The sequence below is a fragment of the Thalia democratica genome, chromosome 1 (genome assembly GCF_965202585.1).
Source record: "Thalia democratica chromosome 1, ktThaDemo2.hap1.1, whole genome shotgun sequence".
NCBI lineage: Eukaryota > Metazoa > Chordata > Thaliacea > Salpida > Salpidae > Thalia > Thalia democratica.
This window is the reverse complement of record NC_139165.1, coordinates 71,984,291-72,056,379: the sequence shown is the minus strand read 5'-3', so window position 1 is coordinate 72,056,379 and position 72,089 is coordinate 71,984,291. Positions and strand designations below refer to the sequence as shown.

Sequence of the window (72,089 nt, the reverse complement as noted above, 5' to 3'; positions counted from 1 at the left end):
GAAATCTTTTTAAGATCAAATTGAAATGTGAATTTATTTCTAAATAAAGATTTAGTTATAAAAGACAAAATTAGTCAGTATTTGTAAATATAAATGCTTAAGACCTTTTGTTTAATCTCTAAAAAAAATTTAAGAATCTTCATTATTTTGTTTTGAGTAGATTATATACGTCATAACTATGAAACTTCATAAAAAAATACAATTTAAACATTACAGTTTAGTTCAACAACTTAGCTGTTTGTTTGAATTTGTTTACGTCAGCTATGTTTTTCAGAGCTTAGTTAGTTGAACTGTTTTAATTTTTAATTTAAAGGCTTTATACCAAATACTTTTTAGATTAAAACTCTTAGCAGTTTATTCATATATTTTACTGTTTGTTTAAAGTTATAAGAGACATTCACAACACTAAAATTTAGCTTTAAGATATAAGTACTAAGTTTTGTGGGAGTACAAATTTTAGGTACAATTCATTTTCTTTACAAGAACAAAACATTAAAGGTTTTTTTCTATTTAAATGTAACCTTTTTAAATCTGATACGACGTCAACAATCACTGTATTTATTTAGAGTTAAGGATTTATAATTATGTATCAATTTTAAGTATTAGTCAAAATACTATAATAAACATTTTTGCTTATTTTGATACTTAATACTAGTGTAAGCGTTTCATTTTAAACTTTAATAAAACACGACAATGCATGTCAATTTATTATAAATCTTCTGATTATAGTGTTTTTACTTAGTGCTTAATTAAATTGAACAATTGTGTTTAGTAGTATATATTAATTTTGTTCACTAGAAATAGATTAGATATAACACTTATTTTAAAACTTATCACTGAATTTCTTATGTTAAGGGCATAGAGGAATGTCAATTTACCTTTTTCACAATTTAGTCAATTTTATCAAGTTGTAACTAAGCTATGAGTTGCTTTTTGCAGATTTTTAATGCCGAAATGATTTTGAGATAAAGCTGGTTGAAGTCAGAGACTACAATAGTACTAATCAAGACCCCCCAATACCTAACTTGACTTCTAAAGGGGATTTTCCTTACTTTGAAAAAATGTCAGGCTAAAAAAAAAAAGTTTCGCGCACGAACCCTGTTATAATCAGTTTTAAAGCATTTTCAATTCCCATCAAACGCGCAAATAAATGCACATTTCAACGTTCAACAGGCAACGAGCCAGCAGTCGCTGCAGTACGGTTGCGTGGTGGAGAAGGAGTCGAGCAACGAGGTGACGCACTACGTGGAGAAGCCGGAGACGTACGTGAGCTCGCTGATAAACTGCGGCGTGTACGCGATGTCGTGCAAGGTGCTCAAGTTCATGGAGGAGCAGGTGGAGCAGCACGGCTTCGACGTGGAGTTCGCGTGGTTTGTTTTGATACTCAACTTTGTGACTGTTATCAGGTGTTTTTCGTTTTTTGTGTGAAACAGTTTCGGCGAAAGTTCGTTATAAGATTCACTTTAAATTGTTTATAACTATAAAACGTTGATGTTATGATTTGCTAGCATAATAACTTTTTGTTAAACAATAACAAAGCTGATAAATAACATTCGCAAACTGTAACTAATTGCTTTATTATGATTACAAAACTTGCATCAAAAGTATCAAAATAAATTTCTAAATAGTGTTTTATGTTCTTTTTTTTGTTGTGTTTTTTTAAAACTATTGTGAAAAAATGTATAACACAGCTCAGATGCAATTGAAAAATTGTCGTTGGAGAAGGAAGTTTTGAAACCCTACGCTGGTAGTGGAAAAATGTTTGTGTATAAAATAAACGATGAGTGGACTCAAATAAAGTCTGCAGCGTTAGTATTTGATATACTATACATGTATTCTATGAAACAACAATAGTTGGAACAACCTTTTTTATTTTAGGTCAGCGATTCATGCAAACAGATTGATATTGTCCAATTACGTGGAAAAGTATCCCGAAAGGCTGCAAAAATCTGGAGGCAAGAACCAACCTGAAATAAGAGGTTTCAAATAAGTTTTTATCAATAAAATTTTTTATAGAATATCGTTATTAACTTAACTTAACTTTTTTAACTAAAGAATTTTATTTATCCGTTATTAACCAGAAATAAAATTTTGATTTTAAAAACAATTAATAAAAAAATATGTTTACTAAGTTTTTAATTTTATGATGGTTATAATAATGCTTGTAGGCAACGTGTTTATACACCCGAGCGCAAGAGTCCACCCAACCGCGGTGCTAGGACCTAACGTGAGCATCGGTGAGAATGTGCTCGTTGAAATGGGGGTGAGAGTTTGCAATTCCATCATACTGCCCAAAACCGTGCTTGAAGTGAGTGAACATTTTGAAGTATAATTGTTTAAGAATATTCATGAAACTTTGTTAAAATTTTAATTTGAAACCCTTTTGCGTTTTAAGTTCTGGAGTAATTATCTTATACAGCTTTTAAAATGTATGTATTATACTATCTACATGAAAGCAAAAGTATCCTCCTTAACATGTACGACATAATATAAAACAAATCACACTTTGTTGAAAAATTTCAAAACGTTATTTACAAACGTTAACTTAAAGTAAAACAAACATTATAAAATTTTCAAACGCTTTTAACCAACAGGACCACTGCTGCATACTGAACTCGATAATCGGGTGGGAGTCGACGGTCGGTTGCTGGTCGCGCGTCGACGGAACCTCCCACCAACCCAACCCCAACGTGAAGCACTCCAAAATGCAGTCTGACAATTTGTTCAACCACGAGGGTCGCCTCGTGCCGTCCATCACCGTGCTCGGTTCGTTGCTTGTATTAATTTCAATTGCTAAAATAGAATTAATGAACAAGTTTTGTGTTCAATGAATTACAACATAAAAGTAGAGGCTGGTATAGTAGTTAGAGTTGTTAGTTTTAAACAAAAATAAAAGTTAAAGTTAAGATCAGATTAGAATTAAACTAAATAAACGGATTTATAACAATTTTTTTTTTGCATTGTTCTTAACATGTTTTGAGATAATCAAATGCTTTTCTTCAAATTAAAAAACTTACTTAACTTACTAAAAATTGAAATTAACAAACTAGTTTTAGCTAGTTTTTTAAATCAACATTTAAAAATTACTGTTTTTTTATTTAAAGAAAAAATTGAAACCAACATACACTGTTAAGCGGTTACAATTGTTAAAATATGAACAACTACATTTCTGATTAGAAAAAACATAACATTTAAACAGGACGTCAAGTAAAAGTAGCTCCGGAAATTGCTATTTTGAATTCAATTGTTCTGCCAAACAAAAAGCTTACTAGCAGCTCTAAAAACCAAATTATTTTGTAATTATGAAGCAATATTTATATAATTATATTGATACAGTTTTTTACATTTTTTTCCTTTGAATTGAGTGAAAAACACACAGAACTATAGCAATGTTGTTATGTACAAAAGTCGAATTTTAAATAGTGTACATAACATTCCTTGCATAAGCAATTTATTATTATAGTGTGTAATGGATACAAACTATTTTAGCCGTGAATATTTATTTCTTCAAGCATTTTACTTACTGAATTTTATATTTAACATTTCTTCAATTGCACTAATGGTATTTCTTATCGCTGCTTTTAACCAAATATTTTATAAATATAACTAGCTTAAACATTTTATAACTTAGTTTTCAAAGCTTTGAGATTTATTTTACAAAGCTTTTGTTTATTGAATAAATATATATATAATCTATAAGTTATAAGTTGTATACATTTTTTTTTGGGTATGCATATATTTTTCAATATTAATGTTATTCATTTGTAAGTCATAACATTAATTGAAATAATTTTGGTAACGGTTTTTAATAAAAACTAAGAATTTTTGGTTTTATATATAAACCAACCAAAAATATGAGTTTAATTTTTTTTGCTAAAACTTAATACAAAAGGGATGAAAAAAGATATATTCAGCTTTAGTTGTAACTGATACAGTACGTATAACATTGATTGAATTACACGTACTACTTTTACAAAAAAAGAGTATGAATTGATAAATTAAAAACCAGTTTCTTTTTTTGCTAAGTTAAGAATTTTCTTGAATAACTATAATTTTTGTCTAACTTTTTGAATTCTTTTAGTTCGAAGCTTGTTATAGTAAAATAGCAGAAACACTAAATTAAAAAAAAGTACGCTAAATTATTTACATGTTTAAAAAAAAACCAATGAACAAAATCATTGATTAATCAGCATTTTTATAAGCTGTGCACAGTTTTTGTCACTCAAAAAAAAATTAGTGTACGGAACTTAATTGCAAAAACCATAGTTTTTAGATTTATTAATTTTAAGATTAGAATTCAGCAAAAACTAATTAAAAGACGAAATATTAGTTATAGACAAAGCAGAATTTCAATAAATAATACTGCTTTTAGTGAAAAGTTTTCCCTTGAAAAGACGAATTTTCAGCTCCTAAAACAATCTTAAAGTGTTTTTGATAATTTCAGAAGTTGATTTGTGTGTCCTTTGTTTAGTTTTAAACAGCAATAAAAAATATGTGGTTTTAACTTTTAAATTATTCTTATTCCAAATTTTATTGGTTTTAATCAATATTTTTAACATCTAGAATAAACTTAATGTACATTATTGTAAAAAGTGATTGCATCCATACTTGATTTTTATTTTGAAACTACTTGTTAAACAACTTTGGAAATAAGAATAAAGTGTGAAAGTCAGAAATTTCATTTAGTTCAAAACAACAGCAACTATTATTAAACGTAGTATTTTTATATACAATAACGGAGTTAAAAACGTTTCCTAAATAATATTTTTGTACAAAATATTTGAAAGATTAACTCAGCTAACACAAGTTTACCAACTTTATAACTCTACTGGTTCAAATTATTGTGCACATTTGTAGGCTAATGTGTATATTGCTATTAAACAAATAGTGCTAGACTTTAAGAAAGCAAGACATTAAAGAATTAAACTTTGCAGATAGGTTGTTAAAAGAAATCCTATTTACCTATTTTAATAAAGTTCAATCTGTATTTTTTTTTAAGTTAAGAGTAAGTGACTAGCAAGAATGTGCAAAAGTTAAGTCAAAGAAGACATTTTTCAAAAACTACATAAACTTTTTTTTAATTATACTTTTTTTTTAAATGACAAACTTTGTATGAGTAAAAAGTACTTTTATTATACTAATATCTTGGTTATAAACTATATTACTTGAAATGAAATCATAAAATTTGAAATTTATTAAAGACATTTCAAAGTTCATTAAAACATACAAATATATAAATAGAACACAAATACTAAAAAGAAATATGTTTAATTATAACCTTTAATCGTTTTAAGACTTTAAACATATTTTATTATTTTGTTTCTATGAAAATATATTTTTTATGGTAGAAAATCATTAGACTTACAACATCCTCTATTTCGCTTCTTAACATTAAATTAGATATTTTGAAAGTTTGTATTTTCAGTGTAGTTAAGGATTTTGCAATGTTTCATAATTAAAATATTTCTTAAGCTTAATATACAAAATACTTTGCGGGGCATCATATATTCGTTTAGTAATATTAAAATGGCTAAAATAAGTTTAAAATCACAGCTTTTAAGATATATTACTAGAATTTTTACCTAAAACAATGAGAAATACAAATAGCTAAAAGAAATTAAAAAATATGGATTTTTAGTACTGATGAATTTTTTATCATTACTTTTTTACATAAAAGTTTTGAGCATTATTTTAATATTTACAAGTTTAATTTATTTAAAGAGATGTGTTTCTTTAGGTTTAGAACCTTTTATAATATTTTAAATTGTCACAACTTAATTTTATTATTTTAATAGCCATACAAGCATTTTGAATTCAACTTATAAATTTGACAAATTATTTTTTTTAATTTGTTATCTGGGGGATTTTGTATTAAACCTTTATGCTTTAAAAATCAAAGTTCAGATTGAAAGAGGCTTATGCTAAACTAAGAGCTATTGTGAAATAGAGCTGATTTTAAGTTAAATTTTCAGCGTTAAAGCTACATTTGGCTTTTATGACATAACTTTAAAAACTGTTATCACAAATAATTTTACAACAAAAACATCGGCGAAAGCTAGCAGAGAACAAACCTGGATTTTCGTATACCGTGAGACAAGCTCAAGTTTAACATAAGGGTTGATCATACCGATTCGATCATCAGACCACTAGCTTTCGATAGACTAAAACCGGTTTCGTCCTGATTAAGACTCATCAGTCAGTTACAGCCGAAAAACTTGCAATTTTTATGTTAATTTTTTTTTGAAATTTTATTGAACATAAATTTATAAAGTTTTAGTTTATGTTGACTAAAAAAAAGTTTATTGAATACAATATTGTAAAAGTATAGAAAAAATTTGTTTCATTTGTTTTACTACGTTTGTTATTTTTCTTAATTCTAAATCATAAGATATTTTAAATTAAAGAATGTTAAAGCCCATATATAACTGTTTTTTTTTTTCATTCTGTTATTAATGTTAAAAAACGTAAATAAATAAATAAATAAATAAATATAAATATTTAAGATTTTATAAAAAGTTCTGGTCGATATGGGTTTTAATTGTTATCACGTCATATTTATTATAAAAAATTTCCAAATCTAAATTTCTGTTTACTATTGTAATAGTTTTTAGCTTACTGAGGATTACATGAAGTTTCATACTTCATGTACGAAACAGCTGTCTAAACTATTGTTTTTATGTTAATAAATAAATATAAATAAATAAATATATATATATAAGATGTAACGTTAAAAGGCGTTAAATCCTAGAGATCCTGATAAGCTAAGCTTATCGGAATATATACCACAGATGTTTTTGTGTCAAAACTTTATTTCGATTAACGGCGATTCACTGCTCTCAATATTATGCATAATTATACATGCTTTTTTTCTAATGTGTGTTAATATTTTATAGACTCCGTAGATCTGTTCTTAAATTTATTTGAGAGCAGTGAAACGCCGTTAATCGGAATAAAGTTTTGACACAAAAACATCTGTGGTAAATAAATAAATAAATATATATATGCATGTATAAATGTTGTTATTAAAGTACGTAAATTAATAGGCATTAATTATTATTGTTAATTAATTTTTCCTTATGTGTATTTAAAAGTCTTTTTACACACTTTAATAACAACAAACAGTTAAAAAAGAAATTTTAAAGTGTTTTGATAAGCTGTGGTCGAAATATACTAGTTAAAATCTCAATCGTAAATTTTTGAGCTTTATAAACGCAACTCTATCATTCGGAATGTTCTCCCAGGTGGTCTAGTGCAGTGGTCGGCACGGTGTACACTGTTGCACACTAGTGTACATGAAATTTCTTTTAGGGTGCACGAGACTTTTGGGGTGCATGACACTTGTTTTGAAGTACATGATTTTTTTTTCGCGCAGAAACTAAATTAAAGTTTTTTTAATCTTTCTACATTTAAGACGTATTCAACCTTGATATCTATTGACCATTTTGTTGTTAATAAAACGACCATTTTTGTACTCTCCTACTTCTATTCTGTTACTTTTTGTAAAAATTCTTCCACCCTTAGCTGCCCAAAGAAAAACCGAAGTGAGCAAATCTCATAGATTCTTAAAGATTTCGTTATTTGGACGTGGCAATACCTTTGTTAAACTCAGGTAGTAACCGCTTACTAAAAATTGTTAAGTTAACTTCACTAAATATTTAAATTTACCATTCAATAAAAAGTACCAAGACTACTGATTGTTAATTGGGATAGTGGCAATGTACCAAATTAATCTAGTTAGTGTTTTAGAATTTTTGGCAGTCATAAAATTTTTACTTTCTATCTAGTTATTTTACTTATTTTACCTTTCGATTTAATATTTGACCCTGAGGTAAAACTTAAACAAAAATAGTCCATTTGTTTACGTAAAGTATAGATTTTATTCAGAACATGTAGATAAGAATGAAGTGTTTTTTAGAAAACGTCGAGACGTGAAAAAAAATAGTGTAAAATCACAAACATGTTCATAAAATCTACACAAAGTATTGAAGAAGGACAATTAGCTTCTTATTATATGTCTCTTATAGTTGCTAAACAAGGTCTGCTTCACACCATTGGGATAAAAAAACGTATATTCCTGTTTTAAAAACAGTTCTGGAAAAAGTCATTCATAAAAACACCAGTAATGTTTTAAGCAACAAAACTGTTAAAAGACGTATAGATGAGATGTAAGAAGGGGTTGAACAAAAGTTAGTTCGAATGATGTGCGATAGTTTTTTTTATGCAGTTTGACGAGTCCACTTTGCCGGAGAATAAATGTATTTTTCTTGTTTGCATGCATTTAATAGTTGATGATACAACATACGAAGAATTAGCGTTCTCCAACTAATGGAAACGCATATTACATGAAAGCTTGTGTTTGAAAAATTAAAAAAATATTTTAAAGTAAATAGAGTACCTTCAAAACATCTTATAGGAATTGCAATAGATGGTGCTCCGTCTATGATAGGAAAGTTTCGTGGATTAATAACATATTACGAAGAGTTAAACTCTGATATATTTACTATTCATTGCGTTATACATCGCCAACATTCAGTTGCAAAAACTTTGAGCGTCCGTTTAAATGACTCATTAAACTTTGTGATAAAAGCTGTCAACAAAATAAAAAGGCATGCTTTACAAAGTCGTTTGTTTAAACAGCTGTGCAATGGCAATGATGAGGTTTTTGATAAATTGATAATGCATACAGAAGTGAGATGGTTATTAAAAGGAAACTGTCTAAAAAGTTTTTGTCTGTTTTTTGTTCAGCTGTTAATTTTTTTTTTCTGAAAAGGATAAGGTACTTGCAGACAACTTTGTAAAAAGAAAAATAGGCGTTGCTTACATGTCAGACTTATATGGTAAAATAAACAATCTGAACAAAAATTTACAAGGTAAAAACTTGAATCTTGTAATGTCAAAAGTAAGAAAACCAGTTTCAGAAACCAACTTGAACTGTATAGTAAAAATTTGAAAAATAATCAGTTTTCACAATTTGCAAGTTTAAAAAACTTAAAACTTCAAATAAGTGAAGGTGAAGTAGAAGTATTTTCATCTCATCTGGAACAGCTTAAATGTGATATTGATAAACGGTTTACTGAAGTTTTTCAATTAAACGTCCCAAAGAGTGTTATGGATCCCTTCGAAGCAGATATTTTCAAAGTAAACGTTGACTTACAGGAAACTTTCTTAGACTTACAAACTGACCTTGAACTTAAGGTAAATTTTTCTAATAAACGATATGAAAGCTTTTGGACTCAAATTTTGGAAGGCTTAAGTATCCAATCATTTGGGAGGAAGTTAGATTGTTGTTTATAGGTTTTCCTTGTAGCTATGTTGTTGAGAAAGCTTTTAGCTCAGTTATCAACATCTTCAGCGAAATATCTAATCTAGATATTTATAAAGAAGGTGACTTGAGGCTTTATTCGACTGATTTAGAACCATATATAAAAAACTTGCAAGCAGTCATGAAGCTCATCCTTCACATTAGATTAGACTTCAGTAGCAGACATTACCTTATGTAAGTTTTATTGTTTTTGATTTTTTAAAACATTTCTTATTTAATCTGGTTTGTATTGTATTTAAGTATTCTTTTTATATTAACAATTTTATTAAGTTATTTATTCTTCAACAGGTTTACTTAAAGCCTAATGAATATTAATTACGGTAGACTTACTCTTGAGTTCGCACTTTTTACCCAAAAACAAAGTAAAAATTTATATTTTCTTAAATTTAACTTAAATAAAGTATATACCTAACTTAGTATTAATAAAACAAAAAAAATATTATACTTTATAGCTTATATAGATTTATCTTTTTTAATGATTGTTTAGTGATAGTGGATTTTACGTTTATTCATAACATTATTGCATTATAACATATTGAAATTTGCTATTTTGTAAAAAAAATTATAATGCATTTTTGATTTCGCACTTTTTGATTTTTTAAAAGTGAAAACTCAAGCGGAAGTCTACTGTATTTAATGAGTGGTTTATGTTTTAAAGGTATTAATAGTTATGTTATGACTTTGTTAATTTTCTAGTTTTTATTTGTCGTTTTACATTACATTAAAAGTTTTTATACCATAGTGAGTAAAATATTTGTTTGAAAGATACTTATATGACAGATTTTTGTTATTACTTGTTTAATCTGTATAAACAAAAAATCTTGATTACCAAAAAGTTTTTATTTCAAAAAAGACTTAAAACTTTTAATAACAATATAAGTATTTTAATACACTTTACTGGGCTTCTAAGAAAATAACTGTAAATTATTTTTCAAGCCGTGTATATTACTTTGAACACAGCCCAAAAATACGTGCATAAGAAGTTCCAGACTAAGTTACATTTCGAATACAACTTTTTTGGCTCAAAAGTGCGTACTCAAAAGAAAAAAAATACTTTATAAAATCATGGGGGGCGATTTTTTTTTCAAATTTCTGAAAAGGGGGCGATTTAGTAAATGAGTTTACGAAACTCTGCACTATACAATTGCAGCAAATGTTCCTACACCGTGAATCGAACCCTGGCCGCTGGGAATCCTTACCACTAGACCACGTAGGACTTATAATTTCTAAATATATATAACATTAAATAACTAATTTAAATTCATTTCGTTTTTGGCTTGTTTCAATCAAAATTTCATCATAAATATATTTAATTCATTATATTTAAGTGTAAAAACATTACAAAAAATTTTAAGCAGTATAAAACAGTAAGAGATTGGCTATAGTTTAAAAAAATAAATGTATCAATGTTAGAGCTTATTAGTCGTAGAAGCGTATTCGTTAAACTATATTATTCATATTTGTTCAATAACTTAGTTTGGCACAAATGAGTTAAATTGCTTATAAATCAATAAAGTTTATAAGTCAACTTATCTTACTTTAATTAATCGCAAACTACTTAATGTGTTTTTTAAAGTATTTGAATGTTGTTGTTAAAATTTGTGTTTTAATAAAATAGGAATCAAACTTTTATCTATTGCGTGTATTTTAATCTAATTTAGTTTAAAGTATATGTAAAAGTATATTTGTTAATATTCTTTTTATAAAAAAAAGTAAATATCTTTTAGCAAAATATGAGCTCGGTTTTTAATTAAAATTTAAACTTAATCATTTTAAGTAATGTTTTTCTTTACCTTAAGTAAATAGTTTATCTTTCTAATTTTATCACCTTTATCAACATATTCTACAAAATATACTAAAGGTTTTAAACACAATGCATGACAGGAGACTTGAGCACCTGACCGTTGGATTTAATGTCCAAAGCTTAACAGACTAAGCTAGCCAGGCTCTCGCTTATGATTACAGTATACTGTTTATAAAGGCAAGCGTAATACATCGTGACGTAATAATTGAAATTTTGTACCTGATAAGTAAATATTTGATGCGACAGTATTCACTACTGATAAACTATTTGCTAGTTATAGGATCTACATCTGTTAGTGATTGAATTAAAGTAGATAGATTTAAAAAAAATTAAAAATGAGTAAAACCCTAAGCAACTACGTATATCATCACTAGAAATTTTGAGGAGAATTTTTGTATGAATTAAATTTGAAAATATTGTAGTTTTTCTAAAATAAAAAGGTTAGAGTTGGTCATAGAAAAGTCTTAATGTAGAAATCATTAATTTTTTCCTTTTAAACAAAAATATTAAGACTTAAAAAACTACAATCATTAACAAGTATTAGTAAAAACACTAAATTTTGTAAACAGTCATTAATATAAAAAAACTTAGTTTTATAATAAGTCAAAATTTACAAAACTAATTTGTCTTAAAACAATAATCTTATATAATCTTAAGCTATGATTATCTAATACTTCATTTTTCTTTTATATCTTTATCCTCTCTATAAGTTGACAATAACAAAGTATCTGTTTAAAAAAAGACGTTTTACTTCTTTAACATATTTTTGCTTTATATTTACAAAAATAGAAAAATGTAGAAAAACAAACAAAACTTTTTTTTTATCAACTACTTTCTATGTGTTTCTGTATACATTAGTAATATGAATTTTTCTATCTTGAACCATGGCATATGTCAAACAATTCCAAGTAATTTCCACTTTGAAACATTTTGGTGTCATTTAAAATTTTAGAATTGATGTAAAAAGGATTTCCTAAACTTTTTTTGATCCCCTTAAAAAAACAAAAAAGCTATGGCCCCCTCTAACAAGAATACTCAAAAAACTACCATTAAAAACACCTAATACAATTTTTTTGTTGCTCTTCATCAGCAACTCAAGAATATCTAGTTTTCAGAAAATGAGTTCATGACCCCCTGTGGCCATTTTACTGCTCATGGCTTCTCCTTTGGCCCCTTCAATATCTGTCAAGGCCTCCACGGGGGCCACTTAGCCCATTTTGGGAAACCCAGATGTAAACTTGAAACAAGACCATTGATATTGAGTGTTCATTGTTTGGTATTTAAACGGTTGTTGTTCTGTTAACTTTTGTTGTAAGTTATTGTTAAATACAGCATTTTTCAACTAAACTTAATACATTTTATTGTTTTACAAGTTTAAAAGGTCAGGCTTTCACCCATTAAAAGTAAAAACAACCCAGCTTTTTACTGACCAAAACTAACTGAGTTTTCTGGAATGTATTTCAAAAGTTTATTTTTTAACAACATGCCAACAACTGAAAACAATGCCTTATTTGGCCAAAAATTTAAAACATCTTTGGTTTAAACTAACCTAACTTAGTCATATGTCTATATGTCATAATTAACTTGTTTATTTGCTTTGACTAACAATATACTAACTACTTTGACGACTAGATAAATTCAAAACCAAAATACACAGTAGATAGTACACTGTAAATCAGTGTTTAAAAAAAAAGCATTTGTTTTTAAAGTATATCAGTTTGCATATGAATCAATTTATTACGTAAAAACAAAATACTTTAGATAGAAAAATTTGTTCAAAAAAAAAAAAAAATATTATTTCATTTTTCTTATATTTTATAAATCATTTGTTTGAAATTTCAATTATACCATTTTATAATATTTTAAGTTTAAGTGATAGTTGCAGAACTTAATTTTAACTTTAAGAAGAATCAAACAACAACTGTGCATTTATATTTTTTAAATAAATTACAAAACATGCTCATTGTTTATCTAATTTTCAATAAATATCTGAACACATCTTAAAAGAGTTTGAGGTATTGTAGGCAATTAAAATTAAAGTTAATAAACATTTCCGTTTAGAACTTGCGTTGCACGAGAGTATATAGACAGTTATACATTTCCGGGTTTTGTTCTACATCTATTTCAATCAAATATCTTGGCTTCACTAAACTCTCATCAGCTACAAATTCGTCAAAGATACTCCATTTGTGAACCTCTTTATTTCTATAAATCCTACCAAAAAAGTCTTTCTTATATCGTTTTTTTCCTATGTTTTCGCTTTTTAAGAACATGTGTTTGCAAAAACTTCCTTCCAGAGGTTTATTTTCCTTACTTAATCTTTTGTAGCTAGAATATTTTAATGTTTTAAGTTTTTGAGTCTCCGCTACTTCTACCACGAAAATATAAGCTTTATTACTATCAAATATATCATTTTTTATTGAGTAGTAATAAGCAATGTCAGAACATTCAGAGCTGTATACACCGTTTCCAAAATATCCCGATTCCGAATTTTTAAAACCTAAAAGTTTATTAGAAGAGTTATAAATAGTTCAAACTTATAATAAAAATGTTTTACATGAATAAGTTAACAGTTTTTTGATTAAAAAAATCTTCACAATTTTTAATTATCTGAAACAAAAAAAAACACTTAAAATTATCTTCATACACAGGAACAAAAACAAACCTTCTTTTAAAATTCCCTTTGCACCTTTGAAACTTGTACCGTGGAATAACATCAAGTTGTATGCATTAAGTTGGCGTGTCTTTGGTTCCTCATTCACTCTGTAAATTGACATGTCTTTTTGAGAGTAAGCATCAAGCAAGTTTCTACATCTGCACGTGTCAAAAAAGTTCTTAATGAATTTAAACTCTTCTGTGACTTTTCGAAGTTTTTTACACTTATATTTAACATTGTCATTAGTTATTATATCCATCTATTGAAAATTTAATGTGTAAGTAAAATACTTTTTTAAATCTAAGGGTTTAACTTATATAAACAAGTCTACTTAAGTAAACATGCAGTAATAAAAATTTACTACAAAAGAAAATATGAATAGCAGTTAAACAGAGAAATAAAGATATTTTTCTAAACATGTTTAGTTATGGTTTGTTTAATTATGTTTAGTTAAATAAATCTACTGCTAAATCTTAACACTTTGAAAAAGTATGCGAAAAATAGCTTACACATTACTATGTGTGTCCAGTTACTTTTTAAGTATACAACTAGCAGGTATATTTTTTTAGTGCTTGTACTAAAGTATATTAAATGTGTATTTAAAACAAAATCACATGGTAGTAAGTAGCTTTTTGTTTAATTTAACTGAAAATTTTTAAGAATTTTATTATGGGTCTTAATTGATGTATCTTCGCAGTTTACAAATTCTTTTTAGTTAATAATAATTAAACTAAATTAACTTATGGTTATATAAACTTAATAAATCATAAAAAACAAATTTAAGAGATAATTTCTGTAAACAATTTTTTGTTTTTAAAACTTCAAAATACTAATTTACTTATACAAATTAAGAAAAGTACGATAAACATAAATACGCTAAACATAAAATAATGCCTAAACAAAAATAGAACAAGCCTATTTACAAATAAAATTTAAAAAAAACTGTTTAAAGTGTATTTTAGGTTTAGGGAATGCCTAATTATATGTAATTAGTATAACAGCAACAAAAACTAGTTATATACTAAGTTTAGTATTGGTTTATGTTTATAAAACTTTATCTAAGTTTTTACTAATTTAAAATTAGAATATTAACTTCATTAGGAATAACATTTTACATAAAAAATTGTAAATTCAAATTAAAAACTGTAAATTTAAAAACTAATTATGTAAGTTCATGGATTTATTTTATTTTTATGTCAAACGAAATCACATGTTGTGGTTTGACATTTAAAATATTAGTATATTGTAATTGAAAAGTATTAGTACTCTCAATGTATAGGAACAAAAAAATGCGCCATTGGAATTTAAAGCTAGATTTTTTTATGGAAATTACCACTTAAACACACTTTGAACAAATTTATTAAAATTCAAAGAAAGTTTTACAGTGGCAGTTCTTGAGTTTATATAATTTAAAAAAAAAATTTAAGTTGTTTTTATTCTAAATATTTTTTAATAAAGAAGTGTCACAATAAAACTTTCTTTAAATTGTGCACAACATTTTTTTTATGACAGTTGCTAAATGTAAAACATAATTAACCATAAACTTAAGTTGCAATTTTGCGGTTCCATTAAGTTTGCAATATGTGGTTAAAAAAAAAATTAATTCCCCTAAAAAGAAAGTTTTTTAATTCATCTAAAATTTCGACAAGGTGTTTTTGATGTATTTGCTTAGTGTAAAAAAATCTAGCTGATAAAAGGTCGCCGTATTAATAAGCACGCTAATATATAATATTTACACTTATCAAATTCAAAATAAAATTTCGCCTACCAACCTTGAAAAATATCATCAGTACTAACAAATTAAACCAGGGTTTCTGAAAGGAAATATTAAGGGAAACACCTCCACATTACAATCGGACCCACTTTACACAGAAGCAAAAGGGTCACAAACTTACTTTTAAAAAAGATTTTTTTAAACTTAAGCGTGAAAATATAGGTAAGATTTTCAAGATAAAATAATTTTATTTTACGAATTAATGCTAAATTACCATTAAAAAAAATTAAAAATTCTAGTTGCAAAAACTTAAATATTCATAAAAGTAAAAGTATTATAATTAATAACATTGAACTCAATACTTTGGGGCAGAAATGCTAGAAAAAATTTCGTTATTATTTTTTTCTCCTAACTTTTTTAGAAGATTACTGAGCTAAAAGCTTTTAATTAAAAAAAACAAAATAAAATACGTTCAAAAAACACCTAAAATTAAATATTTTTTATTATTAACAACTATGATTGTGGGCCATTAATCTATCTCTGCAAAACAGAGATTTTTAGTTGAAGTCTTATATGACCGGTATAAATGCACTACTTATAAACGACCGGTATAAATGCGTTACTTTGGCTCGAATAGCATTTTTCGTATACATAATTTTTTAACCGAATTTTAAAACCTACTATTTTCAATTCTTTAATGCCAACTTGGGACTATTTTTTTTATCTCTAAAGAACGTTCTTTTGCTTAGCTGTTCACAATAACTTTCATCGAATTGGGGTTTAACTTTTGTAGTGGGGCCCCTTTAATTTTTTTTTTATATTTTTTCATTTTGCAACGTTTAATTATTTTGTTTACGTAATTTGAGAGATTTCTTGATCAAATGCTAAGAATTTAGGTAAAACTAAAATGGGTCATATATTTGAAAAATAATAATAAGCTGGGGAAAAATATAATAACGTTATAAAATTATGAAACTTAATTATATAAGTCTGTTAAAATACAAATTATAAAAAAAATAACTTACTTCTGCTATAAAACCATGTAAAAAAAAAAAAAAACTAAAACCGTGCAAATTTTGAACCTTTCTAAAAAAATTATTTAAGCATATGTTATAAAAAATAATAATAACGTCGTAAAACTCTATATAATAAGTATGTTAATTATGAAAAAAATTGAAAAAAAAAACAATTATTTTTGAAGAAAAACGTTGCAAAATGAAAAAATATAAAAAAACATTAAATTTTTGAAGGGGCCCCACTACAAAAGTAAAACCCCAATTCGATGAAAATTATTGTAAAAAGCTAAGCAAAACAACGTTCTTTAGAATAAAAAAAAAGTTCCAAGCCAGCATTAAAAAAATTGAAAATAATAGGTTTTGAAGTTTGGTTTAAAAAAAAATTACAAAATAAGCCATTCAAGCCAAATTCATGCTCTTTATAAATGCCACTACCATGGTTGCCACAGATCAAGCTGAGAAAAATTTCCTGACCTTTCCTGAATTTTTACCAAAATTTTCCTGACTTTTCTAAATCAAACTCTTAATTTAAACTTATTCTAAAATACATAATCTAACACTTGAAACTATATAAAGCTTTCAATCTAATTTCAATACAGATTAAAACAACAGTTTTTTTTTTGCTGTATTCAATCATCAAACTTTCATTACATACTTGAACCATCTGTGTATGATTGATGTATTTGCAATAAACAGCTTTATCTGCAAAATACCTGTATTTCTACCTTATAAACACAGCTTGTCTGAACAAAGATACAATTTTTTAGCATTTCCTAGCATACATGTATCTAAATAAACGAAACGACATATAAGGAACTTTTACAATTGAAACCTTAAACTAATAATGATCTTCCACAACTAAAATTCTAAAACAATAACGAACTACTACAGTTGAAACCTTAAAACAATAAAGAACACAATTTTTTCAGAATTTCCTAGCATAAATTTATCTAAATAAACGAAAAAACATATAAGGAACTTTTACAATTAAAACCTTAAATTAATAACAAACTTTCACAACTAAAACCTAAAAACAATAAAGAACTTCATCTTTTAGAACTTTTAAAAGTAAACTTTAGTCAGACTTAGTATAAAAGTTGTAAAACAACCTAGATGGTAAAAGTATCTAATAATAATAAATATCTACTTTAAACATGTTTTACTTATATAAATTGTTCACTTAGTTTAATAAAATAGTACCCAAACTGTTTAATATAAAATCCTTAGGCTAAAAATCAATTAAAAAAGAATATACTTAAGTAACTGTAAAAAGTACATAAAAAAGTAAATTATATATCGGTTGTATAAAATATTTCCTCTTATCATTTAGCATAAAGTTTGTAACAAAAAAACATACTCTTACTTATTTTAAAAACTGAAGTTATTCTACAAAAAATACAAAAAATAAGTAAACTTAATCTTGGCATATACCTCTCTAATAACTTATTTCATAAATTTAAACAACTTTGAAAAATTATAAAGAGGTAAAGTCTACACATCAGTTTGTTACATAAAATACTGCTTAATTATAAAGAACTCAACTATTTACTTACACAAAAAACATTTTGATTCTAAAATTATACTAGATAAACTTTTGTGTGTATATCACAGTTTCACTATGGAAGTGTACTTGCTACAGATCATCAGTACTAAAAAGTTTACAAAATCTGCCTGTTCAAGTAGGGTACTTGTTCAATATGTTAATAGAAAATTATTGCAGTTTTATAAAGGATATTTTACCAATTTATACCAGGTGAAGGCATTGGAAATTAAATAATTTTGTAAATTTCCAGAAAAATTTGGGATTTTTTTTGGGACTTTAAAAGATTTTTAAAGGCTTTGGAAAACAAGGAATTTTGTAAATTTAAACTGACAAAATCTGCCTTTTTTTTATAAAAATTTCCTAACTTTTGCTGACTTTTTTTCAATGTCTATTTTATCCTAACTTTTACTGACTTTTTTCATTTTTTAAAGTTTTTCCTAACTTTTCCTGATTTCCTTACTTTTCCTGACCATGTGGCAACCCTGCACTACACTAGAATAACTAAGTAATTCTAAAATACCTGACAGGGACAAAAACTTCAAATGTAGATGTGTACTATATTTTGCCATACTTTTTAATAATATCTAAATTGTTATAAAAATCAAAGACACAGACTTCTAATGTAGATGTGCAACAAAACTTGCCACAATTGCAAAATTTGCCATGTTTTTCTTCTTTTGCCATATTTACAGTGTTTGCCACTAATAATTAAGTTAACGTAAAAAATAAACAAAAGTTATATTTATACATTTTTTTGTTTAAATTATATTGCATTACGTCGTTTCACTGCAAAGAAGCTCATCAAACACAATAAAAGTTTTAAAATAAAACACAGAGTGATAAACTAAAATAAATATAGAAGTAAAAACTAATTTAAATATGACTAACCATTAATACATTTTTAATAAAAACTAAACACATGTAAGTAATTGTACTAAAGTTTTGCTTAATTGAGTTTTTTTCTAGTGGTATAATATACAATGTGTATAATAATAAGGGAAAAAACAAATAAATTTAATCTGTAAAGTTTAAACAAATATCTTTCTCTAATGAGTTTTGAAAAATTGGAAATATTAAGATTTTATGGAAGATTTAGTTTAAAAAATGAATTTTTTATTAAAAGGTTGTATTAAGGCAAAAACATAAATAAAACAAAATAATAAATAATATAGAATAAAAAAAGACTAAGAAAATGTTATAGATAAAAATAACATTGAAATGAACTAAAAATATTTCCTAAGACAGGGTTCAGCAGGCAGTTGGTGCTCGCGGGCCAAATTTCAAGTTTCCAAAATCTTCGCGGGCAGCAGTTTTAGTTTTAGTGACATTTAAATATTATTTTGGTTTTAGTTTTAGTCACACTAGAGAAAGTTTTTCTTTTATTAACTTTACTACTTAAATAACTTTTAGCTACACATATAATGCCTGTTTAAGTAATAATTTTTATTGGAATTAAATTTACATTGACTTATGTACTTAATTCTTAATAAACTATGTACTTTCTTAAACACTTATAAGTTAAACTTAAATATTTTCATTATTTTAGTTCTAACCTAACTCTTTATAAAAACCACTTTTATACATTTTTTATATTTTAAACCACTTTTTATATTTAAAAAAATAACTTTTAAAAATATTTTTTGGGTTTTAAATAGTTTGACTCTTAAAAAAAATAAATAATTTGTTAAGTTTGTAAAACTAATACCTATTTGTATTGTAGAAGAGATTAAACAATTTTTTTAACATATGCTCAAACACTATAATAAAATACCTTATTTCTAAATAATTAGTCTTTTACATGGTTGCCACTTTAAAAGCAAAAAAGTCTGAGTTGTATCAAACCAGCTTAAGTTTATTAAAAGGTTGAAAAAGCTAAAAACTTGCTGTTAATTAAGCTAAAATACCTAACTAAAATATTATCATTCTAAGAAAGTATACAATATGTAAGTAGACAAGAAAAAATACAATTAGTAAACTACACTACAGTCAAATTCTATTCTAAGAGTTCGAAGATTTGATCAAAGTGTTTGAAATAAAAGTTTAACACCTGAGTTTTTGAAATGTCTAAAACTAGACTTTAACCTAGTCTAATTTTTATAAACTAGCCTGTTTGTTTGGCAACCCTGTTTAAAATGAAATTCAACATTGAATTAAATATATAGAAAAAAAAAAATTATAAGTCAGCTTGGATGGACAATTATGTTTCTCAAATATTTTTAACAAAAGTATAAATATTTATTGAGCCACTTATGAAAAAGTAAAACTTATTTTTTATTGAGCATTATAGCAGTTCTTTATCTGCAATTAAAATATTGCACTTAAAAAGAGTAAAAGTGAAATATAAGACGCGCTATAAGAATTAAAAAACCCTTAGTTACAAATATTGCGAAAAACTAAAAGGAAAAAACTTATAGCTTGAGTCAGTTCATACGAAACATATGATTATCTTTAGTAACTACAGACTGATCAGAAAAAATGTTTAAAGCAAGTTATAAAGTAGCAAAAATTATTTACTAAAAAATGATACCGTTTAAAATTTAAAACTTTTTCAAATAATTTTGCTTGCGGTAGTAAAAAGTTTTTGTTTGTTTCTTCAATTGCAACAAGAAGTCGTGTTTAGGAAGTTTCTCAAAATTTTTAGTCTGCATAAATCAAATTAGGACTTTAATCAATTTGTTAAAATGAGAGCACTGGTACAACAAATATTACTCATTTTATAATTTTTGTTAGAGGTGTTTTAACTAACTTTTACATTTTAGAAAATTTTTAGGTTTACTTCGAATGCAAAGAACAACAAAAACTAAAGACAATTTAACAGCAAAGGTGCAATAAATCAATATAAAGTTTTAGAAAGTACAACATTTTTTTTTCTAATTTTAGTATAGAACTAAAATAAATGTAAGAAAAAAAAACTGTCTGAAATTATATAGCAATATTAAAAAGATACTGTTAGCTACTTTAAATGTATATTTTAATAAAAATATGTATATGATAGATTTTTTGTGTCTAATCAAAATTTCATTACTTTACATAAAAAAATTGTTTAAAATTCAAGGTTTTTTTCGAAAACTCTCAAATTCAAGGTTTTCCAGATTTTTTAGGCATAAATTGTCAAATTCTAAGCTTCTCCGGGATACAAGTTTTTTGAAGTTTTTTAGCAGCACTGATTGTTCACACTTTTATTATATTTTTACAATTAATATAAAAGATATTTTAAATTGTATCAGCTGCAAGACTTAAAATTTAATATATGTTGTATTTTAAACTAACATTGTGAATTGAACAAAACATACACCATAAGTTTAATATGCACCTCTTTGAAACAAAAAAGCTAGCCTGAGTGACCAAAAACTTGCCTTATATTTTTATATACAAAAGTCAGTTCAAGCAAAAAACTGAAAAAAATGATAAAATTCGCCTGATATTTTATTCTTTAAATAGTCATAGTCTGAGTGTGTGGCTATGTTTAGTACTTTATTTGCTTGAACTTTATTTTTTTGATTAACAATGTACAAACTTAATAAACTTACTACTCCTTAATCTAGTTTGTATAAAATATGTACTTCCTAAAAACAGCGACTGTGTATATTAATATGCACTGTTTGAAAATTAACTTAATTTGCCAAAAAACATTTTTTGAAAATTAAAATAAATACCTAACAAAAAATTTTTCAATTTTGTCATATATATTGATTTAAATGTGTCTACAAACATTTAGATATTACATGAAGAAACAATTATGCTAAAAAATTATGCATAAACTAAACTCTTAATCTAACTTAAGTATAAAATAAAAAGTGGTTTAAAATATAAGTTTCTTTGTACAAACGTGTGCATAGAAATTAATTTAAAGTGCAAAGAAAAATTCCAAAAATCTAAATGTTATCATACCAAAATAAAATAAATCTTATTTCTTACTATTATGTTGTTTTAAATGTTGTTGTGCGCACTAAATTATAACATTTAGTTATAAAGCATCTATAAGGAAACTTAGGCATAAAAATTTTTTTTTAAAAAACTAACTTACTAATTCGAAACACGATTCACAGTCTTATTTCAGATAATAACTTGCTGTTGTCAGAAAAAAGTTATTAAGAAACTGAAAAAAAATCCTGGTGGGATGCTAATCAGTCTTTTTTACATTTTTAAGCTTAAGCAATAAATTCTTTTAATTGTTTAAAATGTTATACAGGGACTTAAAACGAAATTTATCAAATTAAAGAAAATTACCGAAAAAAGTTACTTGAAATACATTTTAGCTTCGCGGGCCACATTTACATGCTCGCGGGCCGCAAAATTTTCTTTCGCGGGCCATATTCCATTCAAAAAATACAAACGTGCTTGCAGGCCGCAAATTTACCCTTCAAGAGCCGCTGGCCCACGGGCCGCAGTTTGCCGACCCCTGTCCTAGGATAATGTGGACAATATGTAACTAGTTCATTTCTCTTGCAAATAATTTCTTTTTTTTCTTTATATATCTAAAAAAAATATTTCATTACATTACAAATTTAGACTTAGTGTAAACTAAATTGAACAATCTAGCAAAATGTTGCAAAAATGAACTGCTGAAACTAAGACACCCATAAAAGTATACCCATTAAAAGACTTACCGTTTAAAAACTCCAATATCATCAGGCTGACATGAAGTGCCATGGCTTAGCTGTTTTAAGCGCCTGTCCATAGAACGGGGGATCCCGAGTTCGTATCTCGGTGGTTCTACGCTTCATTTTGTATAAAATGAGTTTGATACTTTTTTGTTTACTTAAATTGAATTTGTTAATGAAAAAACAGTGCTTTTTAAGTTAAACCAAGTTTTTTTATCATTTTAAAATGCTGTTTTTTAATGAAAACTAAAGTAAGATCATGACAAAAATTACAAGTTATATCTTATATTCTAGAAAAATAAACACTGTAAAACATATTTTTAAACAAAACGTCTTAACAAACAAAACTTAAATTAATAAACTGTAATTATTTTATATTTCTCAAATTTGTTGTTGTTTTTTTTTAATATGCTGCCAAACAAAAAAAGGGGTTTAATATTAATTTTATTAGTTAAACACGTAGTTTATGTAGTTAAATAATAGTTTTAATTAAATAAAATTAAACAAGTTAATATTAAAACTACGTGTCACTAACTTATCATGAAACTAGTATTATTTTACTTTTGTACTTTTTTTACGGAATTAAAAACAAAAACTTTATTTATTTTACAATAAGAAAATCTAAAAACTGTTCAAAAACATAGGTTTAATCGTTTGCTAACAAAAGATCCTAGTGAAGTAACTTAACTAAAATATAAATAAAAACAAATTGTACAGTAATGTTCCTTTATTGTACCAACAAATGTATCTTTTCTATTCCATTAACGTGAATTGTTTGTTTATATTATGATTTGTTGTGTATTTTAGTTTACTTTACTTATTTTAGACTTAATAATCACAAACATTATATAGTTTTATAACAGTCGGATTTAATATTAAGTATTTTACCTACTATTAACTATTATCTGTGGAAGATTACTGTACAATTTGTGAAAATCTAAAAACTAATATAACTTTGACTAAATAATTTTTCATTTACTAACAGAAAAACATAACTTTAAAACATTTAAAAAAATTATCTGTAAGCGTTTTTTATAAAACAACAAGAAGCTATTTTTTTACTGCTGATAAATTTGATGAAAAATTGTTAATTCTAAAACAGTTTTTAAAATGAAAGTATAAGTTTTGAAACAATAAAATTTTAATAAGTACTTTTAGTAATCATAACAAGAAGCTAAAATGTATAATTTCAACTTAATGTTGACAAAAAAAACTAATTAAGTCGTTTTCTATACACAGTATAAGCTCTGAAAATGTGTAGTAGGTTGGTTCGAAGCATCACTGTGCTGGCTGCCACTCACGCAGATGATCATGCGTGGGTTTGAATTCTGCAATGGCCATTTCTCTCTGTTTGATTTACTTACCATGGTAATGACAGCTCTTGTTTACTCTTGGCCAGCTTTATAGTACTTACTTTTTGAAAATCTTTAGACTTAGACGTTTATCACTGAATTTTTGGTAGTAAATAGCAGGGGCGTCGCGTGGGGTGTTGCACTGCCGCAACTGCACCACCTTGAAATTTTCTAAGAAAAAAATAAGTATCTATAACGTTTTCGTTATTTTTTTGAACGAAATCTCTTTTAAAACTTCAATTTTGAAAACGACCATTTTGCCCACTTCACTGCCGCAAACTCTTAGCTGACTGCCGCAAATGAACTCAAAAAAGCAAAATTTCTTCAAGAATTACCGCAAAATCAATATCTTGCGGTAAGTAAGCTAAGTTGAAAATTCCCTAAAACAGGACTTGCTTAAGTATCATCTACAAGCTATTGTAAACATAAAATTAAAACAAAGCAAGCTACTGCAAAGGATTAAACTTGAGTTTATGTACCCACATGATTTTTTAAATTTAACAGATCACTTTTATTAAAAGATTTGTCATAAATTGCATATTTTGAAAAAAAAGATAAAAACTCTAAATCACCAAAGTCTTAAAAATTTGATTTTTTATTTTAATTTGCATACATAAACTTAACTATAACTAAATTATTGTTATCATAAAGTTAATAAAATAAATAATAAAATTCAAGTTCTGAGAAAAAGAATCAAGAAGTTTATTATAAACTTCTAGTTCACTCTTACAGAAAAATATTTTAGATTTATATTAAATAAAAAATAGTATTATTGAAACAATCACATATTTAAATAAAGTAAATAGCCTTAATTTAGAAACTTTGATTACTTAGAGTAGTTTAACATTTTAGGAAAATTTAGTCTACCTCTACTTTATATAACTTTTGGTTTAATTTTTTCATAAACAAAGCAAAAATTTTAGATAAAATTGTTGAAACATGGTTGCCTTGCCTCATAATCTGGATAACTTAGAAATGTTAAAAACTCAAAATGACCCAAGATAAATTAAAACAGACCAAATTAGAAAAATAATCAGGCTGACTAAAGCAGTTTTAATTTTTACTCTGAAAATAACAAGGTTATTTAAAATTAAAAAATAAGTGTTTTACCCCTATGGCCACATGAAAACTAACTAACCAAACTTTTACTTCTATAATGGTTACATATTTATAAATTATCTTTAAAATTCTTGATAAGTTCAACAGCCTCACAACTAAACTTAAAAAAGTTGAGCTCCTGAGAAAAATACTGTCATCAAAATGAAAAACAAATAAATATTAAATAAAGAAAAGATACCCTTAAAAAACTATTGAATTTTAAACCTCCAACAAAAAACATTAAAATTAGAAAAAAAGTTAATATAAATGTTAATGTTTGTAAAAAAAAATGTGCAAATTAGTGAGGAGTAAGGGGGGAGGGTGTATAGGCACATTTTTTTAAACACTGTTTTAGTTTGTGCCTCCCATTATGAACCTTTTGTTGCCTTTGACTTTGACCGGCTATATCTTAAAACATATACTGAATTTTTAAAATCTGTAAAAAGCATCTTGTAGCTTAGTAAAAACTACATAAAATAAGATCAAATTGTTTAATCCCCCCTATGCCCTTAAAAGCAAAGCTTATCTTCAGGTGTAGCAAAAATTCTGTTGTTTTCAAACTTAACAATAAAAACATATTTTTATTAAGATAATTGATATTTTTTTTAATTCTGCACCACCTAAAAAAAATACCACGCGACGCCACTGGTAAATAGTATAATAATTTAAGTATCATTAACATTTGTAAGCGTCTAATTTAAAACTTCGAAAATTGTTTTAAGTTAATCGACTCTTTAAAGTTTTTAATGAAATAAAATAAAGAAACTTTTTTTTACTTATTGTTAATAAAGAGTAAAGTTAAATATTTTTAAAATTATTTTAACAGATTGCACAGTTTGTAAACTTGTCTTGTTCAAAAATGAGATTTTTTGTTAAAAATCTATGTATGTCAGGAACGTAGCTTGGTACATATCTGCAGAAACGTATACTTTTGTGCGAACAAACTTGCTTTTGTTTCAATTCATCAGCTTAAAAAGACCCTGCTTTCTCAGCTTAAGCCGCTTTTGTTGTTAATTTATATATACTCTTTTGTGTACTCCTAAGAGATAGTTTCGACAATTATTTACTTTTTAGCATTTTTAGTGTCGTAAAAATAAAACAAATTAAATACACCTAACTTGTATACATTTACCTCATGTATATTTTATTTATCAAAAAGCTATGCATGCAAAATTGATTCAAATAAAATCTGTAGTTTTTTCTTCGAAATCATACAAGTTTATGTTACAAAATTTTGCGTAATTTAATGTTGTTTCTGCTGACATTACCTTAAATGTTCGATTTTGAAAAATTCCACAAAAACTGCGAAAGTTGTAAAGTTAACAATATTACTGTTTGAAATTTAAATTTTTAACAAAATTGTGGCTACAAAAACAAAATAAGATTTGGTTAAAATTTCAAGATTTTAAAAATGTTATAAAATAAACAATATTATCAAATGTGCTGAACTTATTTTTTAATGCTTTTGTTTTTTGATAAAGCCCTAAAAAAGTTAAATGTTTTTGGAATAAAAGAATTAAACTTGCAAATATCTTTTGAATTGTTAAAAATATTATCAAAGTTATTAACTTTAGGCTTATGAAACTTATTTTTGACTTAAACTGTGATTTTTTTATACTTATTTTGAATCAAAATTTTTATGGATTTACACAAGTGGCATAGGGAGTCAAGAGCAACATAAATTGCTTTGTATACAGTTATTATCCATACTTCAACATTCCATTTATTTTTAAAGTTTTGAAATAACTGCATACTTTAATGTAAAATACAATAAGATTAAAGGTAGTTTAAATTGCTCTGTTGCCGCTATGACGTCATCACGCGTCATTCTTGATGTTTTTTTTTGCAGATACGTAACTTTTTCGAGCTAGCCACGTCCCTGCAATACAGTATTATTGGTTTTAGATATTTTTTAAGAATTTGTGAAACGTTTTGACGACCTTATTTGAACAGTACTTCAAATAAGAAGAGTAGAAGTTAAAACAATGTAAAAAAAAACTTGTTAAATTTTAAATAGAAGCACTTGATACATTACGAATAAATTTTCTCTTGAATATTTCTTTCCTTAAGTAGGTTTTTATCTTTACAGCATCTGTATAATTGTTCATTTTTATGGACAGAGAAGCGTTGTTAGTTGAATAAAGTATTTTAGTACGAAAAACTCTAGTGGAAAACTGTAGGAATTACGTATGTTACTAGAAACTATAAAAATTTTGGTTAGAAATAAACACTAAAAATATAGTTGGTTGACTTTACGGTCAAAGGCAATATTTTAAATGTGAGCACATTTTTTATTTAAATTAAACCTTTTACTATTTGTTAATATTCAAAAAAAAAAAACAAAGCTAAAAATTGAGTAAAATTTGTCGAGTTAAAGAAAAGGTTATTTTTCTTTAATAAAAACCTTAAACTCAAAACTACTGACTTAAAAAATGAACCAGAAGAAGATAAATTGTATCATTTAAATCAGCAGTAAACTAATTAAACTTTTTATTTTATTTAGTTATGGATAATATTTTAAGTGTAATAAAATAAACTACACAAGTAGCTCCCAACCTTGAAAAACTGTACATAGCTTAATTTATAATGAAAAACTTGTGCGAACTAAACTAGTAAAACAATATATATTTCAAAAATACTTTTAGTGATCGCCTTGATAATTAAAAAAAAATCAAAATAAAAGAGTTAAAACATTTTTAGTTGTATATAGTATATATATTTATTTACTTTTTAGTAAACTTACTGTGTATAGTAAAACGTGTTTTATACAAATTAAAATCTGTACATAAGAAAAAAAAAAGTTTGTACGAAGCATTTAGTTAATAAAAAAATGTCTTGAATTTTTAACAAAAACTCTTCACATTAGCTCCTTTTTATAATATCGAGATTAACTTGCTTATTTACTTGTTTATTTAAAAGAACTGTAAAATACAATGCAATTTTACTATTTAAAAATTACTTAAATACTGCAAGCACAAGTGAAACATTAACTAAGTATAAAAAATTATGAGGAACTAGAGTAGATTAAAAATATATCAAGACTTAAATTTTATTGAAAATATTTTTATTAATTTATTTGCGATTATGGTTAACAAGTTCCTGAAATTACACATTTTTAATTAACTATCGCCAAAAAGGTACTTACGTCATAAATGATTTTTTAGCATCTAATAAAAAACCAATCATTTAGTCATTCTATCTATATACAAAAGTTTATCTGATCGATAGATATATACTACTTGATAGTCTTACTTTGCGATACAAAGATATAACAAAGGAACGATTGTACGAAATGAGTACACTAAGTAAAGAAAAGAAGGCAGAAAATCCGGAGCCTAAGAAGCGAGACAGGACTTCCCTGCCGAAAGACACACCGGAAGATCTGAACATCACTCTTGAAACTGACGAGCTGAGAAAATTCGGTTACGCTTTGAGCAAGAAGTTTTTGGGCAAAGGGGCTTACGCGAGGGTCTACCTTGCGACTCCGAGTCCCATGAAAATTCAAAACAATTACAAGTTGAGGCTCCAGCAACGCAAATACGATCAACCTCTTAAGGTTCGTTATATTTTTTTCATTTTAAGAAATTTTCTTAAGTTTAGTTTGTTAAAATGTAGAACTATTTATCAACAATTATTTTTTAGATACAGTTTTGAAACATGACATCTAACTCTAAAAGCTTTATTTTAGGTTGCAATCAAAATAATAAAATGCGACAAAGTTTCTTACTCTTACATCACGAAGTTTCTTCCTCGAGAAATTGCAGCTATGAGTATCAACTACGAACATCCCAATGTTGTAAGTTAACTATTGCTTTATAAGTAAATTGTATCTGCAAAACAACTTTAAATAAAGATTGTTGACACTTAAGTCAGTACAAATACCTGATAGTTTAAAAAATCTTACGCATTTAATTACAAGGAGTTTAGAAAAACGTAAGCATTTTATAAGAGCGGATTCAAGGTGAAGAAGTAGTTAATTTGTTTTATTTTATCAACGGTTACCACAAATCTCTAATCCCCACTGCGAAACAGATCAAGCTGCTGGACTTGTGCGTGACGCGCACCAGGGTGTACATCATCATGGAGTACGCGGAGAACGGCGACCTGCTCAGCTTCGTCAACAAGTGCTGGAGCAGGAAGAAGCGGAACGAGAAGGGCGAGGAGATGCGGGAGGCGGTGGGGATCAGCGAGCGCAACGCCAAGAAGATATTCGGGCACATCATGGCGGGGGTGAAGTACCTGCATTCGAACGACTGCGCCCACAGGTTCGTATTACATGCAGAAAAAAAACTTATATTTGACTATAAGACACTTTTAGATTTTGATACTTGTAGACTGAAGCATTTTGTCGTGAGCTCAATTTTTTAAAAGGTTAATAGAATTACTTTTTTAAACTTTTATTAAACAACTTTTAACAGAATAAAAAAATCTTTTTGTTGATATGATTCAGACAAATTCAGTTCAGATAAATACAGCTAACCTTTCCTTGAATTTGGTTGTAGTTTTTTACGTTCAATGAACTTTTATAAATAATAAAAAAAAAATTGACAAATAGTCTTAATGAACTTAAAACAAAAGCATTGAAACAAAAGTAGTTTACTTTAAACATGTGCATATAAAAATCAAAAGTTATGTTTTTGAAGTCGTTGATAACTACAAATATTTAATAAAAAAAACTAAAAAAATCATTTTTATGTATTATTCGTCGTGTCATATGAGGAAAGAAATAGTTTGAAGATATCGTTCTGTGATAACTATCCCAAAAATTAAAACGGGACTGTTATTTGTATTTATATATTATTTTACTAAAAAATAATAGTGAATAATTTTCAAACTGATATTGTAATTTAGGTTCTAGTCAATAACTACCAAACTATATTTGTATACCTTTATAATAAAACAAATGAACAATTTTTTGTTTGATTAGAATAGTTCCAGAAGTTTTCAAAATGTTTGCACAGTAGATTGCTTAAGAAAATTATAATGACTTTATATGTTTTAATACTTAACTTATAACTGTTTAGATATTACTATTTCAAATGTCTTTAAACACAAAACGTATTTTAGAAGTTAAGGTTTATTACAAACCTATTTTAAAAATATTTTTATAGCTTGTCTAAATTTATGTGCACAGCTAAATCGTTTCAATTAACACTACTCCCCATACTTTTGGAAAAGTCAACTGTTTATAGTTTATCGCTATACAAGGCACTGACTTTAGTTTAAAGCAAAAACAGGAGTTTAGTTCTAGCACTTTCAATAGAAACAAATATATAGCTTTGCCATTAAACAATATAGAATAAAAACAGTTAATATATACAAGGCAAACACTTTTCTTAACTTAAAACTTTGTCTTAAAATTCCAGTTTAGTTTGAAAAAAAGTTTCAACACTTAAAACGTATATCTTAAGAATTTAGTTCTGTTATGTACTTTTTTAGTCGCAAACAGAGAAATGTTTTTGTAATTATTTAAATTTAGCAAACTATTACATAACTATATATTTTAAAAATGTACTTAAAAATTTATGTTATTATTTTGTTTAAAAACCTAAATGTAAAATACTAACTTTATAATTATAGTCCATTGTACCACATTTAAAATTGTGACAGTCCAAAATCTGACACTTAAAATTGTAAGTGACTTTAGATTATCTCTATTAATATTTTACTTTTTTTGTTATAATATTTATTTTTTAGATCGCTGGTACATTACTTATCTTTTAATTTTATTTTTGAGCATTTTTAAAGTAAACTTTGATACAAAACTATTTTTAGCTATTTAAATTGTCCTTTAAATTGTTAAATTTTATTTAACTTTTAGTTTTTACCGTTATAATATTTAATTATTATAGTAACGATACAATATGGAACGTATTTCATTCTTTCAGCTAAAAATTATATATTGAGATATGGCTTTTTTAACTTCGATTGTCATGTAACCATATTTTATGGTGTATTTAAATATTTTTAAATACAAACACTCCTAGCTCATCTAAGCTAAAAAAATTAATACTTCTCTAAAAATGTATGGCGGCTAGTTTTAATACGTTAATTCACAACTTTTTTTTTATAAACAATTTTTACATAAACTTTTAATTTCATTAAATATTTTTTCGGAATACTCCAAAAAACTTGTTTAACAAAGAATATTATAAATTCTCTTTTCAAACAGTTAATTTTACTTGTTTTCACAGAAACAATTATTTAACTTCTTTTGTTATTTAAACGTAGTTAGGTTATTAAGAAATTTAATCTTAGATATTTAAGTGAATTGAGTTGCACTAAAAACGTGTATGCCTAAAAAATATCTATACTATAATTTTAGATTTTTTAATAGAGTAAAAAGAAATTAATATTGAAATATTTAAAGACTTTAAAAACAATTGAAAACGATTTTTACTGGGAAGTTATAGGTATTAGATAGCTTGTGTCAAAAGAAATTTTTCAAACTTATTTATAATAGTTATGAATTATTAATAAACTAATAAAAATAATTTAATTATAAAATTTGTTTATTATAAAAAAATAATTTTTTATGCGTTTTACTCTTAGTTTCTATTATCTCATTTCCTTTGAAAAATTAATAGCTTATAAGCAGACATCAGTTCAAAGCACTTTTAAACAATTTTGGAACACGAGAACTTTTCTTGTAAAATCAAATCTTCTGTACTTCAAAATCTAATGAAATACAGTTTGTACACCCAATTTTTTTATTTATAATTCTAAAGAATTAATTCTATTGGTTTTTGATCGGTTTTTAGTATTATAAGAAAAAAGACGAACCTACATTTTGAACAAAATAAAACTCAACAGAGATTTAAAGTTTGAAAACATTTTATTGGATCACCGCAACATTCCAAAGATAAGCGATTTTGGATTTGCAATCAAGCAGGGAGAGTCAGACGAGCTGTCATTAACTCACTGTGGAAGTTACGCGTACGCCTCGCCCGAAGTTCTCAAAAAAGACCCGTATGTCGGAAAATCAAGCGACGTTTGGAGCTTGTAAGCTTTTAACTGTTCTAATTAGTGTTTTCCAATATTTAAAAAAAGTAAAATATTTCTCTAATTATAGTTTGTTATATCTATTTTGTACAATACTATTTTCAGAGGGGTAATCTTGTTTGCGTTAATACAAGGCTTCCTTCCATTTAAGCAGCCAACTCCGAAAGATGTTTTGGAAGCCATGAAAAAAACTCTTTATTTAAAACCTGCTGCCTCAAAAGGTAACTTAAAAACAATTTGACAAATTTGTATATTTCTTAATATTTTAAAAGTTTGAAAACTGTAAAGAACCATATCAATTTTTTTTTTGAAAAGTATTCATAAACTACAAAGATCACTTTTTACGTAGAAAAAAGTTAGTATCAAGTGTATAAAAAATTAATATATACTAAATAAAATATTATAAAATAACTTACGAAATTAACTAATGTAACATTAAAATATTTAAACACTATTTTAAGCTTTTAGAATGCTGCAAACTTCAAAAAAGTTTCATAATATTTCCTTTTTGTGCATAGGAACATTTTAGCAACAAAAAATTCAGACTAAAGTTAAAATCTTTTACCTTTGGAAAACTAACAACTAAATTTTAATACAACAGTTTGACTGACATTTAAGTTAAAACTATACTACAAAAACTTATACAAAACTAATTAGGAGTAGCTAATTAAACATTGTTGAAATTTATCTTCAGACTTAAAGCTAATATTTACATAAACTAATGTTATATGCTGATTATATTTGGAAACTCTAATACAACAACTTTAAATAACTATTATAACGAAAACGAACAGAGTATAAAAGGTTGCTGAAGGGTCTGCTGAGAAAGACTCCTGAAAAAAGGCTGACTGCCGACGAGATAGTCGAACACGAGTGGCTCAAAATGGACCCTGTTGAGGTGCAAGAAGCCCTAAACTTGCAGAAGCAGCAGGAAAGAAAAGAAGAGGAGGCCAGGAAGGAAAACGGAGAAGCTCAAATGAAGTTTCCTGAGCAAAATGACGAGGTGAAGGAAGGCAAAGAAGAAGAAACGAAAGTAAGTGATAATTACAAAATTATTTTAGCTTAAATTTTATATTTATAAAAATAGCTTAATTTTTATATATCAATATGTTTGTTTTAAATGATAAAACCAGGTTTACATTTTTTTTACATAGCAAAAAATAAAATAGTTTAATTTAAAGCTACTTTTCTATATGTACTTAAATAAAGTATCTTTGATAAGTATATTGAAACTATATAGAAACTAAGTAAAGTATAATGATTTTATTTTATCACACTGTATCTTTTATGTAAAGATATGCTAAATAATTTATATTTTCTCTAACAGCCGGCTCCAGTTGAATCGAATAAATCCAAGGGTAATGTCGATGCAAACTACATGGTAAAACCAACCGTAATACGTCCTCATCGACCAAGTCAGTCAGAATTATTTTCTTAATAACTTGTTTTACTCGGCAAAGTATAGAAATTTTTTTTTTTGCATTTTTCAAAAAAATTTTTACTATAAAACCACTATTGTAACCAAATAAAGTTTATCAGATGTTTTATAATTGTATGAATGGTATTGCAGTTTTTTATAAACTTTAGTCCCAGCAATTTTAAAACTTTTTAATAAACAAAGCAAAATTTGTACAAAAAAAGTTTTATATTTTTAAATTAAAGTATAAAGCTTAACAAATCCCAACACTTAACAAAAACTTATTCAAATTCTACTTTAACACATAAGATAATTTAATCCAGCATCAAAAGTTCTAATCAAAAAATATTCACAACAGATGTCTTGGACGAAGCGGACTTTGTGTCGAAGATAATAATGAAGGTGGTCAGGCCGGTGCCGCCCCAAAGAAAAGAAAGACCGCCAGCCCAGGAAACCAAGCCTCAGGTGCAGAGAGAGCACAAAGTGAAGCCACCGACTGCGCCAGTTTCCACCTTAACCGGCGGCACTCTGCCCGCTCAAGTATCGCTGCGAAGCTCCGCCACTCGCAGGAGCCTGCCGTCCATCGAGGGCCACAGCAAGAAGGTAGAGCAGGTGCAGAGGCGCATGTCCAAGGAGAACGAGTCAGAGAAGAAGCTGCTGGAAAAGATGATTTCGGTGGACAGGAGTAGGAAGCAGCTGGAGCCGATAAGGGTGGACGAGAAGCTCAGGAGGTCTCCACCTCAAAGCAAACGTGAGTGTTTTGCTCGAGTGTAAATTTTTTGGTTGATTACGATAAGCGCTTTAAGAGTATAAAATGATTAAGTTTTATATCTTGTTTTTCGTATTTTGTTATAAATATTTAAAAAATAAATGCCTTTTATTTACTTTTTTGTGTAAAAGTGAATTTTATGTATACGAAATCACATTTATTTACTATAAGAATAAAGTTTATTTGTAACAACATTACAGAAGCTCTCCTTTGCACGAAGCTGTACCTTTCCAACCCGTACAAAGCCAACAGCGAAGCAGACACCAACGATCAAAGGCGAGACTCCGTAGGAAGAAGCGCCGAGAAAGACTGTGACCAGACCCAAGCGAGGCCCAGCAACGTGACCAACACGAGAGGCCCGCTGAAAGTCTTCAGGCCGACTTCCACGATGCAGTACAAAAAGGCTCCAGTCAGAGGGCCAATGAAAGCCTTCAGCACCGCGTCCGCGGAAACCAAGGCGCCGACGAAAGGCTACGGCCAGCCGACGAGAGCCACACCGCCCGCTCCCATGAACTCGGCGACCGACGTGGAAATGAAAAAGATTTCGGAGGAGGAGATTGGCGAGTCGGTGATGAAGAAGCAGCAGGGGGACAGCTATGTCATCCCGAAGAGCCTCGTCGCCAGCATCAAGAAGTTCCCCACCGTCATGACCCCAGAGGCGCAGCAGATCAGCAGGAACTTTGCCTCCATCCTGCCCAAGAGGAGGACTTCAATCCCGGTGAGCAACCAGCGCAGGATCATGACGGCGCAGCCGGCAAACCGCAGGAAGAGCACGCCGACCTGCTCCTCCCCGCGCAGCAGGCGCAACTCCCCTTCAAAGGGCAAGATCGTCGGCTACGACTACCACGGCAGGCCGCAGTACGAAAGTCACGTGATCAAGAACAAGAACAGCGGCTCGTCGAAGAAGAAGTTCTCGGACCGGCTGTACACGGAGAACTGGGTGAAGAACTACTCGTCGCCGCTGAACATTTTCCCGAACGGCAGGAGGCCGCACACGACGGCCGTGGAGAAGAGGCCGCAGAAGGAAGAAGCAAAGGAAAAGCCACATCTGAGGCTCGTGTCGAAGAAGCCCACCACGGTCAAGTACAACGCCAGCGGTAGGCTGACCAACAAGATCGCGCCTAGGTACCTCATTCCGAGCTCGAGCCCGGCGCAGCAGCCGAGGAACTCGGGTAGCGACGCGAGCTGCGTTGACGACGTGAGCAGGAGCGGGAAGAGGTGCAAGCGCGGGTTCGATTGACGATGCGCGTGCATGTGATGTCAGTGTCAAGAAGAAAATACCTCATCCGATCACAATACAGTCGGGTTTGCGTCGAAAATCTTAAAAGAGCACTTCTGTAGAGTCAAACTGAAGTGTTGACCTGAAGGAGATTAGTGTTTATTGTAATAAAAAAAAAAAAAAAAAAACTTTTTAAAAGAAATACGTACATACAGGTAATCGAAATCCAAATTTATACTAAAACCGACCAACTAGAATCTATAACTTATCTTAATCATGTTAAAAGAATTCGATAAAAATTGATTTTTATAAAGACATAAAACTAATTCATAAAAAGTTATAAACTAGAATAATTTACATAGATTAAAGAATTATTATTAATACAAAAAATTGAGTTTTTTTTAAGTAAATTAGTATTGATTAAAATAGTACATTAAGTTATTCGTTAGATTTTAGAGTATAAGAAACTAAACTTAAAATAATTAATTTCGTACTAAAAAAAGCAATTTTCAAACAATTTATACTCTATACAGAAGTGTAATTAAAAGTTTATTAGTTATTTTTATAACTCAACTTTTTTTAGAAAACCAAAAATAAACTTAAGTGGATTTAGTTTTTTTTTTAACTTTTCTATGATATGGCATTTGCTATAAGGTTTTTTTTTTCTATTTTAAACATAAGCAAAAAAATTATTAGAATTATGGGTATTTAAAACAAAATATTTTTTAAAAATAAGATTAAAGCTTAAAATGTATAACTACACATTAATAAAATCACCAAATATATTTTGTTTTTTCAAAAAGATTGGGATAAACTTTTTAAAGCAAGCTAAAAATCAACTAAACAAATAAATTGCAACAATAGGTTGTGGTTACATAGCACATTTTCACACAACGATAAAAGCAACTTGAGATTTCAGGACCAAATACATATTAGTTGCAAACATTGAAACTGATTCAGAATCTTGGCAGTACTAATACACCTACAAACAAACGGAGCATAGGTCATTGTGTGTTTGTGTGTAAAAAAAGTATATTTTTCTTAGAGCTAATCAAACCATCATGTCGAATGAGCGTCGTTTATTCTCAGACCACTTTTCGTAAGGCACGCACAATAGACTCCAATCTGTGCATTTATGACGTGATTATAGTTTTAATTAGAAAATTTGAATTTGTATCGCGTGCAATAGTTAGTGCAGGTTTTTGTATGCTGACCGAGTAATTCTTGTAACTTAATAATAACTTCTGTTAACGCAGATAAGTAAAATATATTAAAAATAATGTAAAACATACAATGGTTGCTGTGATTGCCAGTAACTTTATTGGAGACGAACTAAAAAAAAAAAAATACAAAATATACATAGACCTGTCTAGACAACAGCAATATAAATAAGTCAGAAAAACGCCATCCACACTTTAAGTCTAAAGCTAGATCGAACACGTAGAAAAAAAAAGGCTTCAAAGTAAAGTATGATTTTCAGGAAGCTAAAAAAGACTAGTAGAAACATAATTAAAACGAAAACATATACTGTGGATGTGAAACAGTTTATCACGACTTTCTGATTTCGTTGATGTTGTTGAGGAACCTGGACCACCTCCCGCCGTTGCCTTGTTCCGGCTCGTCATTCTCCACTTGGTCGTAAGCGCTCTCTGTCATTTGATTGGTCGAATTTGAGTGGACCGTTGCGTTTGTAGCAATTGAAAAATTTGAGCAAGCTTTTTTGCAAACAGCATGCAAGTTATGGAAATTAAAGTTAAAACATTTTGAAATTGAACAATTGTTTCGGTTTATGTTAATATTGATAATTATTGTAATTAAAAGTTTAGGCATGCTAATAGCTTACATAACTCACTCTGTAGCAGTGAACAATTAGCTTGTAGTATTAAAAGTGTTTAAGTTTAAAAAAAAAAAAACTTAAACCTTTAATTTTACTAAACATTTTATACTTTAGTGATCAAATTATTTATCCTATTAACTGTTTTTAACCTATATCAAAACTCAAGTAAAATTTAAAATAATTATATAATAAAAAATAATATTTAAAACTGTCTAGTTTATTATGTAACTTGTATTTTTTCAGTTTTTATTGTAGCTTTGTTTAATGCTTAGTTTAATCTAGTACATATTTACACTTAATATATTTCAAACTTTATACAATATTCAAAATATCGAGCTGTGGTTCATGTAAACAAAAACGTAATTAAAGAAAAAAAAAAAATTTTCAACCATCTAAAATATAAATGAAATAAATCTGGTATATTAAGTATCCTATCCACAAAATTCTTAAAACAGTATTGATGAGTTAGGTGAGTAAATTATCAAACTTTTCACTTCATAATTAACTACAAAGCCATGCAAATTATCAAGGGCTATCATAAAAACCACTCATTTTTTATTAGTTTTATTTATTAGTGCATAATAAAAAGCTAAAGTGGATGTAGCAACTAACAAAAGAATCAGACTAATAAAATATGACTTTCAACAAATAGTATATAATAAACAGTTTTTTATCAAAAAAATTTTTGAATTCTGTATTTAAAAAACTTGTTTTTAAATCATCTACAGATTTTATATTTTTTATAAATCTATGCTAAAGTTATAAATCAAGTTACTTCTAAACAAAAATTTTAAAAAAATGATGAGAAACTGATTGCTTATTGTTTATACAATAAAGCAAAAAAAAATCATTAAAAAAAGTTATCTAAAAATAAAAAAATTAAAACAACAAACAAAAATTGTCTATATGAAATATAAAAAAGGGAAAGTATAATTTAAGGTCAGTCTGATTTGCATATTTGATGAGTCAGAAAAGTTTTGTAAAGCGTTTTTTTTATTCAATTGTCCCTAACCCATCTTACCAAAACATATTATCAATTAATCAAAAAGTTAAGTTTTAACAATTTAATTTAAAAGTAACATGTAAAAAAGTTATGCAAATATGTAAATCAGACATACCTTTAGGTATACTAGCCTAAAAAAGTACTTGTAGTAACTTTTTTAATCAACAGAATTTTCAGTATTATTGCAAGTATTCAGTAATCATATCATGCTGAGAGTATACAGTTAATAAATAAAGCAAGAAAAAGCTATGCGCAAAAGAAAGCATATAATTCTATAATATCTAATTCTAACTATAAAACAAATTAAAAGGAACAAAGCAAAAAAAGTTTGATTTATTGATCATTATGAGAAAAATGATAATTATATTTAACTTAAAATATTAAAGAAAAGCAAATTAGTACCAAAATTTTAAAACATTTGTTAAACATAATACTTTTTACATAGTTAAAGTTTGATAATAAGAATTTTATGAGCTTTGTCGATCATGCAACTTATTTGAACCAGTCTGTTAATAAGCATTAAAAGGTAGTTAAAAAGTGAATAAAAAAAAGTAGTATTAGGCAAAAAGTGCTAGGCATCTGCTGCTAAACTTTTGTTAAAAATTCAAGCTGAAACTTTTATACAATCAAGTTTTTTCAATAAACTACAAAATAAATTAGAAACTGGTAATTGCGAAAACTTAAAAACAAAAATTCCCTCGGGCAGCATATAAAACGTGTTAAACTGATCAGGTTTTTTAGTCGGGATGAGTGTTAAACAGGATTCAAAAATAATACAAACAAAGCAAATATTATTTTTCGTTGCCACAAAAATATATATTGACTCATGACCAGACCTTACTTTTTTATGGAAATTACATAAAAAAGCTCGAATTTGAAAAACAAAATGAGTTTGGAAAATTAAAAATTGCTCACGAAAGCAACGAACCGGACACGAGGGACCTGAGGCGCTTGTAGACCTGGTCGTTCACCTTCTTCTTCTGGTTGTTGCCCATGAACGACGACAGTATCGCCTTCGGTCCCGATTTGTCCTGCTTTATCCTGTTGAATGACAGTGTTTGGTAAGAAAAATATTGCAGATTGAAATACTAAAAACGAAGTAAAACATTTCTGTTACAAACCTGTAAACGTATTTAGTGTGTAAGTAAGTATACTTTAATGTTTTATATATAAAAATCAAAGAGGAAAATAGGAATACCACAAGCACCGGTGATTTTAATACAAATATATAAATCATTTCAGGGTTTATAAAATAAGTTAAAAAAAAAAAATTCAAGTTTTATGATTTTTTTCAGGTTTTTAAAAGTACAAGATTTTTTGCCCATTTTTAGTATAAAATTAAATTTAGAGTAACTGTATTTAAATTAAACTGTATAAGCAGTATAGAATTATTTAAAAGATACTGTAATACAACTTTAAATGTGTTTTATAACAAATAAAGTTCTGATTGATACAAAAAAATTATTTAGTATGATAGATGTTTTTTATTTAATCAAAATATTATTATTTACATATTTTTTTTTAAATTACAGGTTTTTCAAGGTCTGTTTTCAAAACTTCTCAAATTTCAAGTTCTATGGCACCCTGTTGATATTTTTTTTTAATTCCTTTTTAGTCATCATTTTCATTTATATTTATTTATTACGTAAGTATATCTTAAAATTTAGAAGTTTTGAGCACAAGACTTTGAAATATTTAAATTTTTTCTATCTAGTTTTTTTTTATTTCAATGGCATATGACAAAGAATGCTTTTTATGACTACTGGTGTATCATAAATATTTAATAAACCGTGAAGTTCTTTTATTTTAATAATATATTCTTCAACAGCTTTTAACCGATCTAAAACAATTTTGTTGCAATGATATGTAGTCTTAATTAGTTGTACATGACTATAATTTAAAGAAGTATAAAACAATTTCATTTCGTAAACGTTAAACTCATAGATTAAATACTTTAAACTACAATAAGATTAACTTCAAACCGATAACTCAATCAAAATTAATTTATCCCAATTTAATTTTCAAACACTCCACAACAAAACACTTTCAACCAACTTTTCAAACACGTTGAGTGCTCGCGACGGGTTCACTCTCAAGTACTTGCTCTTGGCGGTGCCGTAATCCGCAAAGTAGGACGTCCAGTCCCACGTGAGGATCAGGTCGAGGAGCTGCCGGATCTCGACGAAGGTCAGCTCCAACGTTTCCTCCACGAACCCCGGCACCGGCTCCGAGTTGGCGAAATCTTTAAACGTTTGAATGTTTGTCAAAACAGAATTATATGCAATTATGTATAAAACTGTAAAATTTAGTGATTAAAAATTTTTTTGTGTCTAAAACTAAAAGTGTGTTTGAATTCATAATCGTATAATGTTTTAAACAAAAAGAATACCAACATTGATAGCAAAAACTCCTTAAAATAGTAAACTTCATTTGAATTCTGTATAATCAAAAGCAACTTTAACTTTACGTTTTACTCACTGCAAAACTTGTAAAATAAAAGCTTGTAATTCAAAAACAACAACAGACGTTCGCACTGCACGACGTCCAGGTTGAACTGCTGCAACGCGTTCATGGTGATGCTCTTCACGGTCGGGTCCAACAGTATCTGCGCCAGCCTGCTGCTTATGTGCTTGCACGCCGACATGCACGCCGTTTGCGCCACGTTCTCCTGTGTTGGTTGTTAAAAAAAATTACTTTTCATATTTGCTTGATATTCTATTTATAAATTTTATGTAAGATGGAAAAATTCCGAAAAATATTTTTAAATTTGGTAAATAATTGGATAAGTAGATAATAAAAGTACTAGCAATTAAAGAGGTGCTTTTTACAATATACATGTTGATTCGTAAACGCTGATTAGTTCTACTTTATAAAACAGTTATACAGCAAAAGATTTGCCAGAATTCAATAAAATATTGTGTACTAACAATTGTACTTTAAAAAAACTTGTTACTTTAACAAATACTGTAAAAAGCCGAAACAGGTGTCTTTCTGTTTTTGACACTGCAAATTGAATGTAGTTTAAATGTTTAACTTGATCTAGCTTCTGAGTTAAGAACCTTTTCTTTTTTTAATTTCAGAAGTTATTTTATAGCTTTGTTTAATAAAAAAATATTTTGGTTTGGACATTTAACACTTAAATACAATCAATGAAACACTTTTTTTAAAAGACAATGCATTGCATTAGTAGAAAAGAGTTTTTAAAAGGTCAATCTTTAAACTAACCTTAGTAAACAAGCTACTGATTATACAGTTTATTTTAAACATAAGTGTAAAGCTAGTTTTAAAGTATTTACTTTGATAATTTAAACAATAAAATAAAAATTAACATGTTGCTTGCGCTTATGCTACAAAAGTTGCAAAAAAGCAGGAAGTAGCAAAATCTCTATGCTACATAAATAAAAATTAAATTAAAAGATCGACTAGTTACGGTTTCAAATTTACAGTTACCTACTGATACACAAGCAAATAGTTTTAATCAACCTTTTTAATCATTAAATTAAAAATAAACTTTTAATTTAACAATAATATTGCCATATAAAAAAGGAGGCTAACTATTATTAGAAAATATACCTTTGAAATAATTAATTAAAAAATTGTCAGTAAGATATTTAAAATTGATACTTTGGAAATTAATGTCAAAATATTAGAAAATAATACTTTAGCTGCAACAATGTAAAGCAGATATCTTCCTTTCAATAACTAAAAAAAACCATAACTTGTCTCACTAACAACTATTATAAACATGGAAGGTGATTTTATCTTTTAAAATCAGCAAACATTAAAATTTTTAATTATAATCTAAACCTGCTTACTCAACTTACTTTCAGCAGGCCTAGTGTAGAAAAAATTTATAAAGTTGATATGTATAACTGCTTACTTTTTTACTATTCAATAAATAAATCCTAGTTTGTCGTTACAAAATCTCAAAAACCTACAATTAACATCAATGAAACATTTTACATACTCATCGTAAAAAACATAGCGAAAACAAATAGAAAAACTTAAAAAGGACTAAAACAATTCGTTTTTGTTGATTGGCCTTTAACTTACATTGTAATTAAAAACTAAACATACATTTATTTTATAGAGTATACTTTAAAATAAGTGGGATTTATTTAGTATAAAATTTTAAAGTTTATACTTTAATACAGCGCAATAGTTTAATAGAAAAGGCTTCAACACAAAATTTTACAAGCAAACAAACGGGCAGATTAGTGAAGACGATGAACTGAGTCCTCAGGAACCTGATGAGATCGACGAGGTACCTGGACGCCGATCCCTCCGCCTCTCCCATTTCCCAATTGTACTCGGCAAGATCAAAGAACTCGTCTATCTTCCCGTTCAACTTCTCGTATATCTGTGTTGATGTGTTTTGATTTAGAGCGAGGCTCTACCAATACAATACGTTGTATACTTTGTGAAAAATGTTGGGCTTAGTTTCTTTAAAAAAAAATTCTACAGGGTTGCTAAAGGTTGTTTGAAAAAGGCTTTATGAAATTCTTTTAAGTTTTTTTTAAGTTTTTTAAGGATTTTTTAGATTTTATATGAGGTTTTTGAAAGTACGTCTTTGTTGAACATGTTTAGAAGTAAGGTAATATATATTTTTTTAAAAGTGTTATTCTTAAATTAAAATATCAATCAATTAATATAATTTAAATGCTTTATTGCTTAAGTTTTGTTTTATTCTACTGCAACCTGTACATTTTCTTCAAAGTTCTTCTCATATGATTGGTAAAAAGCATTTAATTAGGTATAATAAAAGTATTCACAAAATCTGGTTGAGTTTGGATTTATAGTAAAGAACATTTAGATTATTAATAATATTAATAATACCGTTTTAAGCTTGAAGATTTTCAAATTACGTTTACAAAAAAATTTATTTAAAAATATGCGAAAAAATTAGGAATTATCTTGTGAAAAAAAAGAAAAGGAAAATAATTTAGATGTGCTTTGTGTTTTGTTTAGTTTACTTTTTTTTTTATTAAAAAATATTTTTTGTGATTATATAGCTAAATTTTAACTTTTAAAATTTTGTGTTTTGACTATGTATTAGTAGGTTTAAAGACTTATGTGTAAGTTTCTATTGAAAAAAGTAACCAACTACACAGAGCTGGTCTTTCGCAGCCTAGTTGTGATTAGTTGTGCAAGCTGTTAAACAACTGTTTACTATCTAAGAGTTCTTTTTATATATAAAATTAGTGCAACAACTGTTTTACTTTAGATAATTAAGATTGTTGTGTCTTTTAATAAGTAAGTGTTTGTTTTTAACTATGTAAAGTTCTGTGTTCACTTCTTACTTGTTTAAAAGGCATTTAATTTAAAATTTACAAACACAATAAAACACAAGTATTTCTTTCTCCAAGCGTGTTCTGAAATGTTGTTTCTTTTTAAGAAATATCAAAATACTACAAAACATATAAAGTCTAGAAAATTATTACTTTCTTGTTTACCCACAAAAAAAATATTGCTAAAATACTATTACTACCGTCAACACAATTTTAAAGCAACTTTTTTTGAGCTTCTTAATGCTAAAACTTACTATTTATTATATCACAATAACAAATTTAAACAGTACTCTTTCGTTATTACACTAACACATGTTTCTGTGTGAAATATTATATAGTTTTATAACAGTCGGATTTAACATTTTATATTTTATTACAGAAACATGTGTTAGTGTAATAAAGAAAGAGTACTGTTTGAATTTGTTATTATTATATATTCCCGTAAACTTGTCTCGCTAGGATCTTTATTAGCAAACGCTTAATCTTATATTCTGAATAGTTATTTATTATATCAAAATTGTTAAAAGGTTATTTAAAAATATCAAAATTCTTGGTCACATCATCTAACTAGTATTTTTATAAGTTATAACTCATGTTAAAAAAAATAATTTAGTGTACTAAACTTAATGTAGCTTAAGTATGTTTTTTTCTACTTTGGATACCTTCAAACTTTTTTTTTTTAATTTATTTATATTATTATATTTGAAAAAATATGTAAATGATCTTAAAACAAATTAAAATTTCCCATTTTACTGAAATATAGTATTTCTAAAAAATTATATTTTTAAGTTAAAATAAAACAGATTTTAGTACACAACCATAAACAATCTATATTACTAAAACAGGTCAGTCAACTAAAATAATAACAAGTTAAATGTTTTTCAAACTAAAATAGTAAGTACTTTAACCAAGGATTTGGGTTGCCATAAAAATAAAAAAGTCAGCCTGAGTGACCAAAAACGAGTATAAGTCAGCCTAAGTTTATGAAAATTTGAAAATAAAAAGTAGTAAAAGCCAAAAACTGAAACATTTTAATAATTAAAGTGGAAAATTTTAAAAAACATGATAATATAAATTTGATTTATTCTCATTAACTAAATGTTTTAGATTTAGAATTAACGTTGACTTTGAAGTTTATATAAAAACTAGCTCATATTCAGAAAAAAAAGCTTTAGTTTTGCAAAAACACTTTAAACAATCAATCCTGATATTTTAAAATAATCTGAAAAAAAATCAAACTAGCTTGAATTAGTGGCAACCCTGTTGTAAATTATTAAAAAAAATGTGTCCCACCTGTGATTCAGTTTCGTTTCTGGCGTCCTTGAAAGTGGACAGGCTGACCAGCTTGGCGGAATGGGCCGTCTGCCCGCCCTGCACCCCCGTAATCTGCCTCATGTACTCTTCAACGTGAGGGCACGCGCTTTCCAGGCACGTCGTGTTCACGGTTATTTGCACCAGCTGTTTAAGTTGTGCTTCAATATTCTAATACAAGGATGTTTAGATGAGGGTTACTTGAGTAACCAAATTTTTTCAGCTCATAGTTAGAAAGAAATAACAAATTATCTTTAATATTAATATAAAATCCAAACGTTTACTTACTTGTGCTTGTAGCACTTAATTTATTAGTGTTTTGCGAGAAGATAATAACTTGTTTATTGTAATTATATGATTTAGTTTTAAACAAGCGAAAACTAGTTAAAAAAATACCTGAATAAGTCCTAAGGAAGGCTTTTGAACCAAAGTTTTAAGACCAGAAGCTAAAGTCCTTGTTAGTAAAAGATTTGTTGATTTTCTTATCATGTCGTCGACTTCAGTTGAACTGTAAATTCATTATAAATAGTAATTAAAAGTATTCAAATTATAAAAATTACAAAAAGTATTCAAACAAGTCAAAGAACAAACCTCAAATGTAGATCTTCACAGTATTTAAGACAGGCTAGAATAAACTCTTTTATTTCATTGTAAATTTTTGGTACAAAAAGTGAAAATGGTAAAGTTTTTGGATATACGGATCCCTCAAAATCTGTAGATTTTTATACTTAACATTAAATTAATTTTTCAATTTATTTAATTATTTTCATCTTAAAAAAACATGATTACTTTATAAAACATAACATTTCTTTAACAGTCTTAAAATACTTTTAGTATATTCAAACTAAAAAAATACTATAATATCAATATTTTTAATGTGCACTTCTCAAATTATAGCATAATTAGAAAACAATTACAAAAAAAAGTAGTTCAAAATTTCAACTAACAAAACATGAAAACAACAAACCGTAAGGAAAGGCGCGTAGAGTTTCGTCGATGTCCTGCAGAGACTCGAGGTAAATGGGCGTGTAGTTGTCCTCGTTGAAGACTTGCTCGAACCTTTCCTGCCACAGCTTCAGCATCATCTCACCGTACGTGTCCCGCATCTCCATAAGCAGGCCGAACAACCGCTCCACTGAGAAGCCGTACGCCTGTTTTGGTGCAATTAAAATTTAAAGTTTTGTGTTTAAATCAAGGTTTCCCAAAGTATCCCCTGGGGTTTCCCCAAGTAAATCAAGGTTTCCCAAAGTATCCCCTGGGGGCGATTTTAATAATTCGGGGGGCGATAATTAGTAAGGGGGCGAAAGGGTGGGCGATAACTAGTAAGGGGGCGAAAAGGGGGCGATTTTAAATATTGGGCTGTCATAAGATTTTACTTTTTTTCTTGCTGTTTTACTAATTTTAGCTTGCTCAAAATTATTTGACCCTGAGGTAAAACTTAAACAAAAAAGTTTATTTTATTTATGTAAAAAATAGAAAAAAAATCAAGTGCTTATGACTCCTACTTACAAGTAAAAACTATATTTTCATTAATATATTTCCTTATTTAACAATTACATAGATCATAGACGATTGGAATCCTTCTTAATATTTTATAACCTAGCATATATGTTATTTGGGATCATAAATGGTTTTATATAAATCTATGTTATTTATTATTAAACTATCACCTCATGATATTTCCAGTTGTTTTTTGAAAAGTCCTTAAGTTAGACTAGGAAATAAAACTATATAGGGTTGCCAATTTACCTAGAAACCTGGAAAAACCTGGAATTTGACAATTTAGGCAAAAAAAACCTGGAAAAAATCTGAAAATTTTTATTAATTTTAACATATTAAGTAGTAAAATTTAGATTTGAAACAAAAAAGCTATCATATAGATAAAAATATGGATCCCTTCGAGGCAGATACTTTTGAAGTAAACGACTTACAGGAAACCTTCTCAGAGTTGCAAATTAACCTAGAACTTAAAGTAAATTCTTCCAAAGAACGATATGAAAGCTTTTGGACTCAATAAAAACTAAGGCAAAAGTACCCAATCATTTGAGAGGAATTTAGATTGTTGTTTATTGCTTTTCCTTCTAGCTATGTTGTTGAGAAAGCTTTCAGTTCAATTATAAACATCTTGAGCAAAAGATTTAATCTAGATATTATAAAGGAGGTGACTTAAGGCTCTATTTTACCGATTAAGAATCAGATTAGAAAAACTTGCAAGTAGTCATGAACCTCATCCTTCACATTATATTAGACTTCAGTAGCAGACATTATTTTAAGAAAGTTTTTTAATTTTAATTGATCTTTTGAAATATTTTTTATTTAAACTGGTTTGTATTGTATTTAAATAGTCTTTTTATAATAACAACTTTATTAAGATATTTATTCTACGACAGGTTTGCATAATGCCTAATAAATATTAATTACGGTAGACTTCCTCTTGAGTTCGCACTTTTTACCCAAAAAAAGTGCAAATTTACATTTTTTGAATTTAACTAAAGTAAAGTCTATTACTAACTAAATATTAATAAAACAAAATATATATAGTATTTAATAGCTTATATTGATCTTTTTTTTTAATGAAAGTTTGTTTTATGTTTTAGTGGATTTCATGTTTATTCATAACATTTTTACATATAACATATTGAAATTCGTCCTTAAAAAAATATATGGGAAGATTTTTTTGAGTTTGCACTATTTGATTTTTTTCAAAGTGCAAACTCAAGCGGAAGTTTACTATATTTATTAAATGGTTTATGTTTTAAAGTTGTTAATAGTTTTGTTTTGACCTGGTTAATTTTGTAGTTCATATTCGTCTTTTTACATTGTACTAAAAGTTTTTATAGCATAGTGTTTTAAATATTTGTTTGAAAGACCTTTATTTGACAGGTTTCTGTTTTTACTTGTTTAATCTGTATATAACTTATATCACTATTATCTGATTGCAAAATTTTGATAACCATTAAAGTTTTTATCTTTAAAATGTTTTTTTGTTTTATAAGATTATAAATTTGAGGTCTCTATTTAAAATGACTTCTATTTTTTCATTTAAAAGTTTCTTAAACTCAATTTTATTTTCAAACTTGATTATTTTTTAAACGTTTATTATTATATAAGGAGTTTTAAACTATTAATTCAACTGTTTTTTGTTTTATCCTAATTCAAGATATATATTAGCAATTAGAACATACTTAGTTTATTTTAATACTTTAACACTAGTTTTTAGTTTTTTCAATTTTTCCTCTATCAAATTATTATAGACTAATAGCTAGAAAAAAAAATAAAACAGAATTAAATAAGCCATCAAAAAGACTGCTACAGTTACAAAACAAAATTTTAACCTAGTTAAAAGTTTTTTTTAGTTGATTACTTTCTGTTCACAGAATTAACTGTAAAACATTGGATTTTTTTGTGAATTTAAATAGAGAAAAAAAATTGTTAGAATTAAGGTTTTGTTCCCTAAAGATTATTCCAAGTCAAATACTATTTCATGGTATTCTACTACGAAACAAATAGTTTAAAAAGTTTAAGATTAAATTTTTAACTTTACAACTAACTTGCTTACAATATATCTTAGCATTGAAATTAATAAATTTACTGCATTAACTGATGCTGTTGATGAAACCACTTTTCATGTGAGATAATCAACTAGTCGGTCAAACTTCCTCAAAGTAGATCAGAGATTATTTTTATTTTTTATTTTTCTATGTGTAAAATAAACTGTTCTTCTTTTTATAGTTTTTTAATCTCTGGTATAGTTATTTTAGAATATGCCTATTTATAAAATATTTTAAATATTTTGTGCGGCTTAAAGTTACTTGGTATTAACTTCTAAATGTCCGAAAATTGTTATATGAGATATTATTATAATGTCAGGTTTCAGTTAAGATTTCAGATGGGTAACGTACGGCTCAGATCCAGTCACAGATCCAGTCGAATTTCGACCCGCTAAGTAAATTAAAAACTACTTGTGCAAAATAAATAAAATATAGTTTTTTGATACTTAATATTTTAAAATACGCTTTCATTTCGTTTTCAGTTCACAATAGTATTTCCTAGATCACAATAATACTAAAAAATTTTATTACAATTTTGCTCAATTTTTTTTAACTTTCTTATTTGTTATTTTTTAAAATCATGCAGCCTGCAATTACATTTCTTTAACGAGTTAAAACTAGAAAAGATTTTTTAATAAATATTAATTGCTGACTACAAAATTTGTCCACCACTGACCTAAAAGTTTCATTAATTTCAAAACAGTTCATATTTAAACAGAATTGATTACAGATTACACAAGGCTTTTTAACAATAAAGTATTTTAATACACCTTACTGGGCTTCTAAGAAAATAACTGTAAATTATTTTCTCTAGGCCTGTAAACTACTTTGAACACAAAAGTGCGTGCATAAGAAACCAGACTAAATTACATTTCGAACACAATTTTTTTAGCTCAAAAGTTTGTACTCAAAAGAAAAACTACTTTGTAAAATCGTGGGGGGCGATTTTTTTTTCAAATTACTGAAAAGGGGGCGATTTAGTAAATGAGTTTGGGAAACCCTGGTTTAAATCGTCGAAACGAAAATGTAGAAGTTTAAGTTGTTCAACTAAACTTACTACGATGGTTTGTCATACATGATACAAGTACTTTTTATAAAGTTAAGAGTTAAATCTACTGATTTATACTTTTTGTGAATTATTTTTATTGTGTAATAATTAATTACAGGATTACTATATTTATGCATGTTTAGTATATATATTTCACTAAAAATATTTTTATATGCAGAATTAACAAACTTTAAATTTTTGTTATAAAAAATAATTTATAAACATCATTTAATTTTTCAAAAGTTGACAATTTTGAAATACTTTATTAATTAAACTGAAGTTTTTAGAAAACTCTTTTACACATATTTGCAAGTTATAATGTTAACCAATTTCTCTACATTCAACATCTTTATTACAGTTATTTATTACCTTCAAGGTGTCTGCAAACACAACAATAATGTTTTTCACCTTCATCATCGATGGAGCATCAGGAAACTTTATCTACAAAAAAAAATTAAACAGTTAATAAGCTTACAAAACTAATAAACAGTGTTACTTTTTTTGCAGGATAAAGCAATTTTTGCAGCGTAAAACAGGAAATGAAACATAAACAACACATTAAAATACACACATAATGATTTATGCTGTAATGGCAGTGATGCATTCATATACTTTGCATAATCTAGATAGGCTTGTGAATTAATTTCAGAGTATTACCTGGCTAGGTGCTAGCTTGTTAAGCAGGTGCAACAAAACTTGGTCCCAAAGTCCGTCTATGTGTTTTTGTGTAACTAAATTTTGTGCAGTGTGAAAAATGTGGTCTTCAACTACGAAAAATCTATAAATTATACATGATGAATAATTTGAGCAGTCAGTTTACAGTTTAATGAAATTATCACATTTTCTCGATTAAAAAATAACTATTTTATGAAATTCAAACTCAGTTTATATTAAATTAAATTTTGAAAAGTATTAAAAGTTTACAAACTAAACATTGTTACAAATAAAAACAACTTAAAAAATTTGCACAGTTTAAGACAAACTTCTCCAAAAACAAACTTTTATTTATTGAAAAATCTTTTAACAATAAAATAACATCCAACAACAATATTCCAACAAATTGATTTAAAATTGTTACCAACCCGACGATTTCGTGGAACATCTTCTTGTAAGACTCGACGCTTCCCAGGTGACCGGTGCTTTTCTCCAGTATCAGCTGCACCTGCTTGTGCCGCTGCTTCCGGTAGTAGTCCTCGAACCAGTGGCGCGACCCGATCAGCCCGAATATGTGCAGGCACTTGTACACCGGCGAGAAGTCGACGATGTCGGAGGCGGACAAGTCCTGTTGTGATTGTTACGTAACACTTGCTTTGAAATCGAGCGAACGACTCGGCTGGCTGTTTTAGTTGACCGCAAAAATGTTGAATAATTACAAAAATTCATCTAATGATTTCAAGTTGGATTTTTTTAAATTATATGAACATACGGCATGATCTCAGATGTAAATTTATAGTAGATAATAAGGAGTAAAAACAAAAAATCAACTTAGCTCAACCAAAATGCTTAGTTATCAAATGAAGTAAGCTACTGAGAATCTTGTTTTTGATATACTAAAATAAATTATTTTTTTAAACTTTTGAAAACTTTAACACGCAAAAATATTTCTAAGTAAGAATAAAACCTAAATAGAGTATTTAGTAGGTCAATTGAAATTTAAAAATAAATAAAGTCATTTTTTGTTATATACTTTAATTAAAAAGAAAAACTGAAACAGATAAAAATACAATTGTTAGCAAACCACCTAACAATAAAATTTACTTTTTTTTAATTTTAATTGAAATAACTATAACTTAAATATGTGTTGCTTATAGTAAATTATCAGTAAATATGTAACTTTTATCGAGAATTCAAAACAAAAACAAAGATACTAAATTTGAAATAAAAATGTAGTTTAATGTAAGTTCATAGGACTTTACTTTTGCATTTAAGTATTATCATAACTTTTAAATACTTAAAAAATACAAATGCCAAACTAGTACAAAATAATTTGAAAAGGTTGTTTTTTAGTTAACTTCCATTAAAATTTTAATTTAATATTAACTTGAAACGATCATTCAAATCTAAAAAGTGCAAAAACTTAGTAAAATTACTTTCAAAATTTCACCTTAAAATGGTTTGTTTAGTTTTTATTTTTTTAACAAACACACATATTTGCAAAACAACTTGAATTCAATTAATTTAAATTGTTTGTTATTGTAATTAGGTAAAATTTTAAGAATTTTCAATTCATGAATAAACGCTTTTCAAAATTAACACACACATATTTCAATAATTATTTTTTGTTTTAAATTGCCCAATTTTTTTGACTAACAGCCTCTATTCTCATTAATTTCCAATGTCTAATTTTTTTCCACTTATAAGCCTCCTCAGAAAGTTTATTTTGAAAAACTTTTTTAGACCTTTTCTTTAAAATACCAAAAGTTTGCATAGCCTAATTTTAAAAGGTATATTTTATATTAACTTATGAAAACATTTGAAATAATTTACAACTTTCTAATCATTTAACAGCTTTATATATATATATATACATATATAAGTACAAATTTCTTACATTGCCAGAACTAAATCTAAAGATTACAAACTCTTAAAAAATTTAAAATCTAAATTATACTCTTTATGAACTTACACAATTAGTGTAAACATTCTAAAAATACTTAAAAAATTTTCTACACAAAAAACTTAATTTAAAAAACACAGATTTTCATAAAAATAGGCGTAAACAAAACAAATTGTTACTTCAAAAACTTGATTTTATAAAAAAAGTGAAACTCTCAAAACCAACAAATTTTATACCAACCTCAGATGTATCTGTAGGAGACAAGCCATTTGCTTGTCTGTTATTGTCAACGGGCTGTTCGGACTCAACCAAATCGTCTTCGTTGGCGAAAGGATTATTTTCATCTATGTCCTCCTCATCGTCTCCGAAAGGATTAGAAGGTTTATGATTGTCTTCAAAGGGGTTGTCAGTTCCGTTGGTGGCAGTTTCTTCTGTGTTGCCAAATGGATTATTCTTTGCAGCCTGTGGATTTAGAGCCTTGTTGGCAGCTTCGTTACGAAGTTTTGCGTCTTTTTCCAACTTCAAATAAAGTTCATCGGCTTCTTGGACTTTTTCATCCAAGTCTCTTTCTTCTTCCACCTTTCAGTTATAATCTTGTTTTAATAAAATTTGAATACCACTCATAGAAATACTTAACTTTAAACTTAGAAGTGAAAACAAGTACATTTAACATGACAATAACAATAAATAATAAAATTCAATAAAAATGTACTTTAAATTGGTATTTTAATTTAAAATGAGTTTGAAAATAATTTAAATTTTAAAGTTACCTGCTTCATTGCTACTTTTCCTATTTTGCTTGAGTTTTCCCGAACGTTTTCTAAAAAGTCATTAAGTAGCTTTTTGGACTTTTCTCTAATTGTGTCTCTGATAGTAGGAATGTTTTTCTCCATTATTTGACAAAACCTATACTTGTGTATTTGTGGCAAGTAAGATACTTCTAGTTGTTCCAACGACTTTAATGCTGCGTAGTACCTGCATTCACAAAATTTTTAATACATTTTTTCCTAAATTAGATAATTCATTTAGTTTTAATAATTTTTACTTCATAAAAACAATATAAACAAAACAATTACAATAACAAAACTATAAATATATTCAATGTAAAAAACTAAATCGAAATAGCATAACCTTTCTTCTTTCATTTGTTCACAAACTTTTCCATACATTCTTAACACAGGAAGGCAGGCAGTGAGGCTTTCAACTGCCGAGTTTAAGTTTTTTTGCCGAATTCTCGTTTGTATGAGGTCGTCATTCCTAAGCATGACCTCTTTGCCTGACTCATGGAGATCTTTGTTTATTTGAAGAGTTTGACTCTGCAATTATTTCAATTTTTTTTTTTTTTTGTCAAAACTTGGAAATGGTATGGTTTTGGAATTTAAGTGTGCAATGTTAAGGAATATATAACAAAAAAAAAACTAATTTCAAATTTATATTTAAAGCCTTTAAAACTTTGAAACTAGTTTTTAAGATTTAAAATTGCAAACTTAATGCATTGAATTTATTAAACCACCAAAGTTTGTTAAAAATACTTAAATAAAAATAAAATTGCTGCAAAAAAAACAACTTATCAGACTATCACAATAAAATATTAAACAAATATTTAAAAACTAAGTATAAAATTCAAAAGTTAAAAAATAGACTGAAAAACATATTCCACAAAATGTTATTTTTGGCTAAAATGCTCTAATAGATTTTTCTGTGTTAAATCAAATATAGTGTAAAAACCATAAAACAATCAAATATATAATTTTCAAACAAATACCTTTAATTTTTCTGCATCTCCTCTTACATTTATAAGTTCAGTGATTGATTCAATAAAACCTTGGTAGTGAAAATTGCACATTTTTTCAATGTCCCTGTCATGCTGTTTTATTCTTGAATCCAGGCGTGTGAGAAAGTTTTGATGGTCATTTCCTTCATAAACAGCTCTGTAGGTAAAAACTACATTTAAACTTAATTTTAAAGTCATTGTTTTTTAAAGTGTACAGCACAATATGTAAACGAATCAAAGCTAAATTTGTGTTATCCAGTACACATTTAGGTTAAGAAGGCAACATATAGTTGAAAAACTTATTTTCAAAATGCATTTTTTTATATCATAAACAATTATACCTAAAACTAACGATAAAAACAACACTTTTAAAAATGAAAATTATTCAATGAATACAAACTAAAAATAAAAACAATTGTTACAAAAGTATTAATAAACATAGTATATTCATATATTTAACAAAAATAACAGATAGTGCAATTGATAACTACATAAATCATGATTAAAATAAATTAATTTCAGTTAAACAAAAACAAGATCAGTACAATAAAAAATTACTTAGAATAAGAAGTGCTTGAAAATATGTCTTTAAGAGTAGCTTATTGTTTGGGTCTACCAGATCAACACGGTAGTTGTTGGCAATATTCAAAAATGCAAAACAATAAATTTTGATAATAAATAAACAATTCAATCATTTGACAATTCTAATAGATTATATAGAAATGTTTTTTTTGATAAACTGTAAACAATAGTGGTACATTAAGACAAGTTTAATCTATGAACTTCTTGAGTTTTCAACATTTCAAGTTGATCAAACACATTTGAATTCAACAGAATTAACTAAACTTGTCTTAGAACTATTAAGTTTCCCGCTAAAATAAAAAATACAACTAAATTAAGGCCATAGGGGGGTAGGCCATGTTTTTTACAAGTTGATCTTATTTTATAGAGTTTTTACTAAGCTTCAAGTTGCTTTTTACCGTTTTTAAAAATTCGAATTAGTTTTTGAGATATGACCGGCCAAAGTCGGGCCGCATAACAGGTTCCTTATGGGGAAGGAAAAACTAAAACGGCAAAAAAAGACTAATGCATTCAAAATCTATCTCCTCCTTCATTTTTTAAGCAATCCTCTTCAAACTTTTACAGTCTATTCTTTATACAATAACAAAAAAAACGTTATTTGTGACTTTAAAAAATTTCAAGTAAAAATACCTTTTTTTTGAAAAAAAAAAATATTTTGATAAAAAATCACTTTTTTATTTTTATTTTTGTCATAATTTTTTTTTTTTTTTAAATTCACAAATAACGTTTTTTTCTCATAATGTAAGGAACATTTCCTGAAAATTTGAAGAAGATTGCTTGAAAAATGAAGGAGAAGATAGATTTTAAAGCCCGTTTTTAAAAACTTGAGAAAAACGGCTTTAAAGTTACCCTTTATATACCCTTTATAAAGACAACCCTTTATATAACCGGTCATAAAAAAAAAAGTTACTTAATATTTCTAAAATCTAAAAAAAAGCATCTGAAAGATTATGAAATTTACTATAATATAAGTCTATATGTTATTTTTGGTCAAAAAATGGCTTTTACCCTCCCCCCCTATGGCCTTAATTGATTTTAATAACTTTTTATTGATAAAGCACCTGAATGTTTTTATAAAAAAATTAATCTTCTTTTTTTACTATGTTACAATGTTAGACTTTAAAGTTTTATTTGGCTGAATATAATTAGGAATACAAAAAATAATTCTAATGTATTTACTCACCATTCAGGTATACACAAGACTTTACCTTATTTACTGTGCTGTGCACATACTTTTAAAAGTTAACAAACCAGTGAATTAACCTACAGTTTAATTTATATTATTTGCAGCTCATTTATTGATATCTTGTCCTTTCTTTGTCACAGATTTTACATTAATTTTTATAGAATTAAATTTGCTTTTAACTAACAAATGTTTTTTTTAGTTTACAGTATCTATATAAATACAATGAAAATATTTTTTTTAAACAGTTTTAAACAAAGTGCAAGAGTGGCTTTTTTGTATAAAACAATCTAGGATAAGATCCATAGGCTTTTTGAATGCTTCAAAGGATTTTATCTTATTTTTAGTCACTAAAAATTAAAAAATTAAATTACAAAAGGTATCAGCATCCTTTTGTAGGATGCAGCTAAATTTTTTGATATTTTTTTGGGGGCCAGAGTTATTTAAAATATTTTTAGTAATCAGTATAAAAGTATTACTTGAATCTGATTAAATAATTAATAATAAAACACAAAAAAAAAACTAACTATCAAACTAAGAGATTAGTTATAAATTTTTACCAAACAAACTTTACTTTTATTTTTTTAAGGTATTTTTTAGTTAAAAAATAATTTAGACCACAGCTTTCTGACCCTTGAGTTACAACTACGGTAATCTTTTGAACTAGACATAAAATAAGCACAATAAAAAATCAGTTAAGGCCATAGGGGGGTTAACACTTTTTTTTACAAAAAATTTTTATGGCTTTTATATGAAAGCTTTGAGTACAAACTACAAGCAAGTTTTTATAAAATTCAAAAAATATCATTTAAATTTTGAGATATTTTGTTTTTTGTAAAATGCTTCGGATACAAACGTATAGACCGCAAACTTTTTAGGGTTGATTTCCTCGGAAATTTAAAAAATCACTATTAATCTATCTCCTTCATTTTTCAAGCAATCTTCTTCAATTTTTTAGGAAATGTTCCTTATATTATAAGAAAGATCATTACTTATGAATTTTAATAATTAAAAAAAGAATTACAAAAATTAAAAAATATTAAATGTAACTAAAAAATGGTCAAACACTTGACAAAAGTAGTAAAAGTCAGGGAAATTCAGTGTTTTTTAATTTATTTTTAATTATATCCAGAAAAAGTTTTAAATAAGCAATTGTCCAGGAAGTCTATGACAACTTAAAAAAGTGGCAACTGTGCTTTTAATACATACTAGCTTATAATAGACTTGAAGTTGTATACATAACTCTTGATACATATGTAACACGTTAAAAAACACTATTTAATTTTTGACTACTTTATAAGTATTGAGTTGTTGTAGTTTATATAACTTAAAACAGTTTTTTTTTGATACAGATAACAATACTAAAGTATTTTTACTACCTTTAAAAATGTTTCATATATTGAAAAAATAACAAAACAGTTATAAATTTCAACAACTCTCTAACTAATGTAGTTCACTGTTTAATGAGGCTGGATAAAAGTTAATAAACCTGTTTAATCTCAGAAGAAAACAAAATTCACCAATTAATTTAAGTTTTTTAACACTGTAAACTGTTTTGAAATCATGACTTCATGTTAAAATCTTTCTGATTTGTTATAAATAGTAAAATTATAAATAGGGAAATTAACAATGAAAGACTGAAAAGTTTAACTTTAAAGTTAAACAAATCAAGGTTTGTGCGCAAAACTTTTTTCATTTAGCCTGACTGAGACCAATTTAGCCTGAAATTTTTTCAAAGTAAGGAATCGCCTTTAGAAGTCATCTTAGGTATTGGGTGGTTTTGATTAGTACTATTGTAGTCTTTGACTTAAACCAGCTTTATCTCAAATATATTTTGAGCTTAAAAGTCTGCAAAAAGCAACTCATAGCTTAGTTACAACTCATTAAAATAAGACTAAATTGTGAATAAGGTGATTGAACCCCCTATGCCCTTAACATAACAAATTCAGTGAAAGTTTTAAAATAAGTCTTAAATCTAATCTATTACTAGTGTAAAAACTTAATATATATTACTAAACACAATTGTTCAACTTAATTAGGCACTAAGTAAAAACATTATAACCAGAAGATTTATAATAAAACGATGTGCATTGTTATATTTTATTAAATTTTAAAATAAAACACTTACACAAGTATTAAAATAAGTAAAAAAAAATCATTATAGTATTTTGAATAATACTTAAAATTTATACATAATTACAATTCCTAAAATCTAAATAAATACAGTGATTGTTGATGTCATATCAGATTTAAAAAGCTTATACTTAAATTAATAAAACACCTTTAATATTTTGTTCTTGTAAAGAAAAATGAATTGTACCTAAAATTTGTACTCCCACAAAACTTAGTACTTATATCTTATAGCTAAGTTTTAGTGTTGTGAATATCTCTAATAACTTTAAACAAACAGTAAAATGTAAGAATAAACTGCTAAGAGTTCTAATCTTAAAAGTATTTGATATAATGCCTTTAAACTATAAATTAAAATAGTTCAACCAACTAAGCTCTGAAAAACATAGCTGATGTAAACAAATTCAAACAAACAGCTAAGTTGTTGAACTAAACTGTAATGTTTAAACTGTATTTTTTTATGAATTTTCATAATTATAATGTATATAACCTACTCAAAACAAAATAAGGATTATTTTTAAAAAGTTTTTAGAGATTCAACAAAAGGTTTTAAGCATTTATTTTTACAAATACTGACTGATTTTGTTTTTAATAACTAAATCTTTATTTAGAAATAAATTCACAACTCAATTCGATCTTAAGAAGATTTCTCAATTTTTTTTTAATCAAAAACTTTCAAGCATTTGAACTGAGAAAAACTGAGATTCTCAAATTTTTAAATAAAAAAAACTGATTTAGCCTGACATTTTTCAAAAAAACTGATTTAGCCTGACGGCACGAACCCTGACAAATTGTAAATTTATATTCTTAACAACATATACTTAATTTTTAAGTTTATTATAATCATGTTATGTTTTACAAACAGTTTAGAACAAAAACTAAGTTAATAAGCTTTTTATTTGTTTTAAAACTAATATCATGTTTGCAATATAAGAAATTCAATGAAGTTTGATTGATTGTTTAACAAAATATTTTTGAGATTACAATTTTGCAGTTTATAAGTTTAAGTGGTATAATTATATAGTAAAAAGCACAAATTCTATAATTTTAATCATGTATTGTTAACAACAGCAAAACTATAGTATTTTGTGGTATTTCATATGAAACTCACTGACTTTATAAAGTAAGATATTTTAAGAGTTTATACTGACTTTTTTTTATTGGTTTTTATATTTTTTGTAACTATTAAAACAGTTTAAAGATACAAAAATTTAAGAAAACAGTTGGAGCTAGTTTGACTAGTAACTATAATTAACTTTTCATTTTTAATATTTGTTTAGTTTTGAAAACTACAAAGTTTAGTAAAGAATAAAGTAGTAGTAATTCATGTTTTTCAATGTTTTATAATATGAAATTAAAAATAGTTCAAATATTATATCTTATAGATAAAAAAAAATTACACTTTATTAATCTTTAGTTACATCAAACTAGCCTGGGTTAATGACAAGTAAATAAAAACAAGTTAAATCTAAAGTTCAGTATACAAGATAAATAACATTAAATTTATATAAACTAACCTGAGAATTTGAAAAAATATATGTTAACAAAATGATAATAAATCCAACAAGTTTAAGTCAGCCCTAGTTAGTTTAAGTGTGTGGCAACCCTGTTAACAACAAAACTCTCACTAGTAAAAAACGTTTTAGTACTTAAAGAATCTTAAAAAAAAAAAAAAAATAACTCTAATTAAAAACATGGAATACCAATATAAAAATTTTGAACTTAGTTAATGGGCATAGTTATTTTTAAATTAACTGCATATTAATATTTAGTACAGTAGAAAATACTTTTATGTTTTGTAGTTAGAATTAACAAAAATAAAACCATTACTAAACAACTTCATAGTATTTACTTTGAAACAATAATAATATAATTTGTTTTTATTAAACCTACTTACTAAAACTATCAAATGTTTAGATAAGACAAAATTATATTTTTAACAAATTAAAATAACTTTCTGATATAAAATACAAATTAAAAAACAGTGTAGGAGCTTGAAAGTATAGCACTTGAACTGGTAAAAGTTAGTAATTCATTAAAATTTGTATAAATATTTTATCTCACTTAAGTTAGTTTTTTATAGAAGCAATTTAAAAAATTATAATACTTTATTTGAAATATTTTTGTTAAGGGATCAAGTGTTGAACAGAGTTTAAAATTTCAAAGAGTACCTTAGAGATGCCCCAATAAACGCTGTGTCTGTAGTTTCTATCTCATTTAAAATTCTTTCATGTTCCCTATCTATGTTAGTTTCAGGATCTCTATTTTGTTCAGAAGAGTTATTGTTAACATTCTCAGTTCCATTCATTTTGTTCATTGATAAAAATTTATTTGAGTATGTTCATCATAAAGATTGTTTACACAACTACTTCGGCTGATTCTATTTATGGGTGTTTTTTATGGTAAATATGATTTTTTGTTGGTTTTTAAGGCAACAAACCCAGGACAAGATAATTGTACATCTTAGTTTTAATACTTAATTAGGCATTAAAATTATTAACATAGTTAAAAATTAGCTATTTATATTAATTAAATATTATATATATACTTCAGCGGTTTGTTAGTATAAATTAAGTAATTTTCGAAATAATAACTTTTCTTTTTAATTCTTAAAGTGTACGTTAATAATCGGAAACAAATGATGTTAAATGTAATACTTTTTTAGATAGTGTCTCAAAAATTCTGACTATAAGTGCATAATAAGGACAAGTTGTATAAAAAAAACTTCTTTACTAAAACGTTTTCAATTGAAACAGCTTTTTTCTTTTTAGAAAAAAAGGTATTAAACATGTTTTACTATATAAAAGCTTCTTTGAAAGCGCTTAATATTTTCTTTTAAATAGCAATGATTCACGTACAATTTAACTTATTTATTGCAGCTCTTTAATTAGCATTACTGTTACACATAGTTGCCAGATTTATATGAAAAAATATTTTTAATTTAAATAAACGTTTAACTAATATTCAGAACTGTTTATTACTGGGACTTTGGCAGTTCTGCTGTTACTCTGTTTTTTTAATGAAATCATTATCAAGTAAAGATTTTTTTTTCAATTATAACAGTTTTTCAGTAGAATTTATTGAAACTTTTTTTTGTACTTATACTTAAAAAAAGATTTTAGATATCCTTTTAAGTATGTAAATGCAGATGCATTAATAATTATGAATCATTTAAAAATATAGACGTTAAACTTGTAAGTACGTACACCAAAAGTAATGTCACCGTTTTAATCTTGTCCGTAGATTAATAATATTTTTTTTCTTTGAATCAACAGCTTTTATTTAGTTAGACGACTATTTTTCTCTGAATTTTTAAAGATATCATCAAAACATTTGTAAAACGAAGTTGAAGTTACATAATGAAATAGTAATAGCATTTCTGACTAAAAACATTTTTGTATAATACCAATTACCAGCCATTATGTTCGAAGGTTTCTTGAAACTTTTTTTTTTCAATCAATAAGCCAGTACACTAACTTTTTAACATTGTTTAACTAAAACTAATCACTTCTCTGACAATTTCAAAGTCAAATAATGTTGACAACTAAAAGTTGTTACACAAAAAATTCAAAAAATTTTAATTGGGCGCTCACAAATTATAATGCGTAGTTTGAAAAAAAATTTGTTTATTTGTTTCATAAATTAAGAACAATAAAGTTACAATAAATTAAACAATAAATAGTTCGTATGGTTATCAGTTTTGACGTTTTCAGGGGCAAATTTGTTTTATATCTAATTCAAGTTGTTTGTGATATTTTGTTTCTGGATTAAAAAATATTAGCTATTTAACAAAATTAATAGTTGAAAAGCTTTCTACTTATAAAAATTAAACAAAGATATTGGTATTATTACTATTCAAATATAAATTTAATCGTTTGTTAACAAAATATCTTAGCAAAAAAGTTCACTGGAATATATAATAATAACAAATTATACATTATCCTTCTTTTATTACACTTACACATGTTTCTGTGTGTTAGCGGATTGTCACACTTCAATATAATATAATAATTGTATATACCTACTTTAGCCTCTATTCTTTCCTTACAGTATATGTTTTTATACAGAGCTCCGTTGAAATGTGTTAATCCGTTAACACACAGAAACATGTGTTAGCGATTTAAAAGAAGGATACTGTATAATTTGTCGTTATTATTGGTAATATTATTAACTTTATATTAAAAAACAACTAAATTGTCGAAAAATTTAAAGTATAGTATTCAAAATATTAAACAACAACTTTATTTTAGCTTCTCTTAATACATTATTTATATGACTTTAAGCAATCCAAATCTGGGATATCCAATCTTTAAATTTAGTCATAATGTTTAGATGGTCTGTATAACTAATTCTCTGTTTATGCTTTGGAGTTTAGTCTCTATAAAACAGTCATAGAATAAAGGGTTTTCGTCTTTAAATAAAGACAAAATTATAAAAAAGTTATAATATTACTAATTCAATATTTCCTATTTTGTTATTAATTTATTAACAAAATAAACAAACGTATTTGCTTATTTTACAATAGAAGTAAGTAAAATTAAGTCTTAAAATAATGAAAAGGAACAAGTTCTTCTCATACTTGAGTAATTTTTAGTCTAAAAGTTTCCAGTTAAAAAGCTTCTGTTAGAGAGCTTCTTCAAATCATGCTTCTTCAATAAAGTTATTTATACAAGTATATACTTGAAAATATATAAATTTGTGGGTAGTTTACGTATCTAGTTGTTTAGAGTTTTATAATGACTTACAGTATTTCAATAGTTATTAAACCACTACTTTAACTTTAAAACATTTATCAACGTTGTAGGATACTATAAAAAACCACAGAATTTTATAACAAAAGTTTAGGTTTAAAGTTTAGTGTTTTTGAAAAAATAAATGACATACTTTTTGTGTTTTTTATGTAAAAAAAATACCTTTCAATACAAGTTTTACTCTTTTTGAGAAAAGTTACTCTTTTACAAAAAAAGGTTTGGTATGAGTCTAATTTAAACTGATAAACTAACAGTTGTATTTATTTTTAGGCAAAAACATTTTACTATTCGAGTTAGTTGTCAAATACGCTGTTTTCCACTTTTTTTGACTTAATGTCGTAAAGGTTATTTAGCTGGATCATTTTACAATTTGACATCTAAAACCAAATTATCTGAAAATGTTGACGGAAGTTTTATAAAGATTATTTTGTTAAAAACCGTTGTGATGATTGAAATTTCTGTTCAAATTTAAATAACAACGAAGGAACTTTAATTATTCTTTTATTATTTGTAATAAAATTATATAAGTTGATAAAAACATTCTTTAAATTCATTGAACTACTTTAAAAAACTTAAAAACTAGCGAAATTTAAAGGTTGCTTACTAAATTTAGAAGAATTAGCTTTGAGTAAATATTAACTAAGAGTTTTGTAGCAACAAGTGACATATACATATATATACTCATAAACAAATCTGTTTTTATAGTTTTTTAATTTTAACATACTTATTCTGTTTCAAAAACTCTAGCTAGTTTGTTTTAAGACTGATTTTATGCTTTAGTTTGTAAATATAAGTACGTAAACAAAAGTCTCTACAAAAAGAAAGCTTCGTGTGGCTATTCAGAAATATTCTAAACTTTATCTCGACAATTTTAGGAAACCAGTTTTAAATTATATCGTCAGGATACTTTTTTTTTAATTTTGTCGTGTTTTCTAACTAATATTTGAACTATAATAATAAACACTGTTATTTTTTTATCTCTTGAAAGTCTATGCTCTTTTTAAATAAATTTGAAGAGCTAGTATACAGACAAACTATTGTCGAAAATTTGATGAAAATATGCTTGTGTAGTTTGTTTAACAAAAAAAAAATTATCAACAAATATCAACATTTCTTTTTTATTTGTATCTTTATCTTTTATAAGTTATGCTACATGTATAACTTATTAACAAATAGTGTCTTTAAAAAATTATTTTTTTTAAATGATATCACTTTACTAGATTTGTCATAATTGTATAATTGTGACTCTTGAATCTTTTAAGCCTAACAGTTTTTGGTGAACTAAATAATAACGCTCATTTAATTTTGGTCTTTTACCACGATCTCTTTAAAGATAAACTGTGAAATAAAAACACTAAGTCTTAACAAATTACCACTGATATTCTTAAAATATTGTGCAAAAAGTAAGTGGCAAAACTGAATTAACTTAATCAAACTCAATATAACCTTAAAGCTGGACCAAGGTAAACACCAGACTCAATCTCTTGTATTATGATATCGTTTTTGTACTCTATAGACTCGTAGTTGGCTGTTCCAAACTCAACTTCGTCTTCGTTATTTTGATCTTCTACTTCTTCTTGTATGCTGTTTTTTCTTAACATTTCGTACATATCATCTAAAAAAGTTGTGTTAGTACATTACAGTTTTTTTAAGTTTTTGTTGCTAAAAAATAAGTTTACTAGACTTATCTATTTACCTTTTAAAATTTTACAACAAATAAGCTTTTTTTTAAAATATAAAGGTTGTGTTTAAATAAAAATTAAGCACTTTGTTACGAAATTTATTTGATTTTCAAACAGTATAGTTAATTAAAAGTTAAGTAAAACTTGAAAAAAAATTAAAAATTTGTAAACTCGAGTCGACTTTCTATAAACGATTTGCTAAACAGTATTAAAAGAACTTAATCCACATAAAAAATGAAAACAAAAAGATTTTTACATAGTAACTTTTAAGGGTGCACAACAATCGAAATTCTACTAATTCTATGACCAAATCTATAATTATTTTCTGACATAATAAATAATTAAAATACAAAAAACACCATCATGATCTTTTTAAAAAGACCTAAATGAGCGTTTTTTATCTTTAAAACTTTAACTATCTTTTGAAGTATGGATAAAATTAAAATATATATAGTAGCTTTTTTCTGTTATTTACAAGCTTTTAAATTTTAAAATATGTTTTTTTTAGTTTTATTAATATCATAATCTTATTAATTAGACCTATAAGGGTATGTTTTGAAAATTGAAAACAATTACTTTTTTTTGATAAGTGGCCTTTAAAATGTTTTGTAAGAGTATGAACTGTCAGGATTTTAATTTCTGTAACCATCTTATAAAACAAGTAAAATGTTTACTAAGATTATTAAATATGTAAAACTTAAAAAAAAAAATTATACTAAACTCAAAAAAAATATAATAGTTTTTTAAATTGAAAAGTTGTGTTTAACTTTTCTAAAATATCCATAGCTTACTTGATCTCCATTTTTTTTGTTTAAATACAGTTGACTTGATCAATAAGTTTATTAAAACTTACTGTAACTTTGTTTAATAAGTTAAGAAAAGTAAAAGATTACTTTTATATTTAAAATTAATAACTCGTTAACACTTAGACGAAATGAATAAAAAAACGATTATGATAACTTAAGAAAAATTCTATGAGTTTAAAATTTATAATATATTTATTATTCTATTTATAAAACAAGATAAAAATTTCTAGTTCCAAATAATTTACAAAACAAGCTTATACTATAACACTTAAACATTTTTAATTTAGTTTAATGTAAGCATCACTTAATTACTTCCTTTTCGTTTTTTATATTGAAATAAATATGTTAAACTTTCTAAGACTTTAACTATTGTTAGTTTTGACAGTATTTTTTCTTTTAATCTAAAAAAATTAAAAAAAATAATAAACATAAATTATACCTCCGTGATCTTGGGATTCGTTTTCTCCTGTTTCATTTATAATACTTTCATCGTTTTCAGTTGTTTCTTCAACCTCTTCAATTGCAGCTATACTTTTCAGCTTTTTACGTTTTTCTTTGCTTTTCAACGGAGATGAACCCAAACTTTGAAAGATGCTCTTACTCCTTGATCTCTTTTTTGGCGAGTCATTATCTTCTTGTATCGCTTCAAGCGAGCCAGAGCTTCCCTGAAGTTTTATTTCATAAATAAGTTTTAAAAACATTTTCTTAATTTTAAAAATTACTTTACGAGGTTTTCTTTTAGATGAAGATAAAGTCAGTATTGATCTTCGACGTGGAATAGATTTCGCTTGCTTTGTATCTAAAAATATTAAAATATGATAGTTATTAAAAACGTTTTTTTAATATCTAAAGTTGTTCCTTCTATATTTTACGAAGTACAATTTTTGAATTAATACTAATGTGTTATTATAATAAATACCAGTAATAGTACCTAACACAATAAAAGTTTGAATATTTTTTTGTTAATTAGTTTTAGTGATGGTTTTGACTTCAGTAAAACATCTTGTAAGAAGATTAATATGCTCTGTTGTCATAAATAAAAATTTTAAATCCAGTGGTTTTAAAAGTAGAAATTTTTGTTACATATAGTCCAGTAAGTAAATTAAGATGCAAAAATTGTTGGAATCGCTATAAGGAAAGTTTTGTTTATAACAACAATATAGAAAAATATCAAGAGTCAAAAAATTTGAACTTCAGAAACATTTAAAAAATTTGAAAACACTTTTTAAATTAAAAAAATTCACAAACTAAGATTTTAATCATAAAAAAAACATAATCTTAAATACTTACTGTCATTTTCGTTTCCTTTAGCCAATGGAGTTGAAGCTCTCCGAAAGCTTAATCCCTTTTTTCCTCGTGAAGGTTTAACAGGTGTATTAGCAGCTAATTCTGAAGTTTCGTTTATTTTATTCTTCTGATCAGCTACAGCATTTTGCTCTTCCTTTATATCATTCGACATTGTTAGGCTAGGTGCTCATCATTTATAAAAGTTTAAATGGAGTTTGTCTTTATAGTAAATAGAAACAAACTTATTTGCAAAAATACCTAAAATATAACAGTATTTCGTTTTTTAATAACTAAGTTACAATAATTTATAAAAGAAGACTATATAAAAATATACTTTTGTTTAATAAAAATTCTTCTAATTTTATCTACTTTATTTTTACAACTGCTTAACTATCTTATGTTAAGGTTTTTGTTAAAAAACAGTAAGTGTAATATAAAATTTTCAAAAGCTGACTTAAAACCTTCATTTGAAAGTTAAATGAAATTTTATAGTAAAAAAAAATAGCTAACTTAACCAATTTTAAAAGTATGGTTTATTAATAAAATTTAGTTTCTTTAATTGTACTACTTAGACTATTTTTAACTAAGTAACTTTTTATTGCAGAGTTTTTCACTTCAATTAAGACTTGATATTTCATAAAAGCTAATTAAATTATTAGATAAACTGATGTATATGAAGTTTATACGTCTTACTTTATTTTTATATATTATCTATGTAAAACCTTTAACATAATATTTTCTTGTTTTATAACGGAACTTACAAACATACTTTTAACGATTATTTTTTAAAAACAAAGTTAAATAAAAAAATAGTAACAATACTCTAAATTTTACAATATATTTTAGATTAGTGCATAAGTTTAAAAGTTTGCTGTCTAAAAAAATATTGAGGAGAAAAGTGTTTATTTATTTAAACTGCAAGTACTTATGAAATAAAAGCATCAGTCTCTTGTATACAATACAACCTGTTTGTTTACTCATATTTCGTTCTTTTAACGTCACCAATTGTTTTTGTTCCCATGTTGAATTTTTTTTTCTTACTTTTTTATATTTTAATTTTATATTTTAAACTAGTACCATACAGTATACCTTATAATTTATAATAAGCTTGTGCTTTCCAATAAATTTAAAATTTCTATTCCTTAACCTAGAAACTAAATTTCACTGAATCTTTAATATTATGCATAATTTTTATTAAAACCGTTACTTGTGTAAGTTTTTTCCTAAATTTTGCTGTTAAAAAAATAATTTAAAAACTGTTTACATTTCTTTTTAATAAGTTCAAAGTTTTAGCTAAAACACTTCCAGCACGTTTTCATAAACTAAAAGATGTACAATGTTCAAAACAAATCTGCATGATTGTATTTTACATGATAAATTAAAGCTCTCAGTGCTACTAATGGAAATAAGTATAAACTGTTGAAGATATGTTAAGCTTAGCTATCTACACACTTTATATATCGTTACATAACAATAAAATTTCTATTATTGCTATAATGTATGTGTAATTGTTTGGTCTACTTTTATTTATATGAATAATGATATTACTGACATGTTCGCTTAAAATACTAGAAGCTTACGATAAGAAGTATTAAATACTGAAGTACTTAATGTATTGCAATGTTTTTACATGCTTTGTTTGTTTGTTATTAACATGATTGTTTAAAAATTAAACTTGTGCAGAGCCATATAAAACTAACCGTTTAGAAACTATTTGCTGGTCTTGTGGTTCAATTTATGTGAAAACTAATAACAGCTAAGTAGTCTCATTATATTAGTAAGAAAAGTGTATCTAAATTGTTCAATTATAATAACTATCAATTTAAAAACACTTAAACTTAAACTACCGTAACAAAAAGCGTGTTGCAAAATATAAATTACAAAAACTTTATTAATTTTCAAACAAATCATTTTGCTTGTAAGTGACTTAAATATCTGGCTGTAGTTTATGTTTAAATTATGCAGTTTTTAGCTACTAAATTTAAAGAATAATAACTTTTTCTTAAATTTCTGGCTTTTTGAAGTTGATATTTAGTTATAAAAACAAAACAACTTATAATACTAAATATCTACTACAAGATAGCAAATTCAAAATTTTGTCGTAAACTTAGGTAAAAAAAAAATTATTAAAATTTATTAAACTTAGTAAAACAGTTTAATCTACTTAAACAAAAGTTTATAATACATTTATGTACGTCAGTTGACCAAAATTGAAAACAATAATTGAATTAATATGACTTTTTATATAATACTGAAAACTAGCCGTTTGGAAAGAAATACTTACTGTACATACTTAAAAAATTGCTTAATTTCAAGTCTCAAAGTACATATATTATCTAAATGCTGCTAACTTATTACACTAGTGTTTTAATGTAACGCACAAGTAATATAAATAAAGTGTTAAAAGAAACTTTAAAAAAACTAAAAGTAACCGTATAATTACAGCTTGGCTAGTCAAAGCTGACAATTGAAAACTAAAAAATCAAGTGGTTAAATTTATATATACTGCATGAATGTATGAATGTTATGCATTTAAATTTGTTGACTATATGCACATAAGCAAATTAAACAATCGATGATACTAAAACTACGGCGGTATTTGTTTAAGCACTCGATATAAAACAACAAATTTTATTATGTAGCTGTTATAAATGATCAATATAAACTTTTGAAAAATTTGTAAAATTGGTAGATATTCTTAAGTCAAAGTTTGTCAGAATTAAAAAACTATATTTTTGTTTTGTTTTAAACATTTATTATTATACATTTTTAATAATTTATTAAATTCTAACGCTTAAATAATGAAATTATTAACTTTAGAAACTTAACTGTTATTATTAATAATCACATGCTAAAGAAATTTTACCATTATGTAGCGATAGTGAACTAGTAACTAAGCAACATATTCATTCATTACACTAACTTTAAATGCACTATATTCATTACTCTCCTACCTACAATTCTTAATGTTATCTAAGCCTAAAGTATTTCGAACTTATCAACATATATAACTGCTTAAGAAAATTTAGTTTTAAAAATTTTCATGAGTTTATCGGTTATTAAACAATACTAAATATTATTCTATAAAGAATAATACTAGAAATAAAACAAATTGCAGAAATAGGCAATGTATATTTATTATACACATAAAAAAAATCATATGAAAAATGTACAGGCAATATAACTTATAAAAACAAAACAAACTGCAAAAATCAAGCATTAAACTGTTCAAAACAAAATATCATCACGCATGGGTTGTATTAACATTTATAAATTAACGAAGTCTACTTTCATCTTTATAGTCGACAAATTGAGTACATGTAGATAAGGACTTCGATCTAAAAAATTTAAAATGTTCAGCTTTGTTTATAAGAATAACAAAACAAAAATCCAAACAGATAGATAGATATCTTTCAACAAAAACTTTACAAAAATTATATTTTTTATTTAGTTTTGTATAACATGGACAAGTAATATTTTATTCTAAATTTTTTTTTATTTATAACAACTTACATCTATCTTATCTATTTATATATTTATCTTAGCTATTATTATCTATCTATTTAGTTAATAAAATAAAGAAACTTACTTATTTCAGTGGGAAATTTTTTGGGTAATTCATTTCTAAATCAATCACTAATGGATTACGAAAAATTTATAAAAATATTATACCAGCTTTATTTGAAAAATCTGTAGTTTCTTCTAGGGTTTGAGCGTCAGGAATAATTTGAGAAGTCTCTTCATAGAGTTTCGTTGGTTTTGGCAATGATTTCTTGAGCTCAAGTCTGGTATTAAGTGTAGTTATACACTGCTGTTCATTTAAGCCTGCAGTATACTTTTTATTATTTTTTCTACAGTGCGTATTACTTATGTTAAAAGTATTACTGTGACTATTTCCGAAGTCCTTACACTTGGACTTATCATCAAAACGAAAAGCTCTCATATTTGTTGGTTTTGATATTTTTTCACATATTTCGTTGAAGTTCTGTAACTCTGGTAAATTTGTGTCAATTACATTATTGTCCGAATCAAAGGTACTTTTCTCACTGATCATGGACACATTATTATTCAGTACATTTTCGATTTTGTTACCGTTTACTAATAGATTCTTGGATAAACTGCCTCTAAGTGTATTAAAATCATAGCAATAATTGGTTCTATTGTGCATATTAATCAACTTAATAGAGTGTTGGATAAAACGTTCAACCCATTCCCTACTACGTCCTTGAACAACATTTAATAAAACTTCTACCGGGTCCTCAGTATTCATGTTATCAGAAGTACATGCACCTATAGTGGGTACATCATTTCCGTGGAACTGATCAACTATTGGGTTCTTTATAGATAAGTTATTATTAGTAACTTTTCGTAGTGAGTTAGCTGTATTTAATTTTATCTCTTCACCATAATAAGATTCGAATTTTGTAAAATCTTTAGGGTTCATCAACGTGTTGAACGCACAACTCTCTCCTTTTTTATTGTCGATGCTATTATCATCAATTTGGTTTCTTTTATTTGTGCTTTGATCAACAGCTTTGATCTTTTTTTTGCTGTACATTTTACTGGTAATTGGAGATTTAGATGCGTTACAACTGTTAAAGTAAGTTACTAAGCTATCAACTGAACTTCTTTTTCGAGTTTTTGAAGAGCTTCTGACGCTCTTTTTTGTATTTGATATAGAATTTTTTGGAGCTACTTCATCTCTATCCTCGTTTCTGCTATAAACGTTCTCTGGTTTGCTATCACAGTTTATAACTTTATCGCTTTTATCGATAAAATTTGAATTATTATCATAATGATTATTAACAGTAGGCTTGAAAGACTTCATTAGGTCTTGAATATCATGTGGTTTATTATCGCATACCCAATTCCAATCGTCAGAACAGTTCGTTTCGACATGAATATCTTCTTCAGATACACTTTGATCCTTGTCAGGTTCGTCAATAAAAGAATGCGAAGAACAAGATTCGACATCCCAAGTCCAGTCACTTGCACTGTCGTTAACAATTTTGTGCAAGCGCAACACGGTTTTTTCCTTTGACTCATTTAAACTTTCAGACTTATCTGAAGAGAAATCAGAAAAGTCCGAAGTATGATGGGCATGATCTAACTTTTCATTGTGATCATAAGACGAGTCACTGGAATCTTTCGGATCAGCTTTGTAAAAAAGGGATTCTTCAACTTTTTCTAACAGGCCCTTTGCCCAACATCTACTTAATCCATGCAAACCCTTTAAAATGTGATTTCTTAAGTGTTGGTTAGATTCTTCTAATTCTTCTAATATGCATCTCGCCCAATATCTACTCAGTCCATCTAATCCATTCAAAACTAAATTTGATTGAACTAGAAACTTATTTTCAGCGTATTCAGGTTTCACGCTTAAACTTTCATTATTACTATCAGCACAACTTATACTATTGTTTTCGCAAAACATTTTACCGATAAATGCCTTTTCTGTTTTAGTTTTTTGTAAAGACTTCAGTTGTATTTCATTTTCAGAGATAATTTCGTTATGAATTAGAAACTTTTGGTTATTTTTCAGTTCTTCTTTCGACAAACCTGCGATATTTACTTTTTAGTATTCATTTTCATCATAACAACACTTTACCAAATTAAACTAACTTATTACTACTTTTTCAGAGTCGTGGCTTTTTTTTTCATTTACATTACATTCACAAGTATTCATCTTAATTTCAGTACCAGAGATTCCTTTCTGGTTGTAAAAAATCATAGTGTAGAGTCAAAACTAATAATAACAAATTGTTGCTTTAACTTATATTTCT

General features: G+C 26.6%; 2 protein-coding genes across 5 annotated transcripts in view; one reads left to right on the top strand and one right to left on the bottom strand.

The window, feature by feature from the left end:
• LOC145828722 (mannose-1-phosphate guanyltransferase alpha-A-like) overlaps positions 1 to 3,629 on the top strand; it is a 4,709-nt gene extending 1,080 nt beyond the window's left edge. Inside the window, exons 5-10 of the mRNA XM_082936480.1 lie at positions 1,174 to 1,370; positions 1,692 to 1,808; positions 1,879 to 1,979; positions 2,169 to 2,308; positions 2,595 to 2,766; positions 3,200 to 3,629. Of these exons, the coding sequence (XP_082792606.1) occupies positions 1,174 to 1,370; positions 1,692 to 1,808; positions 1,879 to 1,979; positions 2,169 to 2,308; positions 2,595 to 2,766; positions 3,200 to 3,300 (828 nt within the window). The 3' untranslated portion in view covers positions 3,301 to 3,629. The remainder of the gene's footprint in view (positions 1 to 1,173; positions 1,371 to 1,691; positions 1,809 to 1,878; positions 1,980 to 2,168; positions 2,309 to 2,594; positions 2,767 to 3,199) is intronic.
• Positions 3,630 to 36,069: 32,440 nt separating this feature from the next.
• Positions 36,070 to 66,557, bottom strand: LOC145845227 (exocyst complex component 6B-like). 4 transcript variants are annotated; one of them, XM_082952660.1, is made up of 21 exons: positions 66,310 to 66,557; positions 65,742 to 65,818; positions 65,459 to 65,684; positions 63,978 to 64,146; positions 53,877 to 54,042; positions 53,243 to 53,427; positions 52,882 to 53,086; positions 52,352 to 52,690; positions 50,637 to 50,836; positions 50,212 to 50,332; positions 49,924 to 49,995; positions 45,923 to 46,106; positions 45,547 to 45,667; positions 45,352 to 45,463; positions 44,938 to 45,102; positions 42,564 to 42,716; positions 40,883 to 41,024; positions 40,412 to 40,598; positions 39,285 to 39,397; positions 36,574 to 36,641; positions 36,070 to 36,498 (listed from the first exon to the last, which is right to left on the bottom strand). In XM_082952660.1, exons 1-21 carry the CDS (start codon positions 66,476 to 66,478, stop codon positions 36,490 to 36,492), a joined length of 3,183 nt encoding a protein of 1,060 aa, XP_082808786.1. In that variant the 5' UTR covers positions 66,479 to 66,557; the 3' UTR covers positions 36,070 to 36,489. The 4 variants fall into 4 exon arrangements, with proteins under 4 accessions (XP_082808786.1, XP_082808793.1, XP_082808778.1 ...); XM_082952667.1 differs by having other exon boundaries at positions 36,070 to 36,641; XM_082952652.1 differs by lacking the exons at positions 36,070 to 36,498; positions 36,574 to 36,641 and adding an exon at positions 36,820 to 37,165.
• Positions 66,558 to 72,089: the final 5,532 nt, after the last annotated feature.

Coding starts and splice junctions, on each gene's coding strand:
- LOC145845227 (XM_082952652.1), bottom strand. CDS start 66,478: ATGTCGAATGATATAAAGGAAGAGCAAAATGCTGTAGCTGATCAGAAG. Junction 64,147..65,458: donor CGAATCCCAAGATCACGGAG/GTATAATTTATG, acceptor CAACTTTTTTAG/ATGATATGTACGAAATGTTA. Junction 45,668..45,922: donor TCTACGCGCCTTTCCTTACG/GTTTGTTGTTTT, acceptor AAAAATCTACAG/ATTTTGAGGGATCCGTATAT.